The sequence below is a fragment of the Heloderma suspectum genome, chromosome 6 (assembly GCF_057233095.1).
Source record: "Heloderma suspectum isolate Gila_16-S chromosome 6, 16-S_ref, whole genome shotgun sequence".
In the NCBI taxonomy this organism is placed as follows: domain Eukaryota; kingdom Metazoa; phylum Chordata; class Lepidosauria; order Squamata; family Helodermatidae; genus Heloderma; species Heloderma suspectum.
The window spans coordinates 88092373-88164461 of record NC_139463.1 but is presented as its reverse complement, the minus strand read 5'-3'; the positions used below and the strand labels follow the sequence as shown (position 1 = coordinate 88164461).

Below are 72089 nucleotides of genomic sequence, written 5' to 3'. Positions count from 1 at the left end.
GAAGTTCGTTATCTCAAATAAAATCAGCTCCACGTCTTGTTTTTACCAACTGCATAGACGTCCGCCACCTTTGGCTACAAAGGATGTAGTCAATCTGATTTCGGTGTCGACCATCTGGTAAAGTCCATGTATAAAGTCGTCTCTTAGGTTGTTGGAAGAGAGTGTTTGTTATGCACAGGGAGTTGTCTTGGCAAAATTCTATCAGCCTATACATCCTGCTTCATTTTGTTCTCCCAGACCATGTTTGCCTGTAATTCCAGGTGTCGTTTGACTACCCACCTTAGCATTCCAGTCTCCTGTAATGAAAATAACATCTTTGTTTGGCGTACTATCCAGTAGATGCTGCAGATCCTCATAGAACTGATCTACTTCTGCTTCTTCAGCATCTGTGGTTGGGGGATATATTTGGATCACTGTGATGTTAAATGGCTTACCCTGAATTCAAATTGAGATCATTCTGTCATTGTTTGGACTGTATCCAAGCACTGCTTGAGCCACTTTATTATTAATTATGAAGGCTACTCCATTTCTTCTGTGGTCCTCTTGTCCACAGTAGTAGATCTGGTGGTCATTTGATGTGAAGTGGCCCATTCCAGTCCATTTCAGTTCACTGACACCCAAAATGTCTATATTTAATCTTGACACTTCCCCAATAACCACATCCAATTTTTCCTGGCTCATAGATCTTACATTCCAGGTTCCTATGGTGTGTTGATCTTTAGAACATCGGATTCATCATTCACCACCAGCACCATCGGCTGCTAACCGTCCTTTCGGCTTTTAGCTAGCTGCGTCATCACATCTGGGGCTAGTTGAACTTATCCTCTGTTCCTCCCCAGTAGCATTTTGATCATCTTCTGACCTGGGAGTCCCATCTTCTGATGGTATAACGACATATCTCTGGTTGTACTGATCCATTTAGTTTTCATGGCAAGAATACTGGGGGTGGGTTGCCGTTTCCTTCCCCAGCGATCATATTTAGTCTGACCTCTCTGCCATGGCCTTCCCGTCTTGGGTGTCCCTTCACGGTTTTGCTCATGACATCATTGAGGTGCTCTAGCTCCAGCACCATGACAAGGTAATGATCTCTTTTGCTGAAGCTCTTACCAAATATCCAGATATAATTCACCAGATCAGATGGTGGCAAAGAAGCCCCTGGTGAATATAACTCAAGCCATTGCAAATCATACCCAAGAGTTGCCCCACTCAGTGATACTATTGATCTGGAGCTGTGCTCCATGACATATGTTTCATTTGACATCAGTATCAATGCGGGGAGGACCATGTCCTAGAGCCTTGATGGAAGTGTGACATTAGGTCCACTTTTAGGCTTTTACCAGTGCACCCACTGAGTTTCAATTGTTAAGATCCTAGTTTCCTGGGATCTTTCTATTTTTATATGTATTAGCCCATGGGCTCTTCTATTTAATGCTCATATTTTGAGCAATTCAGTGCCTTCTTGGAATGGTATTTGAGGGGAAGACCTATGTAGCTTTCAGTAGTTCACTATTTGGATGATTTTTGTTTGTTTTTGTTTACATAGCAGGCCTGATCTTGCATCTGCATTAGGGATGGGAGAGAATTTCTCCCCGAAACTTCGGGGGGCCTAGTGCCAACGCATTCGCTCCTCCGAAGGTTGTTCAGGGAGAAATTCTCCACCACCACCCCGCCGCCCCCCCCCCCCCCCCCGGGATGGGACTTACCTTTCACAAATGTCGCTCCCGGCAGCGGGTCCCAGCGGCGGTTCGGCAGGTCTTCGTCAGGGGCGGGGGCAGCACCCGGTCTTTTGACCGGCTGCCGCTGCCGCCATTACAAGAAAAATAAAAAAAACACGCCCCTGTGATAGGCTACGTAACGATTAACGTAGCCTATCACAGCTAGATTTGCAAAGTCAGCCATGATAGGCTACGTTAATCGTCATGTAGCCTATCATGGGTGACTTAAAAAAAAAAGCGCGTACGGTAATGGCGGCTCCCATAGGGAACCGCCATTCGCATTCCTTATTTGGTCCCTGTAGTCTACATAAAGATTTACGTAGACTACGGCGAAAATAAGGGCAACGCAAATAGTGTTGCCCTTATTTTCGCCGTAGTCTACATAAATCTTTACGTAGACTACAGGGACCAAATAAGGAAAGTGAATGGCGGCTCCCTATGGGGGCCGCCATTTGCGTACGTGCTTTTTTTTTTTTTAAGTCAGCCGTGATAGGCTACGTGACGATTAACATAGCCTATCATGGCTGACTTTGCAGATCTAGCCATGATAGGCTACATAAATCGTTACGTAGCCTAACACGGGGCTTTTTTTTTTCTTTTGAAGTTCGCGGCCGGGGAGACGGGGCGCTTCTCCCCGGCCTGAATTTCGGCCGGGCAAGGCAGGAAGCCTCCCCCCCCCTGGCCTGAACTTTGGGGGGAGAAGCGAAGCGCCTCCCCCCCACCGCGAAGCAAGCTGCGAGACCAGGTAAGTGACTTTCGTACATCCCTAATCTGCATAGCCTGCCTGGCTACACTTCAGCACTTGGCACGGGAGCTTGGGGGTCCCTCTAGCTTCATCGAAAACAGACGGTCCTAATTCAAGACTGATTTTTCTGGGTGTTGAATTAGATTCTGTGGTGGGACTGTATCTGTATTCTGCCACAGGTTGAGTTCTACTTGTTGAGGGAATTGTTGAGACCGCTTAAGGAATCAGTGGGATGACTTGGGCTTCTGGGATCTACTATGGTTTTCTGTAGGATCCTTTCATCTCCCAGTCAAATCCAATTACATTGTAATAGCGCAAAAAGATGGACATCAATTCATAAAACAAGGTGCCTCTAAGCACATGTCCAATGCAGGAATTTCTTTTTACTTCCAAAACTGGAGCTCACACACAAATCCTTTCACACACCAATCTCTTCCTGTTTTCCCTTAAGTTTTCTTACCTAATTAATGGTGGGAAAAAGTATTCTTCTTGTTCATATTTTTAAACCACTGGGAGTTGTGTTTTTTTTTTTTAAACTCCTTGCTTCTCTACTGCAAATCCCCTTGGATTCTACGAGTAGGCCCCAAGCTACTTTCTGTCCAGCCATGCGTTAAGGAACACAGGAAGGTTAGGTTAATATACTCTCAGGTAATGCCTGGACACCTCAGCCACTACTGAGACTTAGGGTAGTCATGCCTTTAGTGCAAGAATCTAATAGGCCATTACAGATTTGCCTTTTGTAAGTGTTTTCTAGTTTTAGAGTTTCAGAAGCCTTTGCCTGCCAGTTAACTACCTATAGCCGATCAAATACACTTCAAACACCTCAGATACGCAGGGGATACCACCCTAATGGCAGAAAGCGAAGAGGATCTGAAGAGCCTCTTGTTGAGGGTGAAAGAGGAGAGTGCAAAAGCTGGTTTGAAACTCAACATTAAAAAAGGAAGATCATGGCATCTGGCCCCATCACTTCCTGGCATATGGAAGGGGAAGAAATGGAAGCAGTGACAGATTTTACTTTCTTGGGCTCCAAGATCACTGCAGACAGTGACTGTAGCCATGAAATTAAAAGACGCTGCTCCTTGGGAGGAAAGCTATGGCAAACCTAGACAGCATAGTAAGAAGCAGAGATATCACCTTGCTGACAAAGTCCGCATAATCAGAGCTATGGTTTTCCCAGTAGTAACGTATGGCTGTGAGAGCTGGACTATAAGGAAGGCTGAGCACCGAAGAATTGATGCTTTCAAACTGTGGTGCTGGAGAAGGCTCTTACAAGTCCCCTGGACTGCAAGGAAGTCAAATCAGTCCATCCTAATGGAAATCAACCCTGAGTGCTCATTGATACTGAAGCTGAAGCTCAAATATTTTGGCCACCTAATGCAAAGAGAAAACTCTCTGGAAAAGACCCTGATGCTGGGAAAGACTGAAGGCAAAAGGAGAAGGGGACAGAGGATGAGATGGCTAGATAGCACCCCTGACACAATGAATATGGACTTGAGCAAGCTCCGGGAGAGAGTGCAGGACAGGAAGGCCTGGCGTGCTATGGTCCATGGGGTCACGAAGAGTCAGACTTGACTGAACGACTGAACAACAACACACTTCAAACAAAGCATACACTAAATATTGTTTTATTTGGATTCAATGTTGGCTGTGTTCTAACAAGGAATAGTAAGGGAAAACATCTTTTGATCCTTTTTTTTTTTTTTAGAAATAGTGATTTTTTTTTAGAAATAGTTTGAAGTGTATTGGGGTCACCAAGAGTCAGACATGACTTAACGACTGAACAGCAACAATTATTTATGGAGGAAAAAATTGATCTTAATTCTCAGTGCTTCAGTGCTAGAATCTATAAGGCCATTACAGATTTGCTTTTGTAAGTGTTTTCTAGTTTTAGTGTTTCAGAAGCCTTTGCCTGCCAGTTAGCTACCTATATCCGATCAATACACTTCAAACAAAGCATACACTAAATATTGTTTTAGTTGGATTCAATTTAGGTTGTGTTCTAATAAGAAATAGTAAGGGGAAACATCTTTTTTGATCCTTTTTTTTTTTAGAAATATACTTGTAGCTTCACAGAACGTGCAGATAAAAACATTTCTTGTTAAACAGAGCACTGCAAAGGAGCTTAATTCCTTAACAGGAAATAGGAATAGAATTTCCAAAATATTTTTTCTCTAGTCAGCTTGAAAAGGAGAGATCTCATTCTAAGTACCAAGGTCCCATTCAGTTCCAAATAGGATATTCAGCTGACAAGTGCACAGGCCTGGTGAGCTTCTTATCTGGAGCGCCCGCATTTTAAAATCAGCACATATTATATCTTTTAGCTATTACCTCATAGCTAATATTCCCTACTGTCCCATAAATTAAGGTTCACAGTCTTACTTATCTTATTGTTAAAGACTTTTCTTTAAAAAGAATGAGAATAGACATAAAAGGCTTCTACATACACTTTTTAGGCTAGATACAATCCATTTTGAATTATTCCTTGGGGAAAATAACTCCTTACTTAAAATTTGCTGACTAAACTTAAGTCTATTTTTTCCTAGACATTTGCATGTCAAGCTTTTTGACAAGTACACTTTGCACTGTGTGTGTGTGTGTCTATATATATATATATATATATATGCACGATCATTCACAGGTAAGCAAAACCTTTAAGTACACTTTTGATCTGGAATAATATAATGCAGTTTCATGCTGGTTCATTTCTTAAATAACTCTTCAGCCCATTCCAGGGTAGCATTTTCCCTTTGGACACCTTCCAGGTCATCTTGACTATTTTTTTTCCCAGTTACCCAAAATTCATTGTAAACCTGCTTTTGTCTTTGTGTATCATCCCTTTAATACAATTTCTACTTTTTTCTCTGTCTTCCCTTCTTGATCCTGAACGAGCTCAGCAGAGCTTCCATTGTTCACAAGCCAGCCAAAAAAGGACAAATATACCTCCTATTTATTCCTTTGAACTTGTCCAGAAGCCAAATAGACCTTTGTCTCTTGCTCTCTGTTTTCCCTAATATTCTACCACAATGCCCACACCTGTACAATTCAAGGTAGAAAGAAACTCTTCTCTGTAGCTCACTCCCACCCCCTACCACCACCAAACATTTCCCCTCTGCTCTCTTCCTTAGAAATTTATTCATAGCGTTTGGGTACTTTCTCCTTGTTCTCAGGCTATTCCTTAAAATCAGGACATGTTATCTTCCTTCTTTCTGCAACCCCTACTCCCCATCACCTCTCCCAAAAGACAAATCAGTCCTTGGCTTTGGAACTCCCTGTTGCTCTTTTAAGCCTTCCTGTCCACTTTCTTCCCAAACCTCTTCATTTGCTCCACCTCCAAAACTTCCTGACAAATCGAAAGAATATCTTCTTCATTCCTGTCATCCCAATACCAAAATGACCATTCTGAAAACTTGTATTTCCCATTCTTCTTCCTTTCCCCTTCCTCTTTTCCATAATTAGCCATATAGACACTTTGCTAGGAACAGACATAAACTTACAGGCCTATGTTTTTCAATGATGCTATGGGCTGGCATTTGTCTCTCTCTTTAAGGATTAATTTAAGTGTAAATGCTAGATGCTATTTTTTGCTCTGTGCTTAAATTAAGCCTGTGTTAAAATTAATTTCCCTTTAAAGTGCTGCTCCCACCAACACCCCTCTTCTAAGTCAGACACTAGGGCTGGCCCCAGACATTTTGCTCCCTGAGTTGGAAGAGTAAATGTCACCCCTCACCCACCCCAGTCAAGGCAAACAAGTTATTTTGGCACATGAGGAAGAAAATCCCACAAGCACCTCACCCCATTCTTGACAGTCAACGGACAATAATAACAAATTAAAAAATTAACAATATGCTGCTTTTTCATGACATCCCAAGACTGCTACCTGAGGCAGCCACCTCTTACGGCCTAATAGTAGGGCCAGCCTTGCCAAACACACACACACACACACACACACACACACACACACTTATTTTCTCTGTATCTATCTGTTTTGCTGTTTTTTAAAAATCCTTGTTATCTTGTACCTTAGGGCACAATCCTATGGCGGTAGTTGGCTGGCTCCAGACTACCCAATGCAGGGTTCTTGGAGTGCAGAAGAGAACTTCTCCTTTGTCCTCCAGCCGCCCTGCATTTGCAGCTAGATGGCCAATTTTGGCAGTTACCAGGGCACCTCAGAGTGGGAGAGGGGGAGGCCAGACAGCTCATACAAAGCATTATAATGGCCCTTCTGTGGTCCCTCCTCACCCCCAGGAACACCCCCTTTTCAGCTGCTCTACATTGCTCTTATGAGCACAGAGCTGGGGACAAACTGCACTGCCTACAAGGAGGTGGGAGAGGGCGTGGGGAGTTGGGTTTCCGGGTACTGAGCTTGGAGTGCTGGCCCCCAGAAAATGAGAAATCTTATGGGCATCTAGACACTGCCTAGAGCCCAAAGGGTTGCACCCTTACTCATTTTTAATGTCCTTTGAGTGGATAATTCTAATTTCCCGGATGTATGTTTTAAATTTACCTGTTCTTCTTGAATACACCAATATTGGTTTCAAGGGCCTTGTCTATGGTCTCTTATCTTTGGGGGTGTCACATTTTCTCTACACCCAGAGTTCAATGTCATATGATTCTGCATATGTGTGTTCAGTTGACATGTATGTAATATGCATGTATATCTGTTATTAGGTACACATTTTAAGGGGTTGGGCAGAAGGCCACCAAGCTCAGCTAGCTAGTGCCTTCCAATTGCAGATTGGCCAGTGATAAAAAAGGAGCCAATCAGGAATAAAATGGGGGATAAAATGTCACCAGGATAAGACACAGACCAAGCAAAGTAGTCTCAGATCTCCTTCAGGTGAACCAAGGTGCTGGACAGGTGGCAGTGATCTGGGCTGCTCCTGACTGGGTATCACACTGCCCACATGCCTTGAGAGTACAGAGCTGCCCCCAATAGTCAGCTCAGGACTTCGATGAGAGCCTGGAGGCAATTTTTTAGCCAGACATCGAGGCCAGTCTGCCTAGACATAGGGAATCCAGTGTCAGATTTTCCTCCTCACTGGCCGACAGTTGTTGAATGAGTTGCATAATCTCCTACTAGTGATCCGCAACCATGAGCATCCACCCACAAGGGCGAGGGATGCAACTCCCCCCGCCCCCTGCAATTCCAGTCATGGTGTCATTCTGAGAGCAGCAAAACCCGCTGCTACCCTGCACCTGCTCTTCTGTCCCTACTTTCAGTTTCCACCCACATGGACAAGGCTCAGGGCAGGACAGGACAGAAGGCCTTACCTTAAAAACAGGATGGGAGGATGCCCTCAAGTTTAACCAGTGCAGGAGTGCCTCCTCCCAAGACACACAGGCAGTCGGAGCATCAAAGTAGCTCCATTCTTAGAGCGGCAACCGCACCTCGTGCTGCGCATGCTTGTCACATACATCTCTAGCCTCCAGTTCCATGCAAAACAGTTGGGCAAGGCCCAGGGAGGGGAGGTCAGTGATGGGGGGGGGAATTCCATCAAGCTCAGCTGGGAGTGGCTGCAATTGAAATGGTAGAACATGGGCCTGGAAGGGGTGGTGAGGCCTGCTTTCTGGCAGGCCCAGCCAGGCAGCTCCACAGCCTTTGGTTTGGTAGCCTGTGGGAGCTAGGGCTAGGGTACTTTCCTGTACCGTAAAGGGTCCATCAGTGACTGTGACTGTGCAAACCACTGACTTCCCATGGTGATTCACATGGCACGGGCCCCTGGCTGTGTTCACTCTAAAAGTGAACCAATTTGTTGTTTTCCAGCCCACAGGTGATGGGATGGGAGATCAGGGGAAAACACAGGAATGTCACCCATCTGGGAAGTGTGTGTGTGCGTTTGTGCGTGTGTGTGTGGGGGGTGCTTGTAAGGACAATCTCTGCCAGCCCCAGAATGACAAGGGAAGATGTGCTCTTTATGTACACTGGCTTTTTGTGGCTTAATCCCCTGCCCCCTGTAAACATGCATAGGATTGGGCTGTTAATGTTGGCATGAGGAAGTACGTGAAAACCCTATTCTTTCACCCGTAAAGGCTGGGAAAGTGCTGAAAGTGAACATAAGGCAAAGGGAGAGATGGCTAACTGACACGTGCTGAGGATAGTCATTCCAGATTTTATTCATGCTCATGGGCATTAGCTGAAAGGGGCAAGGAGGGTCAAGATGAACCATAATCTCCAGATTCCCAGTTTTCTTTTTCTTTTTTTTAAGCAAGTCTCTAGCCCTTATACAACGACAAGGGATATGAAGCAAAATGTGCAGCCACTATTCTGCCTATTCATTTTGTGAGAAAATAGCCTGCTCCCTCCTTTCAGTCTTTTGAACACATGAAGGAAGTCACAGCAATGGTTAATACCCTTCCAGGTGTGTTAAGGCTTTTCGGGGGTCTTCCCTGTTAGGAAGTAACTGCAGCCTCATTAAAAACAAAAAACACCACCATGTAGAAATCCAGGAGTTTTGTATAGCTGGGCAGAAGGGTGTCTACCAAAAAACAAAAGGGAGCAGCAAAGACAGGAGATCATGATCTTTCTAACTCAGGCCATGTTAATATTTTTTTCTGAGTTTAGTATAAACATTTTTTTAAAAAAAATTACCTTGACAATGTCTGCAGATAAAGTTCATCGTTGTTATACTCATATTGTAGGAGGGAGAGCTGTAGAGCTTTCGGCAGTGCACTGCATAAATTCTTTGTGGGCATTTGGAGTCAAGTACTGAAAGTCCATCTCAGTCCTATGTAACAATTCTGCACTGTTGTAGGGGGATACCCAGATGCTACCTTACAATTACTCTTGCAGGAAATGAGTACACACTGAGAGTCCGTTTCTTTGCATCTCCATAAGTGTGCAGGAGGAGGATGCCAACTTGGCTAGTTTTTCATTGGTCTTGGATTAGGGGTGTACGAAACCCCGCTTACCTGGCTCCGCTGGGTTCTGCTGGTGGGGGAGGCACTCCGGGCCTCTGCCCGGAACCCTGGCCAGCCAGCTCCACATTCGGCCGCTGGCTAGCAGGGACGCAAAGGGCAGCGGCCGTAGCCACTGCCGTTTGAGTCCCTGTATTCAGCCGTGATATACGTGATAGCCATTTGCAGTCTGTTTCCCCCCCCCCCATTCATGATAGGCTATGTAAAGACTTACGTAGCCTATCACGTCTGGGTTAAAAAACAAACAACCGCGTACGCAAATGGTGGCGGCTACAGCCGCCGCCATTTGTGTTCCTTATTTTTGGCCGTCTTTGTCTATGTAAATATTTACGTAGACGAAGACGGTGAAACTAAGGGGGAACGCAAATAGCGTAGCGGATGCTATTTGCATTCCTCTTTATTTTCACCGTCTTAGTCTACATAAATATTTACGTAGACTAGGACAGCCAAAAATAAGGAACGCAAATGGTGGCGGCCGTAGCCGCCATTTGCGTACACGTTTTTTTTTTTTTTAACACAGACTTGATAGGCTACGTAAGTCTTTACATAGCCTATCATGAATGGGGGGGGGGAAACAGACTGCAAATGGCGGCGGTGGCGGCAGCTGTTCAGAAGACCAGCCGCTGAAGCCACCACTGGAGCTGCCGCCTTCTGGAACATCCGCCCCAGGTCAGTCTCGTCCCGGGCTGGATCCGCGGGGGGAGGGGGGTGGCAGGCCGTTCCGCCATGGAGTTTGGGGGGCAAATGCACTGGCATTCGGCCTCACCGAGATCCGTGGCGGAATTCTCTGACATTCCTATCTTGGATATTGCTTTTCCCATAGAGGAGACCTGTGTGGCTTCCACAGGTGCCAAGGTCAACAGCTGGTATGCTTTAATGCTTTTCACTCCAATAGTATTGTTCCAGATGCTTCTGAGTGGTTTCACTCCTGCAAATACTCCCATATTCTTTTGCAACTGGGGGCAGGGGATGGCATTTGAGTACTCTTCGAAAACCATCTGACTATATCGGGAAACCTGAAACATGCTCCACACCTAACCAAGAGCTGGCCATTTCAATGAATGTGTTTGCAGTCTTCTTTTGGATGGTGCTTGATTAATTGGGAGGCTGGTTTCATAACACCTGGTGACCTGACACTCCAGATGTGGCTGGCCTGGACATGGTGCTTTCAGCATCTCCGACGGCATTGTGCACTTCCCCAGTTTTCTCCTGACAGTCGGTAGAGCCAGGGGCATCTGGGAGTACTGGTGGTGGAGCAGGAGGCCTTGCAGTGGTATCCGACTGATGGGAGCTTAGCTCGACTGACATGTTGGCAGGGGGTGCATGAGTCATGTCAGCTGGCAAAGCCACTGCAGGTGGGGGTGGTGCATTGTGGGACAGCACAAGCCAGTGTGGCAGGGAGCTTGGGTTTCCACCAGCAGCCTTGCGTTGATGTTTTTTTTAATCATTCTAGTCCAACTGATTTATATATCACATCATATCATATTATACTGATGTGAGTATGTTTATGTACTTCCAAGGAGCTTTGTCATAAGACATGGGATTCTTGTTACACTGCAGTAGTGTCTGCATGTTTTGGTCCTCTACTAGAGGGAATCCCCTTGTCTCCTAACTCAAGCGTTTCCCTCCACCCCCTTGCAGTAAAGTGCCTGGCTCGTGGCTCCTCAAAGGTTCTCCACCAATTCCTGGTGAATTTAATCCCGAATGTTTTACCATGTAAGACGAAAATTAGATCACTTTGTGTTGAGCCAGACCCGATCTGCCTGCTACTCCAGTTGCTCCCAAGCCCTTTCAATAGATTTGCAGGTTAAGGGTAGCTATGCAGTTTTTGAGCTGCCATTTTGTAAGCAGCCTCTATTCCATGACAGCTTTAGAAAATATTATCCTTAGCATACCATACAAAACCTTTAACATATTTTGCAGGACAACCACTATTTATAGACTAGAACTGAGAACCATTTCATGGTGGGATATCAAGCCCAGTCTGCCCAGGCATAGGGAATCCATGGTCCGGCTCCTTTCCTCACTGGCCTACAGTTGTTTAAACCGTTGTTTCATAAGAGCTGAGATTAATAAAACTATAGACTCTTTCACAGCAACATAGAGTGCATCTCTTGCTAACAATCCACAATTCCCCACATTGTGAGTCTGGGGTCAAAAATACTGGGTCTATGAAATGATATGAGCAATATTCTCTGGGTCTCACTAATCTGAGCAGGAAGCCACCTGATATTCCCCTTGCTCTGGACAAAGAGAAGTCATTTGTCCCCCACTGCTGCTTCCTCTGTTCTGCTCCTCTAGGTGTCACAACAACGCCAGCACAGGGAAAGCAGATTTTCTCCCCTGTAATTATCAACATGTCTCTGATTAACTGTCCTCCTCACTAAGCCCAAGGGATATCTAGGGGCCTCAAGAAAACATAACAACAACACTGGGATATTTTATAAAGTCATCCTTATAAAAGCTGGGCCAAAGGGCCAGAACCAATGTCCCACAGAGGGCTGATAACATTCAGCCATGTCTGCGCTGCAGACCGGGATTCCTATAGAGATGAAATATTTATTGTAGTTTGAAACATCTGCAACTACTAGGACCATCTCTACCAGGACCAGAGAGCTTTGGCTACGGGGTGGTATAGAAATATATAATAATAATAATAATAATAATAATAATAATAATAATAATAATAATAATCTCCTTTCCAAAGGCGTTTTCAATTTCTCAATATTGTTTGGTGATCAGTACAGGAAGGGATCAAAAATTCCACAGAGATATACATCTGCATGAAATAGTAACAAAAAACCCTGAACAGCCTGAAATTTAAAACTGGGGAACTGGTGTTCTCCTCTTATAAAAATATAGCAGTTTTTCAGTAGAATCAGCTCCAGTTCAAGGCAGGTTACAAACAGGTGATTCTGAGATGTCAAATTCTCTAGAGAAAAACAGAGAACTATGTGTCAAGATGGGAACTTCAGCCCTCCAAATGCTCATGTCATTGGTATGGTTGCTAGGGCTGCTCCCTCATTTTATGTGCAAGACAGAGTCTGTTCATCGCAGCATGAAGACTCCCTCACATAAATGCAGAGCAAGTGACCATATCACTAGTTGGCATGAGTTTTATCAACAGGGAGACCTTGTCATTGGAGAGATTGCTTCTACGTTCTCTTTCTTCTACCCCCCTACAACTTTCAGTGAACACCAATCTTCAGCGTTCGTGAAGCAATTAATGTAAGGACTTCTGTATGTAAGGAATTTGATCTAATGTATGAAGAGCTTCCACACAGGAAATAAATGCAAACTATGATGCCATAATATGTGTCTCAAAATTAGGATTCCTTGTTTGCTTCACTTGCTCTCTGCTTATACATAAATGTATAAGGGGACTATGATACTGGCAATTTTATTTTTGATCCGTTTCCTAATTATGCCTAAGACGGAAAGTGCCTTTTGCACTGCAGATGCACACTGGGTCGACATTTTCACCAGGATGTCCACCACAACCCCAAGGTCTCTTTCTTCGTCAGTCACTGCTAGCTCAGATCCCATCAGCTTTTATGTGAAATTGGGATTTTTTTCCCCCTCTATGCATAATTTTACACTTCCTTGCACTGAAACACAGCTGATATTTTGATACCCATTCTGCCAGTTTGGGGAGATCCTTTTGGAACTCCTTGCAGTCCCTTTTTGTTTTCGAAGAGAAAACTCTCTGGAAAAGACCCTGATGCTGGGAAAGACTGAAGGCAAAAGGAGAAGGGGACAGCAGAGGATGAGATGGCTAGATAGCATCACTGATGCAATGAATATGGACTGGAGCATGCTCCGGGAGAGAGCGGAGGACAGGAAGGCCTGGCATGCTATGGTCCATGGGGTCACGAAGAGTTGGACACGACTGAACGACTGAACAACAAACGAATTAGTGTCCACTTCTCTGTATTTAAACCAGAGCAAACAATATCAGACTTTGCTGGAAGCAACGCATTGGTAACCTGGAAAGCTTCCTGGTTTTACTGGAATTGTGAACTCATTCGGATGTCATCTGTGAACAGCTGAACCCCAGGCTGATGGGGTTGTTTGTTGTGATGTTCATGAACAGGTTCTTGTCAAGGAACTAAGTGGTGATCTGTTAATTGTGGATCTTTATTGGGACTGTAAAGGCTCATAGCCGATTACTGGAATTACTGAAGTAATAGATTTTACTGTGAGTTGTGTCTTGGCTCTGGGAAGACAGGTTCCAGCAGCCTTGATGCTATTAGTAATATGCTCCTCAAAATGCTCTTCTGCATCTCTTATTATCTGCTTGCAACTCCTTTGCACAAGGTTGTGCTCCCTTTTACTCTACTCATTTGGCCAAGGCTTTCATTTCCTGAAGGAAGCTTTCTTTTCTTTAAGAACGCCCTAGACGTTGCTGTTGACCTCTTGGTCTTCATGTTACATGATTTTCTAGCCTGTCGTATACATTCTAGCTGAGCTTCTATTATTCTGGTTTCAAGTAACCTCCAAGTGATTTGAAGGTATTTAACCCTCTTGACACCCTTTTCAATTTCCTTTATACCAGTTCTCTCATTTTAGAGAAGTTTTCGCTTTTGAGTTCAAATGTGACTATGTTGGACTTCCTTGGCAATTTCCCACTTAAATATGTATGAAATCTAGCCTCCATCCTCCTTTGTGTGCTGTGTGTGAGTGTGCTAACTGGATGTATTTCAAACACATTTGGTTGGAGTTCCGTTTCCTTCCCTGCCTGACAAGTAGAAAGGATTGTGGCTGGGACCACTTTTGCACCCCCTGCTTCTCTCCTCATGATCTGTTTCAATGGTTGTATAATTCTACCTGAACAGACAATCAACATTTGCAGTGAACAAATGTGACGCTGACCCTCTCATAAAGAAACAGGGGGCAAGAGCACAAAGGCACTGGAAAAGTCGAATGAATTATATATGTGTACTCTGGATAGACCCCTTCACCCTTCTAGCCTCAGCGACTATGCATTGGGAACTGGCCTGATCATACCATCTTGCATTAGGATAAATCCTCCTTTCACCCCTTCTTCTCCCTGCTCTCTACGTTCACCCCCAACCCTTTCATATTCCTTCACAAATGTTTTAGTAACTTCTGCTTACATAATGCCATCCTTCTAACTCCACAAACCCTTCTTACTGCCGGCTGAACACTCTGCACAAATCCACAGCCTAGTTTTAGGTCTGGAGCCAGTCTCCGTCAGAACTCAGCTAACCTCCCATGATCCACGTTTTCATTAAGGGCTCAAATGGTTTATTTTTCTGGTGTCTAAACTGCAATTGTGCTACCACTCCACAGTATTTTCCCAAAACTAATGTGTTTGTTGTAATACTTATTTGTGTTTGCTAAAGAGATACACCATTGTTTTCAGATCTGAGTTACCCCCCTTTGCCAAAGACACTCTAGTGCCAATGTTGAGAAGTTCCTTTTTATGAATGTGTGACTTTTAGAACATGAGCAGCTTTGTACACATAACTAAAAGAAGCACATCCAGGAACACCATCATGAGTACTATCCATTGCTAGCCTTATCTTCCGTAAATTAGTTCAATCCTCTTTATAGCCTTCTAAGTTCGTGGCCAGTTCTAATCTGTCTGATAGGACTGTTGTAACGATTCCTTGGATAATGTACATGAAGCAAATTACTTCTTATATGCTCACTGTCATTTATATGGTATTAAAGCAGCTGGCCAATCAACTCCTTTCTTGGGCGGTTTGTTGCTTAATACCTTAGGATGTCTGGCTGATGTTCCCTCAGTGAGAGCTAATGCTTAGGAGATGATATGGCTTGGTGGGTTGTTTTTTGTTTGTTTTTACTGAGAAATCGATCAGAGCTTGGGGAAAGTGACACCCCTGTAGCTAACATTGACAGACATTAGATGACTGTGAAAAATGTCAGACAGGAGCAGAGAACTGTGAGGTGGCTGAAGGATGCCACTTCTCTCCCGGAGGCCCTGGTATGTGGTGGCAGAATTTCTACTTTCAAGAAATTCATTGTTGCCTCCACTTATGTCCCAGCCAACTATATATTGTAAATAAAATATTTTCTTTTAAAACCATGCTGTAAGTCTCCAACTCTTTCTGATCCATAGGAAACCAAGAACCGGTAGCACTACATAGAAATCCACTGTGTGGGGAAAGTGTCATAATATCTGTTTTCTTAAATGTTCAAAGGACTTAATATCTACCATTTCCACATGACTTTGGCTATGTATTCTTTGATGGGAAGACATGCAGAGTGGTGACAATGTGCATTATAGAACTGCCTGTGGCATAGACCCCTGCAGCAATGTCAGAACTGATGTATTTAAGCCAATTCCACATTAGAGTTTGCATTTGACCAAATCGTCACCACGGATGTCAACTCAAGGTTGTTGTTGTCCTCCTCCTCCTCCTCCTCCTCCTCCTCCTCCTCCTCCTTCTTCCAAATATATCTTCTACTGTGCAAGCAGTTTAATAAATCGGTTTTGACTTTGTTTTCAGGGGTTATGCCAGGGACTGTGTTATTCCAGGAAGACTTCCAGGAGCAGCAGAGAGCTAAAATACTGCCATGAAATCTTGAATAACACTTCTACACATAATAATTCAGGAGAGCAACCAATGCCCCATCAGAGCTAATCATGGCTATAACAAAATCTCTAAAATGCTTCAGCTATTGGTATTATTTTATTACATGGTGCATAACTTTCATTGCAGTGTGATGCCGAAGAACTACCAACATATTTTAGCCTTGGTGTTTGCTCTAAAGGAGATCAATGGAAATCCCACAGTCTTCCCTAATGTCACCTTGGGGTTTCACATCTATGAGAGCTACTACAACCCACAGATTACTTATATGGGCACCCTTGGTCTGCTTTCTACACTGCATCAATTCCACCCGAACTACAAATGTGATGTGCAGAACAATTTGATAGCCATCATTGGGGGAATTTACTCTCTCATTTCTCTTGAGATTGCCACAATCTTGGAGACTTACAAGATTCCACAGGTAGGTTTGTAGACATGAGTTGGCTTCTTCAGCCCATAAAAGCAGGAAGAACAGCCTTTGATATTTGAATTTTTCGTCCCTTACCCCCTACAGTTTGTTCTGATTTAGAAGGGTTTTCTCTAGTGTTTTTTTCAGTTCCATCACTACTGCACAGGAACCTACTGCACAGGAACTGAAGGTGGCAGTGGCGAGAGGCCCTCGCTGCACTCCGAAGGAGCCCAGCCACTCGTAAGACACTTTAGAAATAATGGAACATAAAAACCAGGAGAAGCAGGACAGCTTGGGGAGCACAGCGGAGGCTGTAAGGGGACACAGTGGTGACCACAGGCAAAGTGCAGGTCCATAATTGCAGACCTTGGACTTAACGATCTGATGAGGGTGGGGGGGTGTTGGCGTTGACAGCCATGACGGCTAAGTAGCATAAAACTGACATCTCCCTTCTCCCCTCATCACCATTCCATAATTCAGAACTGGCTCTACATTCCTGGTATGTTATAGCAAACAAAACAAGAAGAACTTCCTCTTTACCAGCCCTGAGAAAAAAGAAATGCTCTGAGCATGTGCAGTTTTGCATCTTCAACTCACTTAAATCGTAGCGCTATCATGTCAAGAGGAATAAAATGCAGTTTGCTTCTGCTGTCCTGATGCTAGACAAATTTGCTTGGGAACAAGCTCCAGTTTGTTGTCGAAAAGAATAATATATTTTTAAAGTACAAATAATAAAATGAGCATCTGCCCTATTGGCTGCCCCACCCCCAACCCTAAGATGCTATATAATAAGAAGAAAGGACACTGTGCAAGTAACATCAAACCTGGTGGGCCCTGGCATGCCCATCCTCTTTAATGAGCTTCCGTCGTGCATTAAAAACATTGTTGATCAGGCAGTCATTTGGGGTGGGTTAGGGTATTTTAGAAAGTATTTTTATTGTAGAATTTTATTGTTTTAAACTGTTTTTATTGTATGTTGTACATTGCCCAGAGTGGCTGGGTGACCAGCCAGATGGGCGATTAATAAATTTAATAATAAATAAATTTTAATAATAAAAAAAATCCCACCCCAGGTGCTGATGCAGGACCTGCTTGCCAGTGTCTCCATCACCTGCTGCTTTCTGAGTGGTCATTTGGGGCCTTGGTACACAGGCACTGAAACCCAACCCTCCTTGCACCACTGTCCCCCAACAAGCCAAGAAACACGGAACCCGGTAGCACAAAACCCAAACCATCGAGAATACACATTTCCTTCGCATATTATAATATAATGACCCTAGTGACATGTTGGGAATCTTAGAGCATTCCTAAATGTTTCTACAGGTCTATCAGTCAAAATTATATTAGATCAATAATTTTAATATGGAATGGTTCAAATAACTGTGCTAGGAAATATATAGAGATGATTTTGTAAAATAATCCCTCCGCTAAGGGTTCAACATTTCCAGAAAGATAACATTTCTGGGCTTCCTATAAAGGTCACCCAATTACATAGTTTTTAGAAAACATTTTGGGAGACTAATGACCAGGTAGCAATATATGAATACCTTTTCTTCAACACTGTAGTCATAATTCTAAAAGGAAATATTTCATAATCCAAAACTGGGTGATTTTTCATTTTTTTTGGATAAAAAACAAAAAAGCCTAGTTTATTTCTGAATATTTCCGTCTTTTTCCCCAGGCCCTCACATCCCTACCCCCACTTCCATGCTACTGGCTGTGAGACAACAAGGCAGAAAAAACTGGCCTGGCCTGTGTTTCTCCTGCTTGTAACTTTGGTCTTTTCTATCCAAGTGACCTACTCTTTCCCCAGGGCATACTGCATGCAGATTGCTCAAAAACAAATGTGAAATAAATGTGAAAATGAAAATGAAGGCATTTGTTTTTCACATTCCTTGTCTTTTCTTTCCTTTTTAATTCTTGTTACACTGAAAACCTTAAACAAATGAAGAAACATTTGTTTCATGCTTCTTTTTCTTTCTTTTTTTCAAATGAATGCACACTTCTGTTCTGTGACATACACATACACTGACTATCTCCTAGACAGAAATAGCCCAGCCACTGATCTCAATGTACCTCCAGGCTGGAATGTTGTAATGCAATGAATGTGGGGCTACCTTCGAAGACTTCTCAGGAAGTTCAGTTAGTAAAGAATATAGCATCTGGGTTTATCACTGGAAAATGTCACACTAAATATATATTTTCAGCTACTTTTATTATGATTATGGTTGTGATTCTTTGTATTTATATTCTATCAAATGAATTCCTGAGGTGTCATACAAAACAGACAATGATGCAATAAAGTGTAACAAAACTCCAGAAGAAGGCAGCAAACATCAGTATAAACACAACAGAAAGACAATGGAAAGCCAGTACGAGAGAAAGTAGTACAAAAGTAAACATAACGAAATACAAAAAAAATGATGATATAAAAACACATAATACCGAAGCTAAAACCTAAAAAATGTAATAGAGATTAGATATCATCGATTTAAAAGGACAAACAAGGCCTTAACCTGTGACGGAAGTGATACAATTTTGACAGCAAGTGATCTTCCCTTGGGTAGAGGTGTACTCACCCCTGAATCCGCCAGAGGGTCTGTGGTGGTGGGGAGGCAATCCCTTCCTCCCCCCAGAATTAGTGATGTACAAAAGTCACTTACTGTTTCAATTCGTGGCATCCGTGGTGGGGAGGCACTCCACACCTCCCCCTGAAATCCTACCCTGGCCAGCTCTGCTCCGTGGCACTCTGCGGAGCCGCCAGCCAGGTGCATTCACAGGTCTGCAAAATTTGCAGGCCTGTGGACGCAAATGGCGGCCGGCGTAGCAGCTGACATTTCCGTCCCTTCGCTGAGCTGTGATTTAAATACGTAAATATTTATGTAGCAGCCTATCATGGCAAAAGACAGGGGTGCAAATGACGGCCGCCATTCGCAAGGCACCGCGAACAACAACAGGTAAGAGCTCTGTTCCACGTGCATTTTGCGGGGTAGGGGTTGGGGGTCTTCGCTCCACCATGGATTTTGGTGGGCCAACTTCACTGGAATTCTGCCTCCTTGGGATCTGTGGTGGAATTCTCTGACATCCCTGCGCGGAATCCTCCCCGGCCCACTGCGAGGCCACGGAGCCACCAGGCGGGTCCATCCGCTACCGGACTGCCAGTCTTCAGGCGCCATTTGCATCCTTCAGGCGCCATTTGCATCCCTGCCTTTTTCTGTGATAAGCTACGTAAATCTTTAGAGAATAAAAGATTAAAGATTTACATATCCTATTTCGGCAAAGGCAGGGACACAAATGGCGTCGGTTACACTCAACGCCATTTGTGTTCGAAGACAGGCATCAGTTCATGGGACAGGCAGCAGTGGCTGGCAGAGGATGGCTGGCAGCTGGTAGGATCTGGCCCGTGTGGATTTCCCCAGTTGGCAGAGGTGAGTCTTTTGTTCCGCCGTGGACTCTGGGGGGCTGGATTCTAAGAATCCAGCCTCATTGGAGTCCGTGGCAGAATTCTCTGCCATCCCTACCCTTGGGATGAAACCTGGTGGCACGGAGGAGGGCCTCTTTGGCCATGAGTAGGCACATAAGGGAACTGGTGTTCCATGAAGTACCGAGACTACAAGCCATGAAGGGCTTTGTAGGTCAAACCAGCACTTTGAATTGGCCTCAGAGGTGACCAGGAAGCCAGAGCAGATGAGTCACAGCTAGTGCAATACACTCCAGTCACAGATTCCTTAACAGCGACATTGACTGTGAATCCATTTCCAGGAAGAATTAAACGTACTGAATCTTAACTATAGAAGCCTACGTGGCTGAAGACCAGGGCAGCTAAAGGAGTGGTGTCTTCTACGTAAGCCTGCAAAGACACTGTGTTTCTCATTCCAGCAGGTCCTGTGCAAGGTAGATCAACACCATCCCGTTCCCCCAGCCTGTGCCCGCCTTACCTTTATGTTTGCTGCTTGCATGTAGGCTCTCCCTGGAGTTCGCACAGGTGTTGTAGGAGCTCACCCGGGTCTCCCAAGAGTTCTGTGGCCACTTGTTCCATTTCCCTGTGGTGAGTGAAGGAGAGGGCAGGCAGATGCTCTAGAGAGCCCTGAAGACTGCTCTCCCAACACAGCAAATGCCAAGGTAGGAGAGCAGCTGAGCGGGTTCTACAGAGCACCCCCTGGAGGCCACTGAGGTGGGCCCTCCTTGTAGGGGCTGGGGCAGTGGGGAAGGGAGCAGAGTGGATTGGTGCAATTTCTTCCTCACCCCACTTCACCACCTCATACAAGTGCCTCACCCTGTTTCATGGTTGGGCCAGCATTCCAGCATGTAAGGTAAATTGGCTGACTGAACAGGCTCAATCCACTGTGCTAAATTGTTTTACCATTCGCATGATTTTTAAATATATTAATTGTCATTTTGTGATGGTGCTCTTAGCTTTTTCTTGTACGTTACTTCCCCCATACATTTAGGGAAGTGCAAACTAAAAATCTTTTCAACACACAAATCATTGAATCAAGATGATTGTATAAATAAAATGTTTGAAAATCCCTGCACATTCAACTAGCACGTCAGCAATGAAGGTTTAGATAAGCCACTTCTGTAACCACCTACATTTATGTAAAATCCCACCTGCAGCTTTTGAGTTCTAGACCACATTTATCCATGTAGGAATCTTACCCGAACAGGTTTTTGCCAAAACTGATTTCATGTGCACACACCACTCCCATACAGATGTTATTCCATTCATAAAATATCTTCATTCTATTTCAGCTCACAACTGGACCTTTTTCCCCAGCCTGGGGTGACAAAGCGCTATCTCGTACTTTATACCAGATGGTCCCAAATGATGTTCATCAGTACATTGGGGTTGTCCAGTTACTTGTACATTTCAACTGGACATGGATTGGGCTCTTTACTCTGGATAATATGCATGCAGAATGGCGTTTGCAAAAATTACTGCCAATGCTTTCACAGGGAGGCATCTGTGTTACCTTTATAGAAAAAATGACAACCTTTGGAAAACGTGGGAGAAAGGCATGGTCATTGCAGAGTGAATTGGAAGGACATTCAGCTTTCATGGAAAGCAAAGCCAGTGTGTTTCTTGCCGATACTGCACATTCAGATATAATTACAATAAGCTTGTTAATTCAGAGAGCAGGCCTGGATTCACCTAGAAGTAAGTTATGGATTATGACAACATATTGGGATTTCACAGCAAGCACCAATGTAACGGGTCATGATATACAATCCTTGCATGGTATGCTATCCTTCTCAGTCCACTCAAAGGACCCATTCGGATTCAGGGAATTTCTTCAGAGTGTAAATCCTTCCTGGGCAAAAGAAGATGACTTCATCAAGGTATTCTGGGAGAAGGCCTTTAACTGTTCATTGAAACAATCCCATGAGAATAGAGCGCTGAAGAAAGACTGCAGTGAGGATGAGAAACTGGAGAGCCTTCCTGGAACTTTCTTTGAGATGAGTATGACTGGTCACAGCTACAATGTTTACAATGCTGCCCTTGCTGTGGCACATGCTTTACATTCCATGTATGTATCAAGATCCAAACACAAATTATGGGAGTCTGGAAGAAAGCTGGTGCCCTGGAATGAGGTGGCATGGCAGGTATTTCCAATCAAAGCCACATCTTTCTTTTCTTTGTTTGGATAGGGAGGTGGCTGTGTAGAGGGTAAGCTGGTACCAGTGCCAGCGGTATTATGTCCTCTTTACATTAAAAGCCTCAGAAGTTACACATGAAGCTCTTCCCAGCCTCTCAATGGAGCATTTCTTAAAGTCATGCATAGGAGTCATTAGGTTTAAGGTTAAGGTTAATAGATATCACTTTGCTCAGTGTCTCCATCTCCTTTTCCTTTTCTATAGAATCCTGGTCAGTAACTTATTTTTTCCAGAAGGGCACATTAAGACAAAATGGAGTGAGGGGCATACCATAATTCCCAGTTACCCAAAATGATCTGCCACAAATTTCTATTTCTACCTGATTAGGAAATGGGGCAGATGACTCTTCCCAAATGAAAAGTTTTGCATCCTTCTAGCCACAGTTAAGTAGTGAGAAAGCAAGACCCAGACTGATGTAAGATAATCTCAACCTTCTTAGGATAGGTACTTGTCAGCGTGATCATGAAAATACTTTGTTGTCCATTTGTGTGTTTTTGTCTTTGAATTTAGCTCCATCCATTTCTGAGGGGCATCTCATTCAACAACAGTGCAGGGGAGGCAGTAGAGTTTGATGAAAATGGAGAAGCAGTCACAGGATTCGATGTTACAAACTGGGTGATTTTCCCAAATCAATCCTTTCTGAGAGTTAAAGTGGGAATGTTCAATCCAGTGGCTCCTCCTGGAAAAAAGTTAACAGTCCATGATAAAAGCATCGTGTGGCCTAGGACGTTCAAGCAGGTGAGACAGCAAGGATCTTGCCAGATGTAGCACAAGTTGATTGTTTCAAAATACTTTACACCACCTTTCGTGTCCAACATAACCAGGCCGTGTACAATAAGAGAAACACAATATCAATTAAAGAGTTGCGGGAGTGCCTTTTTATTGAAGGTGAGTCACGCACACAAAAGTTCCACCACTATTAGCCTCAAAATTCTACTGATTATAAAGTTATACATAGTATCTACTTTCTACCTGATGAGGTCTACAATTGTAGAGACTTGTGATAAAAAATTTCCACAGGTACAACGAGTGAAATCTGCTGAAAAGTGACACATTTACACTTTTCCCCTATTTCATCATGGCATTTCATATATAACTTCTAAATTTTGCTGAAATCAACTGACGTATTTATTTAGGATTGCTGAGGCTAGGGATGTTGCGGGAACCCAACTGGCTCCGAGAGACCATGCCCCCCCACAACCCCCAGACTGCGCCCACCGAGACGCTGTCCTCACTTGCCCCCACATGCACCCTGCCAGACTCACCATGAGCCCATCGGGTGAGTGCCCACCATTTTCCTGCTTTTGGGTTCTGCATAAATAAGGATGTTTAAAAATGTGCATATTTAATATGTGCAGTTTGGGGCCAGAAAATCTTAATATATGCAATATAAGAGGTATAATGCCACTAATATTGCACATATTAAGCTTTTCTGCCCCCAAACTGTGCATATTTAAATATGCACATTTTTTAATCTTCCTTTTTTATTAAAAAACCAAAGGAGAGAAAATGGCAGGCGCTCACTGGACAGGATCTAGGGATGTACGGAAGTCACTTTACCTTTTCAAAGGGTGACATTCACGGTAGGGGGGGAGGCACTCCGCACCTCCCCCCAAAATCCTACCCCGGCCAGATCCACTCCGTGGCAACTCCGCGGAGCTGCTGGCCGGGTGCATTCGCAGGTCTATGAAGTTTGCAGGCCTGTGGATGCAAATGGCGGCTGGCGTAGCGGCTCCATTTGCATCCCTTCACTGAGCCATGATAGGCTACGTAAATATATACATAGCCTATCACAGCAAAAGACAGGGACGCAAATGGCAACGGCTATGGCAGCCGCCATTTGTGTTCCTGCCTATTGCTGTGATAGGCTTCGTAAGTATTTACGTAGCCTATCATGGCTTCCACAGGGACGCAAATGGTGTCCCTGTGTTAGCCGTGATACTTATGTAGCTTATCACGGCAGAAGTGGGGAGGCAAATGGCGGCTGCAGACGCCATTCACAAAGCACCACGAACGGCAGCAGTAAGCTCTGTTCCACGCACATTTCGCGGGGTGGTAGGGCGGGGGGCTTCTCTCTGCCATGGATTTTGGGGGGCCGAATGAACTGGCAATCGGCCTCCCTGGAATCGGTGGCGAAATATTCCGCCATCCCTAACAGGATCAAAGTGAGTCCAGGCAACCTGCGAGCTTGTGGGCGGCCTAAGCATGGGTCTATGGGGAAGCAAGCAGGGGTGGTGTGTCAGCGGATGCCTGGGGAACCCAAGCTTGGTTGGGTTCTCACGTTCCTAGCTGAGGAGTGCCTTTCTTTGGTTTGGTGAAGTTCTGACCACTGGTTAACAACTATTAAGGATTTTTTGTCCCATTACAACCTATGGCAGCAAATGCTTGTGAAGGTTTGTCATGCATGTGGAGCATCATTCTGGAGATAGAATGCTCAGCTGCAAGTACTTCTGTCTTTTCAAAGGAGTTTGCAGGGGAAATCAAGGACGTTCTGCTTCAATGTCTATTCCGTTATTTATGGGATGTGACTTCACAACATCAGGCCATAGACAGATTGGGACACTAGCGTTGGGGTGCTTGGGGACTTTTAACACTTCCCCCTACCCCCCTGCTGTGCTCCCACTTTGAATCAGACAGCCCTGACTCCACTTTACATTGCCAAACAGGAATGTGCTTACAGAGACCTGTTCTGATGTTTGTGCTCAATATGTGAAGGCCTAAATGGACCTGTGGTGACATTGGGGACAGGGCTTACATATGTGCCCATATCCCACTCCCCACATTACCCCTACATACCATCCAGTAAATGCATGCCTAGGGCTTCAGATACAGACAGATTGCTTCTAACTGTGATAACACCTCCAAATAATTTTGTCCCAAACCCACAAATAATTTTGTCTCAAATCCCCCTCCCAATGCCGCTGCCTTTGAAGGCACTCTCCCATCATGTCCTTTTGATATATGTGTGCTGCCACATGTATATATGTGCCATCATCACACATGTCACTCGCAAATCATATTTTGTTTTATGCAGGCGTTGGTTTTGGTTGATTTTTTTAAGAAGAACAAAAAATGGACCCCACCTCCATTTCCCAGCCACCAAATAAGGTGGCACAACATGGAGGTTTGTGTTGGCTCAGCCATGGCACATACATGCACCTAAAACATACATGATGCACTGGCACAACAGCGGTTTTTTACATCTTATAAGGGGTACCACAGCAATTCCCTATAGAGGAGACACCTGATTGATGGTGTGAATTTAGGGGTGTACAAAACCCCACTTACCTGGCTCCACCAGGTTCCACAGCTGGGGGGAGGTGATCCGTTCCTCCCCCCGGAATCTTGCCTGGCCAGCTCTGCTCCACGGCCAGGCCGCGGAGCTGCCGACCGGGCCAAACCACTTGCTGGGCAGCTGCGCTGCTGGGCACCAACCGCTGCTGTCCTGGTGCGGATGCAAATGGCATCCTGCGTAGGGGACGCCATTTGTGTCCCTGCTTTAGCAATGATAGGCTATGTAAATATATATGTAGCCTATCACAGGCTGGCATAGGGACGTAAATGGCAGCCGCTACAATGGCCGCCATTTGCAGCCACAGTAGCCCGGTGCTGCCGCTGCCACCACCGGAGCCGGAGCCAGGTAGGCTCCGTTTCACGGGGCTTTCAGGAGATGGAGGGGCAGGGGGCTCTGTTCCGCCACAGATTACGGGCCCCCCAACTTCACTGGAATTCGGCCCCCCTGGGATCCATGGCAGAATTCTCTAACATCCCTAGGTGTGATACAAAAACACACATGCACACACAGGGTAGAAAAACAAGCAGGCGGGCTGGGGGTGGTGACCTTTATCCATAACTGCTTCATGGTGATCACTGGGAAAACCTCCATCTTATTTGGGCTGTGAGGGCCTGTACCTTGTCCTGGGCAAAGAGACAGATTGGGGATGCTATTGGGAAACTGCCCACACTGCTACCCAATGGTCTCCCTGACCAAGCTGGCTGAGGGGTCTCAGATGTAGGGATGTTGGAGAAATCCACCACAGACTCCAGTGAGACTGGATTCTTTGGAATCCAGCCCCCCAGATTCCATGGAGGAATGGACTGCCCCCCCCACTGCCCCCCCAAATCACCCTGGGACAGACCTACCTGGCAGCGGATGGGGCGGCGGCAGATGTGATGGCGGATGCAGCGGCGGTGGCAGCAGTGGTGGCGGTGGCTCTGGCTCGTCTTCTGGCCCATGCCAGGCTGCTGTGTCCACAAATGGCAGCTGTCGTAGCGGCCGCCATTTGGGTGCCTGCATTAGGCCATGATGGGCTACGTAAATACTTACGTAGCCTATCACGGCAAAAAGCAGGGACGCAAATGGCGTAGCAGCTGCCATTTGCATCCCTGCCTTTTGCCGTGATAGACTACGTAAATACTTACATAGCCTATCATGGCCTAAAGCAAGGTTGCAAATGGCGGCTGCCACGACGGCCACCATTTGCAGCCACAGCAGCCTGGCAGCGGCTGGAAGTCCAGCTGTGGCCAGCCCCGGCCGGCCCTGGCCTGCGGCTCTCAAGCCTTGCCGCGGAGGAGAGCCAGCTGGGGAGGATTCCTGGGGGAGGGACGGAACAAGGTAAGGGATTCGTACATCCCTACTCAAATGTTTTGTTGGAGAACCCTAGAACTATGGTCCTGGAGGAATTGAACATCCACGCTGCTGCTGCCTTAACAGGACCAGCTCAGGACTTCATGTCCTCTACAACAACTATGGGGTCATCTTGGCTCTTCATGGCCAGGATTTGTGCTCTAATCCACCTGCAACTTTGCACGACCCCCCACACTAAAGTTCCTGAGTTTCAGGAACTATCATGCAGCTTGGCTTGCAAATACAAGCCAAGCCGGGTCCATGCCAGGGATCTGTTGAACTCTAAAAGGGCCTAAGCATCTATCCAATTTAGAACACCTCGATACTTTACACCCACAAGTGAAACCGTAATGATCAAAACATCTTTTTCTCAGTGCTGTCCATTCTCCACTGATGTTTCTGATTAGGTGCTGCCCATTTCTGTGTGCAATGACAACTGCCATCCTGGTCACATCAAGAAAAAGAAGGAAGGGGAGCCATTTTGCTGCTATGATTGTGCCCCATGTCCTCAAGGGAAAATTTCTGATCAGACTGGTAGGAATCATGGTTCTTCATAGATGTCAAGCATACTGCATCTCATACTATATCCAGCAAAACCAGTGTAATACAAATGTGCATGGCCTTTGGTCTGGAAGGAGTAAGAAAATGTTACTGATCCTTGAATATCTGTGGCTATAGGAAGAAGTCTTGTTATTCAAGAATGCAGACCTCTCTTTTATATTCAGGCCTAGGTATGCTTGGTCACACATTTTGACACTAATCTAAACTTTGGATTGATGGTTTCTTTCAGTTGGAAATGTGCTTCATACGTAAAGGAAAGAAGGAAGATATGTGTAACCAGCTACTGACAAAGAATGCAGTGCTGTGTCATTAAGTAAAAGTGCAGACTTTGTGGGAGTCCAGTAATTCAATGTTTCTTACATAATACAAAATAAAAAGAAACCACTCCATATGCAAAGCTAGGAGCCAGGGGAAAGGATTATAGTGTCTGTGTAAATTTTGCTATATACACTTATAGAAGGATAGACAACAGGCAGAAAGACAAATCATCACCCTTAGCTTCCAATTTCCTGGCTTGTTTGAGTTTGACCCAAGATGAGATAACCTTAATTCTGGTGTTAACCTGGCAAGATTAATGGGGCCAGAATGACCAGACATATTCCTTAATAGTAAGAGGCAAAGTTTCCAAGCACACCTTCTGTTAAGGAATTTGAACAACAATCCCCCAGGAGAGCTTGGAGATGGTTAGAGAAGATGACTCATCCTTATTCACCTCCTCCAGCAAGGCGGAGGCAAGCTAGGTTTGAGTGGGAAATAGCAGAAGAACTTTGGGGAGACAAAAGATAGAGAATGGGAATGAGAGTGAAGTGACCTATAAACTCTGAAGTACTGGGGGATAGTATCTCCCTCTCTGGAGATCTGATGTGGGAAAGGCAGGGCTGCTATTGTATTGGAGTGTTTTCTTTCACCTCTATTCAGTCTATGTATTTGTAAATTACATGCAACTATTTCAAAACGCCATAAGCCTCCAATGCCATAAGCCTCCTCTTTCTAAAAGAAATGAAACCCAGGTAAGCACAACACCCAAGTCCAGCGGTACCATCAGGCTCAGTAGGCCTCCTGCCTAGGGATGTACGAAAGTCACTGACCTTTTCACGGAATCTTTCGCGGTGGGGGGGAGGCACTCCGTCCCTCCCCCTGGAATCCTTGATGGGGGGGAGGCGATCCACTCCTCCCCCCCAGAATCCTCAACGGCCGGCTCCGCTTCTCGGCCAGGTCACGGAGCAGCCGGCCAGGGCCGTCCGCAGCCGGATTTCCGGCTGCGGATGGCCTGGTGCGGACACAAATGGCGGCCACTGTAGCGGCCGCCATTTGCGTCCAACCAGACAGCCGTGATGGGCTACATAAGAATTTACGTAGCCTATCATGGCTAACCTCCAAAAAAAACCCAAAATGTAGCGTACACAAATGGTGGCGGCTACAGTGGCCGCCATTTGCGTTCCCTATTTTTCACCCATTTATCTTACATAAATATTTACGTAAGTTAAAATGGTGGGAAAAAAGAGGAACGCAAATAGCGTAGTAGAACCTATTTGCATTCCTTTATTTTTTGCCGTTCTAGCCTACGTTAATATTTATGTAAGATAAATCAGCAAAAAATAGGGAACGCAAATGGCGGCCGCCGTAGCCGCCGCCATTTGCGTACGCTGCGTTTTTTTGTGTTTTTTGGAGGTTAGCTGTGATAGGCTATGTAAATTCTTACGTAGCCTATCACGGTCCAAGGACAGCAATGGCGGTGGCGGCAGCCCTGCTGCGGCCGCCAGGAGACCAGACGCTGGAGCTGCTGCCACCGGAGCCACCGCCACCACCACCGGAGCCGCCACATCCGCCCCAGGTAAGTGCTGTCCCAGGGGGATTCCATGGGGGGGCGGGGGGTGGGAGACCATTTCGCCATGGATTCCGGCCTCACAGGAATCCATGGCAGAATTCTCCGCCATCCCTACTCCTGCCTCACTTGGCAGGTTGGAAGGGGTAGTGAAATGAGCAAACACACACCCCACACACTCACACTGCCTTCTCACCTCAGCTTCCAGCCACCACTGCCATCCTGCTTTGGAGTTAAGTTCCTGCTCGTGTTTGTTGGGTAATGCATTTTGGAGGGTTTAAAATGGTGGTAGCCTCCTGCTGTGTCTGGCACTCTAGAGTTTAGTGGAAGTGAAGATTTTACAATAGGATGCTGCTTCTGCTGCCGCTGGAACCAAGTAATCTGTGCAGGACGGGGAGAAGGATGTCATGAGTGATTGGAGGGAAAAACCGGGGCAGGGGCGTGGGTGGCAGTTTGATGGGGGACATAGGGATGGCGGAGAATTTCTCCCTGAAACTACGGGGGGCCGAGCGCCAACGTGTTCGGCCCCCCGAACAAGTTTCGGGGAGAAATTCTCCCCACACCCCTCCCCCCGCACGCCCCCAGGATGGGACTTACCTTTGGCGAATGTCCCTCCCGGTGCAGGTCCGGCCGGCGGTTCGGTGGGTGTTCGTCCAGGGCGGGAGCGGCAGCCGGTCTTTTGTCCGGCTGCCGCCGCCGCCGCCATTGCAATAAAAGAAAAAAAAACAAAAACGCCCCCGTGATAGGCTACGTCACGATTAACGTAGGCTATCACGGCTAGATTTGCAAAGTCAGCCGTGATAGGCTACGTAAATCGTCACGTAGCCTATCACGGGTGACTTAAAAAAAAAAAAAGCGCGTACGGATAATGGCGGCCCCCATAGGGAGCCGCCATTCCCGTTCCTTATTTGGTCGCTGTAGTCTACGTAAAGATTTACGTACACTACAGCGACCAAATAAGGAACGCGAATGGCGGCTCCCTATGGGGGCCGCCATTTGCGTACGCGCTTTTTTTTTTAAAGTCACCCGTGATAGGCTACGTGACGATTAATGTAGCCTATCACGGCTGACTTTGCAGATCTAGCCGTGATAGGCTACGTTAATCGTCACATAGCCTATCACGGGGGCGTTTTTTGTTTTTGTTTTTAACTTTTTAGTTCGCGGCCGGGCGAGGCGAGGCGCCTCCTCCCCGTCCTGAATTTCGGCCGGGCGAGGCAGGAAGCCTCCCCCCCCGGCCTGAATTTCAGCTGGGTGAGGTGGGAAGCCTCCCCCCCTGGCCTGAACTTCACGGGGGGAGCAGCGAAGCGCCTCCCCGCACCGCGAAAAGCTTCGAGGACAGGTAAGTGACTTTCGTCCACCCCTAGGGGGACAGTCTTTGCTTGCCTACATCAGGCAGTGGCACTGCAGTTGGAGAGAGAGAGAGAGGGTTCCTTCACACCGGGCTTTTATCCTTTGATTGAGATTGCTCCTTCACAGACGTTTGCAGGCTCTTTACATGACACCGTGATTATCCAAGGTGTTTCCTGCACTAAATGCCCTTTGTTTTGTTTTTAAAGAGATCACAGATCATGAGCTATCAAATTACCCTGTTGTGTTCTGCTCGAGTTTCCACTACGAAAAGAGTAAACATGGCAACAAAAGGAGCAAGATCAATGAAAGATAATGGAAGACTCAGATATGGGGAGAAGTAGAGGAAAGGGGTGGGGGAAAGGGAAGCACATGTAAAAGGGAGTCGAAGTGATCCTGAATTTAAATGGAAGCAGAAAGCCCCATTTTAAATGCAGGATTTTAGGCTGGTGTAGAGATGCCAGAGAAAGAGAGAGAGCAACACGAGGTGCTGGGGAACATAGGTGAGAGGGTGCTGTTGCACTCATGTCCTGCTTGTGGACTTCTCATTCCGGCATCTGGTTGGCCATTGTGGGAACAGAATGCTCCAATAGATGGACCCTTGGCCTGATGTAGCCTGGCTCTTATTTTCTTAAGTGTGTGTGTGTGTGTGTGTGTGTGTGTGTGTGAGAGAGAGAGAGAGAGAGAGAGAGCAGCTTCTGGGTGAGCTTGTGGTTCACAGGTGAGATTTAAACCCAGATGTCTTAGCTCAAAGTTCATGCATCACCATAATACATCATGAAGCCCCACGCTCTCTCTCATGTCAGAGGCATATTTTATCTATCTATCTATCTATCTATCTATCTATCTATCTATCTATCTATCTATTTTGTTTTCCAGACGTGGATTAAGGCAGATGTATTTGGGCAAAGCTCTCTGATAGTGATAGGATATATGAATAATTCAAGACAAGTTACTTTCAAGGCCTCTACCATCTTCTCAGATTCCATCTGCTCTCTATCTCTTATTAAAAAGCACTACTTTTTCTTTCCAGATATGGATTCCTGTATTGAATGTTCAGAAGATCACTATTCAAACTTAGAACAGGATCAATGCATTCCCAAGGTTATAAGCTATCTCTCCTATGAGGAACCTTTGGGGATTTCATTGTCTTTGTCTGCTGTTGCTCTTGCTGTGATCACAGCTTTGGTACTTGCAAACTTTGTGAAGCACCAGGACACTCCCATAGTCAGAGCCAACAACCGGAGCCTCACCTACATCCTGCTCATCTCCCTCCTTTGCTGCTTCCTCTGCTCCTTGCTGTTCATCGGACAGCCAAAGAGGATGACTTGCCTTCTCCGCCAAACAGCTTTTGGCATCATCTTCTCAGTTGCTCTTTCTGCTCTTTTGGCAAAAACCATCACTGTGGTTCTGGCATTAATGGCTACCAAACCAGGATCCAAGATGAGGAAATGGGTAGGGAAAAGGGTGGCCAATTTGATAGTCATTTCCTGCTCCTCTATTCAAACAGGAATTTGCTTGATTTGGCTAAGTACATTTCCTCCATTCCCAGATATGGACATGCATTCACTGACTGGGGAAATTGTAGCAGAATGCAATGAAGGCTCAGTCACCATGTTCTACTCTGTTCTGGGCTACATGGGTGTTCTGGCCATTGTCAGCTTCACAGTAGCTTTTCCAGCCAGAAAGTTGCCAGACAGTTTCAATGAGGCCAAATTCATCACATTCAGCATGTTGGTCTTTTGCAGCGTTTGGCTCTCCTTTGTTCCCGCCTATCTGAGTACCAAAGGAAAATATCTGGTGGCCGTTGAGATCTTCTCTATCCTAACTTCCAGTGCTGGCTTACTGGCTTGCATCTTTTTCCCTAAATGCTACATCATAGTGTTCAGGCCCCACCAGAACATCAGAGAGCAAATAACAAGGTCAAAAAACTAGCAATGAATGCCAGAAACGGTTTCCTTTTTCCGAAATGTGTGAATAATTGGTCTGAATTGCTTAGGAATAACAAGTTGTGGTCCTACATCACCCCTGAACAGGGCATATTATAATGAAAAGTGTGGGATCTGATCTATGCAAATTAGTTGCATGTTTTTCCTTCTGAGTATATCAGAATTCCAACCTAGCAATGATCAATCACATTTCTGGTGACTACAGACCTATTGTACCTTTGGCCTTTATACTACACAAGGAGTCAGGTATACATACTCTGACTAAGGCTGGATTTACATTTACCACCTTTTTTCGCTTCCAATGAGGTTTCACCGCCTGCCTTTCACGCTACGCAGTACCTGCCTTGAATTGGAACCGGAATTTCCCACTTCCATGCTCCCGCTTTCAATACCCTAATATCCCGGTATTTCCCCTTAATGTGCTCTGACTGTCCGCCTTCGCTACCGTAACCGAACATAGTCCCCTCCCCCGCCTGTCCATATACGGCGGTGTTTGTATTTCCCCCCTGTCCAATCACAGCTCTCGACAGCCCCATGTCTCCTTCCGGCTACTCATCGCATAGCTTCCTCAGCATCCCCCGTTTCCTCAACAGCAAGCAAAGGGCTGGATGTGCGTGCGTCTGATCTCGGAAGCTAAGCAGGGTCATTCCTGGTCAGGGCTTGGATGGGAGACTGCCTGGGTATCAGGCTTCTTGCATTTAGGAGGGGGTTGTTCTATCCCTTCAAATCAGACTAAGTTTGACCTGCTCCTCCAATCCCCTGCTCCTGATGTTTTTTTTGTTTTTTGTTTTAATTGAGGCGTTATCCCCGCAGAATCGGGGCTTCTCCATGATTTTTTTTTTCTAATTGAGGCATGATCTTTGAAGTTGTGAAGCTTTGAGACACAGACTTACTAACTTATTAACAGTCACATACACAGCCAGTCCTGGTCCAGGATATTTTGCTGCCTGAGGAGGACAAGCAAATGCCTCCCACTTCTCTAGGGATGGCAGGGAATTCCACCACGGATTCCAGTGAGGCTGGATTCTTTAGAATTCTTTAGAATCCGAACCCCCAGAATCCGTGGCAGAACAGCCTCCGGCCCCCTCCCCCCCCATGGAATCCTCCGGGATGGAACTTACCTGGGGTGGATGCGGCAGATTCGGTGGCAGTGGTGGCGGTTCCAGCAGCGGCAGCGGCTCCGGTGGCAGCAAGGGCGGCTGGTCTCCTGGCCGGCTGCAGCCGGGCTGCTGCAGTCACCATTGCCGTCCTTGCAGCTGTGATAGGCTATGTAAGAATTTACGTAGCCTATCATGGCTACCGCCCCCCCAAAAAACATGGCCGCCATTTGCATTCCCTATTTTTCGCCGTTCTAGCCTACGTAAATATTTATGTAGGCAATTACGGCGATTAAAAAGGGAACAGCAAATAGTGTAGTGGGCGCTATTTGTGTTCTTTTTTTTCCCGCCATTTTATCCTACGTAAATATTTACCTAGGCTTTTATGGCAAAAAAGAAAAGAAACACAAATAGCGCCCACTACGCTATTTGTGGTTCCCTTTTCTTTCCGCCGTAATTGCCTACGTAAATATTTACATAGGCTAGAACGGCGAAAAATAGGGAACGCAAATGGTGGCCGCTGTAGTCGCCGCCATTTTTGGGATAGGTTACATAAATACTTACGTAGACTTTAATAGCAGCATGGAAGGATGCAAATGGTGGCCGCTACGGTGGCCGCCATTTGCATTGGCCGATGCCCATCCGTGGCTGGAAGACTGGCTGCGGACGGCCCTGGCTGGCTGCTCCGCGGAGTCACTGCAGAGCAGAGCTGGCCGGACAGGATTCCAGGGGGGAAGTATTGGATCACCTCCCCCCGTCAAGGATTCTGGGGGGAGGGACGGCGCGCCTCCCCCCCCCAGCAGATGCCCCAACCGGAACCAGGTAAGGGGTTCGTACATCCCTACACTTCTCACCAGATGATCTGGCCCAGTCACTTCCTCTCAGCCTATCCTGCCTCACAGGATTACTGTGATTACTGTGGATTACTGTGAGGATTACTTTGAGGAGAAACATGGGGAAAACTGTGGTTCTTGGAGGAAAAGGAAAACACAATTAGAATAAAATAGAGTAAATAATTTTGAGTAGAAACTTTGAGCTTTTCTACTTGAGGTTGTTAATTGGCTGTTAGTTGGCTGTTAATCTAGTGTATCTCAGAGAGAGAATTAGTTGAGTTAGCAGTGGGAGCTCCCAGGGATAGGAGTCAGTGAGAACACAAAAGTTAGGTTGGACAATAAGACCCATTAGTCATAATTCTTTATCACATGGCTACTTGTATAGGGATGTACGAAAGTCACTTACATTTTCGACTGGGTGATTTGCGGTGGGGGGGAGGCGCTCCACCCCACTTCCTGAAATCCTAACCCGGCCGGCTCCACTCCGTGGCTACGGTGGCCTCCATTTGCATTCCTGTTTTTTGGCCGCAATAGGCCATGTAAATATTTACATAGTGTATCACGGCAAAAACAAAAACAAAAAATGAGGGGCGCAAATGGTGTAGCAGCTGCCATTTGCACCCCTGTCTTTCTTGTAGTATTTACGTATTAAGTATTTACGTAGCCTACTTTCCTTTATACTTTCTCGTAAGTATTTATGTAGCCTATCACGGCAAAAAAAAGGGAGCGCAAATGGCGGCCGCCATAGCCACCGCCATTTCCGTTCGCTTTTTTTTTTGGCCATGATAGGCTATGTAAATACTTACGTAGACTATCACGGCCTCTCCAGGGATGCAAATGGCATCCCTGCATTAGCCGTGATAGGCTACGTAATTATTTACGTAGCCTATCATCTCTAAAATTAGGAAGTGAATGGCGGCTGCAGATGTGGCCGCCATTCGCAAGTCAGCGTGGACGGCAGCAGGTAAGTGTTCCATTTCGCTCACCTTTCGTGGGGTGGGGGGGCAGGGGGCTTCTTTCCACCACAGATTTCAGGGGGCAGAATTCACTGGCATTCAGCCTCACCGAGATCCGTGGCGGAATTCTCTGACCTCCCTAGGTTTAATACATGGCCCAAAAGGGACTTTGGGGACTGTTATTGTTCAATTTTCATGAGTCTCTGCAAAAAATTATCTTATGCACCTGGCAAGAGAATGAGGTGAGCTTTGGTGAGGGCCAGCAAATGAAAAGATTATGCTCTTTTCTGATTATACTAGGGATGGCGGAGAATTCCGCCACGGATTTCAGTAAGGCCGAATGCACTGGCACTTGGCCCCCCGAAACCTGTGGCAGAATGGCCTCCCACCCCCCACCTTGTGGAATAGCCCCGGAACAAAATTTACCTGGGGCTCTGGTGGCGGCAGCTAGTCTTTCGACCGGCTGCCATGGCCTCCGTTTGCGTCCTGCTCTTTGCCGTGATAGGCTATGTAAGTATTTATGTAACCTATCACGGCAAGCTAAAAAAAAAACCAGCATACGCAAATGGCGTCAGCTATGGTGGCCGCCATTTGCATTCCCTTTTTTTCGTGGTTTTAGCCTACATAAATATTTATGTAAGGTATTACGGTGAAAAAAAGGGGGAACGCAAATCGCGTAGTGGGCGCTATTTGCGTTCCCCCTTTTTTTGCCATAATAGTTTACGTAAATATTTACGTATGCTAAAACAGCGAAAAAAAGGGAATGCAAATGGCAGCCACCGTAGCCGCCGCCATTTGCGGACACTGTTTTTTGTTTGTTTGTTTTTACGTGCAGGCTTCCCAGCGGCCGGATGTCCGGCTGTGGGTGGCCCCAGCTGGCGGCTCCGTGGAATCTCTGCGGAGTGGAGCCGGCTGGATTAGAATTTTGGGGGGAGGTGCGGAGCGCCTCCCCCCCACTGCGAATCACCCCATCGAAAAGCTAAGTGACTTTTGTACATCCCTAGATTATACTAAAGAAATCATTGAGAGAAGAAGGCAATTTACCAAGGCGAGAAGTTTGGCAAAGCAAATTAACTTGCAGTATTATATTAAATATCCAGCTACATTTTGCATTCTTTTTGAAGGCCAGATGAAAAGGTTTTTAAACCCTGATGCTGCAGAGTCATCCCTCACTGGTATTAAAATTAAAACAAGGGAACCAACTCTCTCAGCCTCCTGAGTTGGAATTCAATTTAGCCATCTTTACTGTTTTTCTGAAGTGCTGTTTGGGTTACAGCTGATAAGATGTTTAGATATAATCCTTTTTTCTTCTGCTTTTGCTTTCCGCCGTTTTTCTTCGTCAGAATTTTGTAATGTTGGAAACTGAAGATTTTGATTATGTTGTTGGTATTGTTTATTTCATTTATAAAAATAAGAATATATATATATATATATATATATTCTCCTTATAAGCACATCGGGGTCTGGCTTATCATTCTCTTGGCACCTCCCAACCTTAGCAGCCCACGGCCGGGGCATACAGGCTCCCAGAAACCTAGAAATCTTATGGCCATCTAGACACTGCCTAGAGCCCGTCGGGTTGCACCCTTACACAATTTTAATGTCCTTTGAGTGGATGATTCTAATTTCCCTGACGTATGTTTTAAATGTACCTGTTCTTCTTGAATACACCAACATTGGTTTCAAGGGCCTTGTCTATGGTCTCTGACTTCCTTAGCTTTTGGGGTGTCATGTATTTTCTCCACCAGAGTTCAATGTCATATGATTCTGCATATGTGTATTCAGGTGACATATATGTAATATGCAAGTATATCTGTTATTAGGTACACATTGTAAGGGGTTGGGCAGAAGGCTACCAAGCTCAGTTAGTGCCTTCCAATTGCAGATTGGCCAGTGATGGAAAGGGAGCCAATCAGGAATAAAACGGGGAATAAAATGTCACCAGGATAAGAAACAGACCAAGCAAGGTAGTCTCAGATCTCCTTCAGGTGAACCAAGGTGCTGGACAGGTGGCAGTGATCTGGGCTGCTCCTGACTGCGTATCACACTGCCCACATGCCTTGAGAGGACAGAGCTGCCCCCAATAGTCAGCTCAGGACTTAGAGGAGATCCTGGTGGCAATTTTGTAGCTGGACATCCAGGCCAGTCTGCCTAGATGTAGGGAATCCTGTGTCAGATTCTCCTCCTCCTCACTGGCTGATAGTTGTTCAAAGAGTTGTAGAATTTCCTTCTAGTGATCTGCAACCATGAGCATCCACTCACAGGGGTGAGGGATGCAACTCCCCCCCCCATTCTAGTCATGGTGTCATTCTGAGAATGGCAACACCAGCTGCTGTGCTGCACTTGCCCATCTGTCTCTACTTTCAGTTTCCACCCATATGGACAAGGCTCAGGACAGGACAGAAGGCAGTGCATTAAAAACAGGATGGGGGGATGCCCTCAAGTTTAACCAGTACAGGAGTGCCACCTCCTAAGACACAGAGGTAATAGGAGCATGGCCAGCTTCCTCCACATCAAAGTAGCTCCATTCTGAGAGCGGCAACAGCACCTAGTCTCCAGTTCCTAGTCTCCAGTTCCTAGTCTTCCTAGTCTCCAGCACCTAGTCTCCAGTTCCTAGTCACCTAGTCTCCAGATTCCCAGTTTTCTTTTTTTTAAGCAAGTCTCTAGCCCTTGTAGAACTTGAGATATGATAAGAAGCAAAACCCCTTCATGGATCACTGCCTTGTTGTGGCGAAGGGACTTGCATAACTCAGTGAAGCCATAAGCGATGCCGTGCAGGGCCACCCAAGACGGACAGGTCATGGCAGAGAGTTCTGACAAAATGTGGTCCACTGGAGAAGGAAATGGCAACCCACTCCAGTATTCTTGCCAAGAAAACCCCATGGAACGTATCACAAGGCTAAAAGATATGACGCCGGAAGATGAGCCCCTCAGGTCGGAAGGTGTCCAATATGCTACTGGGGAAGAGCAGAGGGTATTTCCAAGTAGCGCCAGAAAGAGTGAAGCGGCTGGGCCAAAGCCGAAAGGACACTCAGCTGTGGATGTGTCTGGTGGTGAAACGAAAATCCGATGCTGTAAAGAACAATATTGTTTAGGAACCTGGAATGTCAGATCAATGAATCAAGGTAAGCTGGAGGTGGTCAAACATGAGATGGCAAGATTGAACATCGACATCTTGGGAATCAGCGAACTAAAATGGACAGGCATGGGCGAATTTAATTCAGGTGACCATCGTATCTACTATTGTGGGCAAGAATCCCTTAGAAGAAATGGAGTAGCACTCATAGTCAACAAAAGGGTGGGAAAAAAAGTACTGGGGTACAATCTTAAAAATGATAGAATGATCTCAGTACGAATCCAAGGCAAACCATTCAACATCACAGTAATTCAAGTCTATGCCCCAACCACTGAGGCCGAAGAAGCTGAGGTTGATCGGTTCTATGAAGACCTACAACACCTTCTAGAACTAACACCAAAAAAAGATGTCCTCTTCATCATAGGGGATTGGAATGCTAAAGTAGGAAGTCAAGAAATCACCGAGATAACAGGCAGGCATGGCCTTGGTGTACAAAATGAAGCAGGACAAAAGCTAATAGAGTTTTGCCAAGAGAACATGCTGATCATAGCAAACACTCTTTTCCAACAGCACAAGAGGCGACTCTACACATGGACGTCACCAGATGGTCAATATCGAAATCAGATTGATTATGTCCTTTGCAGCCAAAGATGGAGAAGCTCCATACAGTCAGTAAAAACAAGACCTGGAGCTGACTGTGGCTCAGATCATCAGCTGCTTCTTGCAAAATTTCGGCTTAAATTGAATAACGTCGGGAAAACCACTAAACTGTTCAGGTATGACCTAAATCATATCCCTGATGAATATACAGTGGAGGTGAGGAATAGATTTCAGGGATTAGACCTGATAGACAGAGTGCCTGAGGAACTATGGACGGAGGTCCGTCACATTGTTCAGGAGGCAGCAACGAAATCCATCCCAAAGAAAAAGAAATGCAAGAAAGGAAAGTGGCTGTCTGATGAGGCTTTACAAGTAGCTCACGAAAGAAGGGAAGTGAAAAGCAAGGGAGAAAGGGGAAGATATACCCAACTGAATGCAGAGTTCCAGAGAATAGCAAGGAGAGACAAGAAGGCCTTCTTAAATGAACAATGCAAAGAAATCGAGGAAAACAACAGAATGGGAAAGACTAGAGATCTCTTCAAGAAAATTGGAGAGATCAAGGGAACGTTTTGTGCAAAGACAGGCATGATAAAGGACAAAGAAGGCAGGGACCTAACAGAAGCAGATGAGATTAAGAAGAGGTGGCAAGAATACACAGAAGAACTATACAGGAAAGATCTGAATGTCCCTGATAGCCATGATAGTGCGGTCACTGAACTTGAGCCGAACATCCTCGAGAGTGAAGTCAAGTGGGCCTTAGGAAGCATTAGTAACAACAAAGCTAGGGGAGATGACAGTATTCCAGCTGAGCTATTTAAAATCCTAAAAGATGATGCTGTTAAAGTGCTGCATTCAATATGCCAACAAATCTGGAACACTCAACAGTGGCCGCAAGACTGGAAAAGGTCAGTTTACATTCCAATTCCAAAGAAGGGCAACGCCAAAGAGTGTTCAAACTACCGCACAATTGCGCTCATTTCACATGCCAGCAAGGTGATGCTCAAAATCCTACAAGCTAGGCTTCAGCAGTATGCGAACCGAGAACTACCGGAAGTACAAGCTGGGTTTAGAAGAGGCAGAGGAACTAGAGATCAAATCGCCAACATTCGCTGCATCATGGAGAAAGCAAGAGAATTCCAGAAAAATGTCTATTTCTGCTTCATTGACTACGCTAAAGCCTTTGATTGTGTGGATCACAACAAACTGTGGCAAATTCTTAAAGTGATGGGAGTACCAGACCACCTTACCTGTCTCCTGAGAAACCTGTACGAGGGTCAAGAAGCAACAGTAAGAACCAGACATGGAACAACCGATTGGTTCAAAATTGGGAAAGCAGTACGACAAGGCTGCATATTGTCACCCTGCTTATTTAACTTATATGCAGAGTACATCATGAGAAATGCCGGGTTGGATGAATCAGAGGTCGGAATTAAGATTGCTGGGAGAATTATCAACAACCTCCGATATGCAGACGATACCCCCCTAATGGCAGAAAGCAAAGAGGATCTAAAGAGCCTCTTGTGCAAAAGCTGGTTTGAAACTCAACATTAAAAAAACGAAGATCATGGCATCTGGCCCCATCACTTCCTGGCACATAGAAGAAGAAGAAATGGAAGCAGTGACAGATTTTACTTTCTTGGGCTCCAAGATCACCGCAGACGGTGACTGTAGCCATCAAATTAAAAGACGCTTGCTCCTTGGGAGGAAAGCTATGGCCAACCTAGACAGCATAGTAAGAAGCAGAGACATCACCTTGCCGACAAAGGTCCATCTAATCAAAGCTATGGTTTTCCCAGTAGTAATGTATGGCTGTGAGAGCTGGACTATAAGGAAGGCTGAGCGCTGAAGAATTGATGCTTTCGAACTGTGGTGCTGGAGAAGACTCTTACGAGTGCCCTGGACTGCAAGGAGGTCAAATCAGTCCATCCTACAGGAAATCAACCCTGAGTGCTCATTGGAAGGACAGATACTGAAGCTGAAGCTGAAATATTTTGGCCACCTAATGCAAAGAGAAAACTCTCTGGAAAAGACCCTGATGCTGGGAAAGACTGAAGGCAAAAGGAGAAGGGGACAGCAGAGGATGAGATGGCTAGATAGCATCACGGATGCAATGAATATGAACTTGAGCACGCTCCGGGAGAGAGCACAGGACAGGAAGGCCTGGCGTGCTATGGTCCATGGGGTCACGAAGAGTCGGACATGACTGAATGACTGAACAACAACAACAACAAGAAGCAAAATGTGCAGCCACTATTCTGCCTATTCATTTTGTGAGAAAAATAGCCTGCTCCCTCCTTTCAGTCTTTTTAACAAACAAATGAAGTTACAGCAATGGTTAATACCCTTCTGGGTGTGTTAAGACTTTTCGGGGTCTTGCCTGTTTGGAAGTAACTCCAGCCTCATTAAAAAACAAAACAAAACAAAACACCTCCATGTAGAAATCCAGGAGTTTCCTACAGCTGGGCAGAAGGGTGTCTACCAAAAAACAAAAGGTAGCAGCAAAGACAGGAGTTCATGATCTTTCTAACTCAGGCCATGTTAATATTTTTTCTGAGTTTATAAACATTTTTTTAAAAAAATTACCCTGACAACACCTGCAGATAAAGTTCATCGTTATTATACTCATATTGTAGGAGGTAGAGCGGTAGCTGAGAAAGTGGGGGTTGAGCACTTTCCACTCACAGTTAAACCCCTCAGCTGCCAAGTAGCCTGTATAGTTATTCCCATTTCGTGGGGGGAGGGGTAGAGTAGTGTATGACAACTCCGCAGTATATTCCAGTGTTTTTGGTATTTTAGGGAAATGCAGATTGGGCTGTGAAATTCATTGTAGCAGCAGTTCAATGTATTAAGGGTTAGAACAGGTTGCTGTGTTATAGAAATACATATAGATATATAAAGATGATGATGATGATGATGATGATGATGATAGATAGATAGATAGATAGATAGATAGAGGACCTGCCATTTTTAGCTCTTGCAGGAGGCCCAAGCGGAACCTCTCCCCATCTCTGTCTTAGTGTTGACCTTGGAGGGGGGCCAGTGTGCCATGCAGCTCCACATTGTTTTCTCCTATATTGTAAGAATGAAGAAACCTCTTCTGAAGGTACCTGAATCTATTGTGCTTCATATGTAGAGCAGAGCCTAGCAGTGGCTGCAAGCTGAACAGGTCACCCATGCACCCCTCCAATATTAACCATGCCTTTCAACCCTGTAATGGCCTTTGGTCCAAAGGGCCATTACAGGGGTGAAGGGAGGTATGGCAAGAACTGAGGGTTTCAGCTATGGGTGGAAAGACATTGTCTGGACATCAGGTCTACACACTGAGAAAAAGACAGGGGCAGACCTGGTATACAATTTTTTCAGAGGGTAGATCTACCTATCTTTGTAGACCTGGTGCCCAGGCCTTATCGATGCTCTGTCATCACATCCACAGGAAATGCTAGACCTGTTCTATGATACCATTAGGGCTTTTAAAAATGTGCATCCATAAACAAAATGCACAGGTCACGCAATTCCAAAAGTACATGGTTGTTGTTCAAAATCCAATTACTGTTTTCTGACACAAAAAGTGGCTGATAACAATGTGAAAAGTAAAGTGAGTAGTCCAGGCTCCTCTACAACCCCGAACCCTGATCAAGCATACTCATTTTTCCTTCTGCTGCTAAAGACACTCCCCACGGACCCCACTGCTACTCTCTAGAGCTGCCTTTCCCAACCTGGTGCCCTTCAGTTATGTTCGACTTCAACTCCAATCAGCCCCAGACAGCATGGCCAATGGTCACAAATGCTGGGGTTGCAGTCCAAAATATCTGAAGGGCACCAGGTTGGAGAAGACTAGGGTTTAATCTAATGTGCACTTGGAAAAAAATGTGCAGTTGGAAATATGTTTTTGTGCAGTTGGGAATATGGACTTTAATAAGGAACACAGTTGTTTCTTAAAAGAAATAGAGAAAAAAGACGAAAAAGAAACAGAACATTAAGACGATTACTGTTTCCTCTCAATCTTCATAACCTTATACTAATGAAATATTATTGGGACCAACTGATTGACTAATCAAAAGCATTTATTGGCTATGTACATATCAACAGTATATGTAGATATATAACAGTGGCACATAGCAGTACAAATGCAAAGAAGACTACATAGTTGTGCCATGTGCCATACGTCCTCTCACACTATACCTCACATCAATGATACCAATGGAAAATATTTAGTGGCTGTGGAGATCTTCTCTATCCTAACTTCCAGTGCCAGCTTACTTTCTTGCATCTTTTTTCCCAAATGCAACATCCTTTTGTTCAGGCCTGACCTGAACATCAGAGGGCAAATAACAAGGGCAAAATGAATGTGAAAGACAGTGAAAGACTGACAAAATCAGTAGTTTCCCCTCAAAATGTGTGTATTAAATGGAGTAGCATTAGGGAAGTATGAAAGTCACTTACCTGGTCCCGCAGCTTGCTTCGCGGTGGGGGAGGCGCTTCGGTTCTCCCCCCGAAGTACAGGCCGGGGGGGAGGCACCCCGCCTCGCCCGGCCAAAATTCAGGACGGGGGGGGAGGCGCCCCGCCTCGCCCGGCCGAAATTCAGGCCGGGGAGAAGCGCCCCGTCTCCCTGGCCGCGAAATAAAAAAGTGAATGTAAAAAAAAAACCCCACACACACATGATAGGCTACATAACGATTTACGTAGCCTATCACGGCTAGATTTCCAAAGTCAGCCGTGATAGGCTACGTAAATCGTTACGTAGCCTATCACGGGTATCTCTTGGGGGAAAAAAAGTGCGTACGCAAATGGCGGTGCCCATGGGCGCCTCCCTTTGCGTACGTGCTTTTTTTTTTAAAAAAAAAAGTCACCCGTGATAGGCCACGTAAGAATTTACGTAGCCTATCATGGCTGACTTTGGAAATCTAGCCGTGATAGGCTACGTAAATCGTTACGTAGCCTATCACTTTTTTTAAAAAAATTTACTTTGTAATGGCAGTGGCGGCAGCCGGTCGGAAGACCGGCTGCTGCCCCCGTCCCCGCCGAAACGCCGCCGAAACGCCACCGGGACCGCTGCTGAGAGGGACATTCGAAGGAGGTAAGTCCCATCCCGGGGGATGGTGGGGCGGTGGCAGAGAATTTCACTGCCAATTTCGGGGGGCCGAATGCATTCGGCCTCCCGGAGATTCGTGGAGAAATTCTCCGCCATCCCTTGCTGGTTGCAATAATCTTGTGTTTTTTTTAGGTTTAACTGCAACCAAGCTTTTGCAGGTTCTTCTTTCACCTTCGTCATAAGGTTCCTCAGCTCCTCCTCACTTTCAGCCATCAAAGTGATATCATCTGCATATCGGAGATTGTTAATGTTTCTTCCAGTGATTTTAACTCCAGCCTTGGCTTCTTCAAGCCCAGCACATCGCATGATGTGTTCTGCATACAGGTTGAATTGGTAGGGTGAGAGTATACAACCCTGCCGTACTCCTTTCCCAATCTTAAACCAGTCCGTTGTTCCATGGTCTGTTCTTCCCATTGCTACTTGGTTGATATACTGATTCCTCAGGAGGCAGACAAGATTATTGGTATCCCCATACCACCAAGAACTTGCCACTATTTGTGATTATCCACACAGTCAAAGGCTTTAGAATAGGCAATAAAACAGAAATAGATGTTTTTCTGAAACTCCCTGGCTTTCTCCATTATCCAGCGGATATTGGCAATTTGGTCTCAAGTTCCTCTGCCTTTTCTACACGCAGCTTGTACATCTGGCAATTCTCATTCCATGAATTGCTGGAGTCTACCTTGCAAGATCTTGAGCGTTACCTTACTGGCATGTGAAATAAGTGCCACTGTTCGATAGTTTGAACATTCTTTGGTGCTTCCCTTTTTTGGTATGAGGATTTAAGTTGATTTGTTCCAATCTGTTGGCCATTCTTGTGTTTTCCAAATTTGTTGGCATATGGCATGCATCACCTTGACAGCATCATCTTGCACAATTTTAAACAGTTCAGCTGGGATACCGTCATCTCCTGCTGCCTTGTTATTAGCAGTGCTTCTTAAGGCCCATAGGGATGTCAGAGAATTTCGGCACGAATCTCTGGGAGGCCGAATGCCAGCGCCTTCGGCCCCCCGAAATCGGTGGGGAAACGGTCTGCCACCCCCACCCCACCCCCGGGACAGGACTTACCTTGGGCGAATCTCCCTGGCGGCGGCGTCTCCGGCGGCGGTTCGGCGGTGGCGCGGCGGCGGCGGCCAGTCTTCCGACCAGCTGCCGCCGCCGCCATTTCCAATTACAAAAAAAAAAAAGTGATAGGCTACGTAAAGATTTACGTAGCCTATCACGGCTAGATTTTTTAAAAATATCGTGATAGGCTACGTAAATGTTTACGTAGCCTATCACGGCTGAGTAAAAAAAAACACACTAAAACACTAGTGTTTCAGGGGTTTTTTTAGACGCTACGCTATTTGCGTTCCCCTTATATTCACCATAGTCTACGTAAATGTTTACGTAGACTAGACGTGCCAAAATAAGGAACGCAAATGGCGGCACCCATGGGTGCCGCCATTTGCATACGCGTGGTTTGTTTGGGTTTTTTTACTCAGTCGTGATAGGCTACGTAAACATTTACAGAGCCTTTCACGGCTGATTGCAGGGACGCAAACGGCGGCGGCTACGGCCGCCGCCATTTGTGTTCCCGGCCGGCCAGGATTCACGGTGGGAGGGACGGGGCACCTACCCCCCAGCCAGAATTTCATGGGGGAGGCCTTCCCCCCCACCGCAAACCAATTTCGTCATAAGGTAAGTGACTTTTGTACATCCCTAAAGGCCCATCAACCTCACTCTTCAGGATGTCTTGCTCTAGCTCACTGACCACACCGTCAAATCTATCCCCGATATTATTATCCTTCCTATACAGATCTTCCATATTTTCTTGCCACCTTTTGTTGATCTCTTCTGCCTCTGTTAGGTCCTTGCCATCTTGGTTTTTGATCATACCCATTTTTGCCTGGAATTTACCTCCGATGTTTCTAATTTTCTGGAAGAGGTCTCTTGTCCTTCCTATTTTATTATCTTCTTCCGCTTCTGTGCATTGCTTGTTGAAAAATAATTGGGCTGCTTTCTTGGGCTGCTTCCAGTGTCTCAGCAGACAGCCATCTTGCCTTCTTGGTTTTCTTTTTCTATGGGACGTTTTTTGTTACCACCTCCTGAACCATGTTGCGAACTTCTGTCCATAGTTCTTCCAGGACCCTATCTACTAAATCTAGTCCCTTAAATCTATTCTTCACCTCCACTGCATATTCATGAGGAATATTACTGAGCTCATATCTAACTGTCTGTGGGTCTTCCCTATTCTCTTTAGTCTGATTCTAAATTGTGCAATAAGAAGTTCGTGATCTGAAATAAAATCAGCTCCACGTCTTGTTTTTACCAACTGCAAAGGATGTAGTCAATCTGATTTTGGTGTCGACCATCTGGTGAAGTCCATGTATAAAGTCGTCTCTTAGGTTATTGGAAGAGAGTGTTTGTTATGCACAGGGAGTTGTCTTGGCAAAATTCTATCAGCCTATGTCCTGCTTCATTTTGTTCTCCCAGACCATGCTTGCCTGTAATTCCAGGTGTTGTTTGACTACCCACCTTAGCATTCCAGTCTCCTGTAATGAAAATAACATCTTTGTTTGGCATACTATCCAGTAGGTGCTGCAGATCCTCATAGAACTTATCTTCTGCTTCTTCAGAATCTGTGGTTGGGGCGTATATTTGGATCACTGTGATGTTAAATGGCTTACCCCGAATACAAATTGAGATCATTCTGTCATTTTTTTGGATTGTATCCAAGCACTGCTTTAGCCACTTTATTATTAATTATGAAGGCTACTCCATTTCTTCTGTGGTCCTCTTGTCCACAGTAGTAGATCTGGTGGTCATTTGATGTGAAGTGGCCCATTCCAGTCCATTTCAGTTCACTGACACCAAAAATGTCTATATTTAATCTTGACATTTCCCCAATAACCACATCCAATTTGCCCTGGCCCATAGATCTTACATTCCAGGTTCCTATGGTGTGTTGATCTTTAGAACACCGGATTTGTCGTTCACCACCAGCACCATCGGCTGCTAGCCGTCCTTTCGGCTTTGAGCTAGCTGCATCATCACATCTGGGGCTAGTTGAACGTATCCTCTGTTCCTCCCCAGTAGCATTTTGACCATCTTCTGACCTGGGAGTCCCATCTTCCGATGGTATACCGACATATCTCTGGTTGTACTGATCCATTTAGTTTTCATGGCAAGTATACTGGGGTGGGTTGCCGTTTCCTTCCCCAGGGATCGTATTTAGTCTGACCTCTCTGCCATGACCTTCCCATCTTGGGTGTCCCTTCACGGTTTAGCTCATGACATCATTGAGGTGCTCTAGCTCCAGCACCACGACAAGGTAACCAACTCCTTTGCTGAAGCTCTTACCAAATATCCAGATATAATTCACCAGTTCCAAAACTGGAGCTCACACACAAATCCTTTCACACACCAATCTCTTCCTGTTTTCCCTTAAGTTTTCTTACCTAATTAAGGGTGGGAAAAAGTCTTCTTCTTGTTCCTATTTTTAAACCACTGGGAGTAATTTTTTTAAACATTAAATCCTTGTTTCTCTACTGCAAATCCCCTTGGATTCTACAAGAAGGCCCCAAGCTACTTTCTGTCCAGCCGTGCATTAAGGAACACAGGAAGGGCAGGTTAATATACTCTCAGGTAATGCCTGGACACCTCAGCCATTACTGAGACTTAGGTCATGCCTTCAGTGCTAGAATCTAATAGGCCATTACAGATTTGCCTTTTGTAAGTGTTTTCTAGTTTTAGGGTTTCAGAAGCCTTTGCCTGCCAGTTAACTACCTATAGCCGATCAATACACTTCAAACAAAGCATACACTAAATATTGTTTTAGTTGGATTCAATTTTGGTTGTGTTCTAATAAGAAATAGTAAGGGAAAACGTCTTTTGATCCTTTTTTTAGAAATATACTTGTGGCATCACAGAATGTGCAGATAAAAACATTTCTTTTTAAACAGAGCACTGCTAAAGATCTTAATTCCTTAACAGGAAATAGGAATAGAATTTCCAAAATATTTTTTCTCTAGTCAACTTGAAAAGGAGAGATCTCATTCTAAGTACCAAGGTCCCATTCAGTTCCAAATAAGATATTCAGCTGACAAGTGCACAGGCCTGGTGAGCTTCTTATCTGAAGCACCCGCATTCTAAAATCAGCACATATTGTATCTTTTAGCTATTACCTCATAGCTAATATTCCCTACTGTCCCATAAATTAAGGTTCACAGTCTTAATTATTTAATGTTAAAGACTTTTCTTTAAAAAAAATGAGAATACACAAAAAAGGCTTCTACATACACTTTTTAGGCTAGATACAATCCATTTTGAATTATTCCTTTGGGAAAATAACTCCTTACTTAAAATTTCCTGACTAAACTTAAGTCTATTTTTTCCTAGACATTTGCATGTCAAGCTTTTTGACATGTACACTTTGCACTATGTGTGTGTGTGTGTATGTGCGCTCATTCACTGGTAGGCAAAACCTTTAAGTACACTTTTGATCTGGAATAATATAATGCAGTTTCATGCTGGTTCATTTCTTAAATAACTCTTCAGCCCGTTCCAGGGTAGCATTTTCCCTTTGGACACCTTCCAGGTCATCTTGTCTATTTTTTTTCCAGTTACCCAAAATTCATTGTAAACCTGCTTTTGTCTTTGTGTATCATCCCTTTAATACAATTTCTACTTTTTTCTTTCTCTGTCTTCCCTTCTTGATCCTGAACGAGCTCAGCAGAGCTTCCATTGTTCACAAGCCAGCCAAAAAAGGACAAATATACCTCCTATTTATTCCTTTGAATTTGCCCAGAAGCCAAATAGACCTTTGTCTCTCGCTCTCTGTTTTCCCTAATATTCTACCACAATGCCCACACCTGTACAATTCAAGGAAGAAAGAAACTCTTCTCTGTAGCTCACTCCCACCCCCTACCACCACCAAACATTTTCCCTCTGCTCTCTTCCTTAGCAATTTATTCATAGAGTTTGGGTACTTCCTCCTTGTTCTCAGGTTATTCCTTAAAATCAGGACCTGTTATCTTCCTTCTTTCTGCAATCCCTACTCCCCATCACCTCTCCCAAAGGACAAATCAGTCCTTGGCTTTGGAACTCCCTGTTGCTCTTTTAAGCCTTCCTGTCCACTTTCTTCCCAAACCTCTTAATTTGCTCCACCTCCAAATCTTCCTGACAAATCGAAAAAATATCTTCTTCATTCCAGTCATCCCAATACCAAAATGACCATTCTGAAAACTTGTATTTCCCCTTCTTCTTCCTTTCCCCTTCCTCTTTTCCATAATTAGCCATATAGACACTTTGCTAGGAACAGACATAAACTTACAGGCCTATATTTTTCAATGATGCTATGGGCTGGCATTTGTCTCTCTCTTTAAGGATTAATTTAAGTGTAAATGCTAGATGCTATTTTTTGCTCTGTGCTTAAATTAAACCTGTGTTAAAATTAATTTCCCTTTAAAGTGCTGCTCCCACCAACACCCCTCTTCTAAGTCAGACACTAGGGCTGGCCCCAGACATTTTGCTCCCTGAGTTGGAAGAGTAAATGTCACCCCTCACCCACCCCAGTCAAGGCAAACAAGTTATTTTGGCACATGAGGAAGAAAATCCCACAAGCACCCTGCCCCATTCTTGACAGTCAATGGACAATAATAACAAATTAAAAAATTAACAATATTCTCCTTTTTCATGACACCCCAAGACTGCTACCTGAAGCAGCCACCTCTTAAGGCCTAATGGTAGGGCCAGCCTCGCCAAACACACACACACACACACACACACACACACACACTTATTTTCACTGTATCTAGCTGTTCCGCTGAATTTTAAAAATCCTTGTTATCTTGTACCTTAGGGCACAATCCCATGGCGATAGTTGGCTGGCTGCAGACTACCCAATGCAGGCTTGGTGGAGTGCAGAAGAGAACTTCTCCTTTGTCCTCCAGCCGCCCTGCATTTGCAGCTAGATGGCCAATTTTGGCAGTTACCAGGGCACCTCAGAGTGGGGGGGGGGCAGACAGCTCATACAAAGCATTATAATGGCCCTTCTGTGGTCCTTCCTCACCCCCAGGAACACCCCCTTTTCAGCTGCTTTACACTGCTCTTATGATCACAGAGCTGGGGACAAACTGCAGTGCCTACAAGGAGGTGGGACAGGGCGTGGGGAGTTGGGTTTCCGGGTACTGAGCTTGGAGCGCTGGCCCCCAGAAAATGAGAAATCTTATGGGCATCTAGACACTGCCTAGAGCCCATAGGGTTGCACCCTTACTCATTTTTAATGCCCTTTGGTTGATGATTCTAATTTCCCGGATGTATGTTTTAAATTTACCTGTTCTTCTTGAATACACCAACATTAGTTTCAAGGGCCTTGTTTATGGTCTCTTAGCTTTGGGGGTGTCACATTTTCTCTACACCCAGAGTTCAGTGTCATATGATTCTGCATATGTGTATTCAGTTGACATGTATGTAATATGCATGTATATCTGTTATTAGGTACACATTTTAAGGGGTTGGGCAGAAGGCCACCAAGCTCAGCTAGCTGGTGCCTTCCAATTGCAGATTGGCCAGTGATGAAAAGAGAGCCAATCAGGAATAAAATGGGGGATAAAATGTCACCAGGATAAGACACAGACCAAGCAAGGTAGTCTCAGATCTCCTTCAGGTGAACCAAGGTGCTGGACAGGTGGCAGTGATCTGGGCTGCTCCTGACTGGCTATCACACTGCCCACATGCCTTGAGAGGACAGAGCTGCCCCCAATAGTCAGCTCAGGATTTAGATGAGAGCCTGGAGGCAATTTTGTAGCCAGACATCGAGGCCAGTCTGCCTAGACATAGGGAATCCAGTGTCAGGTTTTCCTCCTCACTGGCCAATAGTTGTTGATAGGGATGGCAATGAATTCCGCCACAGATTCCAGTGAGGCCACATTCTTTAGAATCCGCCACCCCAGAATCCATGGCGGAATGGCTTCCTGCCCCCCACCGCCCCATGGAATCCCCCCGGGATGGCACTTACCTGGGGCAGATGCAGCGGATTCGGTGGTGGCGACGGCTCTGGAGGCAGTGGCGGCAGCTCCGGCAGCTGGTCTCCTGGCTGGCCGCGGCTGGGCTGCTGCTGCCGCCATTGCCGTCCTTGCAGCCATGATAGGCTACGTAAGGATTTACATAGCCTATCATGGCTGGGCAAATAACAACAACCAGCATACACAAATGGCAGCGGCTACGGTGGCAACCATTTGCGTTCCCTATTTTTTGCTGATTTATCTTACGTAAATATTTACATAAGATAAAAAAGGGGGGAAAAGGGGAACGCAAATAGCATAGTGGATGCTATTTGCGTTCCTTTATTTTTCACCGTTCTAGCTAACATAAATATTTACATAAGATAAATTGGCGAAAAATAGGGAACGCAAATGGCGGCCGCCGTAGCCGCCGCCATTTGCGTACGCTGGGTTGTGGGTTTTTTTGCCCAGCTGTGATAGGCTACGTAAAGACTTACATAGCCTATCACAGCTTCCTGGCTGGATATAAATGGTGGCCACTATGGCGGCCGCCATTTGCGTCCGCACCAGCCAGTCCACAGCCCGAAATTGTTGTTTTCCAGCCCACAGGAGATGGGATGGGAGATCAGGGGAAAACACAGGAATGTCACCCATCTGGGAACTGTTTGTGTGTGCGTGCATGTGTGTGTGTGGGGGGGAGGGTGCTTGTAAGGACAATCTCTGCCAGCCCCCAAATGACTAGGGAAGATATGCTCTTTATGTACACTGGCTTTTTGTAGCTTAATCCCCTGCCCCCTGTAAACATGCATAGGATTGGTCTGTTAATGTTGGCATGAGGAAGTATGTGAAAACCCTACTCTTTCACCCACAAAGGCTGGGAAAGTGCTGAAAGTGAACATAGGCAAAGGGAGAGATGGCTAACTGACACATGCTGAGGATAGCCATTCCAGATTTTATTCATGCTCATGGGCATTAGCTGAAAGGGGCAAGGAGGGACAAGATGAACCATAATCTCCGGATTCCCAGTTTTCTTTTTCTTTTTTTTAAGCAAGTCTCTAGCCCTTGTAGAATGTAGGGATGTACGAAAGTCACTTACCTTTTCGCAGGGGTGATTCGCGGTGGGGGGGAGGCGCTTTCCTTCTCCCCCCGAAGTTCAGGCGAGGGGGGGGAGGCATCCCGCCTCGCCCAGCCGAAATTCAGGCCGGGGAGAAGTGCCCCGTCTCCCCGGCCATGAAATACAAAAGAAAAAAACAGAAAAACAAAAAACCCCGTGATAGGCTACGTAATGATTAACATAGCCTATCATGGCTAGATTTCCAAAGTCAGCCATGATAGGCTACGTTAATCGTCACGTAGCCTATCACGGGTGACTTTGGGAGAAAAATAAAAAGCGCATACGCAAATGGCGGCGGCCCATGGGCGCCACCATTTGCATTCCTTATTTTGGCACGTCTAGTCTACGTAAAGATTTACGTAGACTACGGCGAAAATAAGGGAACGCTGTTTGCGTTGCCCTTATTTTTGCCGTAGTCTACGTAAATAAGGGCTATTTGCATTGCCCTTATTTTCGCCGTAGTCTATGTAAATCTTTACGTGGACTAGACGTGCCAAAATAAGGAATGCAAATGGCGGCGCCCATGGGCCGCCACCATTTGCGTACGCGCTTTTTTTTCCCCATTGTCACCCGTGATAGGCTACATGACGATATACGTAGCCTATCATGGTTGTCTTTGGAAATCTAGCCATAATAGGCTACGTTAATCATTATGTAGCCTATTACGGGTTTGTGTTGTTTTTTTTTACTTACTTTTTTATTTTGTAATGGCGGCGGCAGCAGCCGGTCGGGAGACCGGCCGCCGCCCCCTCCCCCGACGAAACGTCGCCGAACCACCACTGGGACCTGCCGCCGAGAGGGACATTCGCTGAAGGTAAGTCCCATCCCGGGGGGGGGGGGCGGCAGAGAATTTCCCCAACACTTTCAGGGGGCCGAATGCCTCGGCACTTGGCCTCCCGAAGATTCGGGGAGAAATTCTCCACCATCCCTAGTAGAATGACAAGGGATATGAAGCAAAATGTGCAGCCACTATTCTGCCTATTCATTTTGTGAGAAAATAGCTTGCTCCCTCCTTTCAGTCTTTTTAACAAATGAAGGAAGTCACAGCAATGGTTAATACCCTTCCGGGTGTGTGAAGCCTTTTGGGGGGTCTTCCCTGTTAGGAAGTAACTGCAGCCTCATTAAAAATAAAACAAGACAAAACAAAACACCACCATGTAGAAATCCAGGAGTTTCGTATAGCTGGGCAGAAGGGTGTCTACCAAAAATCAAAAGGGAGCAGCAAAGACAGAAGTTCATGATCTTTCTAACTCAGGCCATGTTAATATTTTTTCTGAGTTTAGTATAAACTTTTTTTTTTAAAATTACCTTGACAATGTCTGCAGATAAAGTTCATTGTTATTATACTCATATTGTAGGAGGCAGAGCTGTACAGCTTTCGGCAGCGCACTGCATAAATTCTTTGTGGGCATTTGGAGTCAAGTACTGAAAGTCCATCTCAGTCCTCTGTACCAATTCTGCACTGTTGTAGGGGGATACCCAGATGCTACCTTACAACTACTCTTGCAGGAAATGAGTACACACTGAGAGTCCATTTCTTTGCATCTCCATAAGTGTGCAGAAGGAGGATGCCAACTCGGCTAGTTTTTCATTGGTCTTGGATTAGGGGTGTACGAAACCCCGCTTACCTGGCTCCGCCAGGTTCCACTGGGGGGGATTCCGTGGAGATGCCAGCCGGCTCCGCCAGCAGCCGGACATCCAGCTGCTGGCTAGCAGGGATGCAAATGGCGGCGGACATAGCCACCGCCTTTTGCATCCCTGTATTCAGCTGTGATAGGCTATGTAAAGACTTTCATAGCCTATCACGTCTGGGTTAAAAAAAAAAAACACATACGCAAATGGCGGCGGCTATGCCCGCCACCTTTTGCGTTCCTTATTTTTGGCCGTCTTAGCCTATGTAAATATTTAAATAGACTACGTAAATATTTAAATAGAAGATGGCAAAACTAGGGGGGAACGCAAATAGCGTAGCAGGCACTATTTGCATTCCCCTTTATTTTCACTGTCTTAGTCTATGTAAATATTTACGTAGACTAAGATGGCCAAAAATAAGGAATGCAAATGGTGGCGGCTGTAGCCGCTGCCATTTGAGTATGCAATTTTTGGGTTTTTTTTTAACCCAGACGTGATAGGCTACATAAGTCTTTATGTAGCCTATCACAAATGGGGGGGGGGAAAACAGACTGCAAATGGCAGCGGCAACGGCAGCTGGTCGGAAGACCAGCTGCTGCTGCCGCCTCCGCCGAAGACGCCTCTGGAGCCGCCGCCGTCCGGAACATCCGCCCAAGGTAAGTCTCATCCCGGGGGGGATCCGCGGGTGGCGGGGGTGTGGCAGGACATTCCGCCACGGAGTTCGGGGGCCCAAAGGAACTGGCATTCGGCCTCACCGAGATCCGTGGCAGAATTCTCTGACATCTCTATCTTTTCCCATAGAGGAGACCTGTGTGGCTTCCACAGGTGCCAAGGTCGACAGCTGGTATGCTTTATTGCTTTTCACTCCAATAGTATTGTTCCAGATGCTTTTGAATGGTCTCACTCCTGCAAATACTCCCATATTCTTTTGCAACTGGGGGCAGGGGATGATATCTGAGTATTTTCGAAAACAATCTTATTATGTTGGGAAACCTGAAACATGCTCCACACCTAACCAAGTGCTGGCCATTTCGATGAAAGTGTCTGAAGTCGTTGTCTTTTGGACGGTGCTTGATTAATTGGGAGGCTTGTTTCATAACACCCTGGTGACCTGACACTCCAGATATGGTTGGGTTGGACATGGTGCTTTCAGCATCTCCAACAGCATTGTGCGCTTCCCCAGTTTTCTCCTGACAGTTGCCAGAGTCAGAGACAACTGGGAGTACAGGTGGAGGAGCAGGAGGCCTTGCAGTGGTATCCACAAGCGCTAGAGGTTGATCAGCAGGCGCGGATGGGAGCTTAGCTCGACTGGCATGTTGGCAGGGGGTGCATGAGTCATGTCAGCTGGCAACGCTGCCGCAGGTGGGGGTGGGGGTGGTGCATTGTGGGACGGTACAAGCCAGTGTGGCAGGGAGCTTGGTTTTGCACCAGCAGCCTTGCACGGCTGATTTTTTTTTATCATTCTAGTACAACTGATTTATATATTATATCATATCATATATTATATTATATTATACTGATGTGAGTATGTTTATGCACTTCCAAGGAGCTTTGTCATAAGACAGGAGATTCTTGTTACACAGCAGTAGTGTCTGCACATTTTGGTCCTCTAATAGAGGGAATCCCCTTGTCTCCTAACTCAAGCGTTTCCCCCCATCCCCTTGCAGTAAAGTTCCTGGCTTTTCAAAGGTTCTCCACCAATTCCTGGTGAATTTAATCCCGAACATTTTACCATGTAAGAAGAAAATTAGATCACTTTGTGTTGAGCCAGACCCAATCCACCTACTACTCCAGTTGCTCCAAAGCCCTTTCAATAGATTTGCAAGTTAAGTGTAGCTATGCAGTTTTTGAACTGCCATTTTGTGAGCAGCCTCTATTCCATGCCAGCTTTAGAAGCTATTATCCCTAGCATACCATACAGAACCTTTAACATATTTTGTAGGACAACCACTATTTCCCAGGGCTAGAACTGAGAACCATTTCATGGAGGGATATCAAGGCCAGTCTGCCCAGGCATAGGGAATCCATGGTCTGGCTCTTTTCTTCACTGGCCTACAGTTGTTTAAACTGTTGTTTCATAAGAGCTGAGATTAATAAAACTATAGACTCTTTCACATAGCGTGCATCTCTTACTAACAATCCACAATTCCCCACATTGTGAGTCTGGAGTCAAAAATACTGGATCTATGAAATGATATGAGCAATATTCTCTGTGTCTAGGTAATCTGAGCAGGACGCCGGCTGATATTCCCCTTGGTCTGGACAAAGAGAGGTTGGACGCACCAGGTCGTATGTCCCCTGCTGCCACTTCCCCTGTTCTGCTCCTCTAGGTGTCACAACAATGCCAGCACAGGGAAAGCACATTTTCTCCCCTGTAATTATCAACATGTCTCTGATTAACTGTCCTCCTCACTAAGCCCAAGGGATATCTAGGGGCCTCAAGAAAACATAACAACAGCACTGGGATATTGTATAAAGCCATTCTTATAAAAGCTGGGCCAAAGGGCCAGAACCAAATCTTGGAAGCGCCTCCCCCCACCGCGAAAAGCTTAGAGGAGAGGTAAGTGACTTTCGTCCACTCCTAGGGGGACAGTATTTGCTTGCCTACATCAGGCAGTGGCACTGCAGTTGGAGAGAGAGAGAGAGGGCTCCTTCACACCAGACTTTTATCCTATGATTGAGATTGCTCCTTCACAGACATTTGCAGGCTCTTTACATGACACTGTGATTATCCAAGGAGTTTCCTGCACTAAATGCCCTTTGTTCCATTTTTAAAGAGATCACAGATAATGAGCTATCAAATTACCCTGTTGTGTTCTGCTCAAGTTTCCTCAAGTTTCCTCTACAAGTTTCCTCTACGAAGTTTCCTCTACGAAAAGAGTAAACATGGCAACAAAAGGAGCGAGATCAATGAAAGATAATGGAAGACTCAGATATGGGGAGAAGTACAGGAAAGGGGTGGGGGAAAGGGAAGCACGTGTAAAAGGGAGTCAAAGTGATCCTGAATTTAAATGGAAGCAGAAAGCCCCATTTTAAATGCAGGATTTTAGGCTGGTGTAGAGATGCCAGAGAAAGAGAGAGAGCAACACGAGTTGCTGGGGAACATGGGTGAAAGGGTGCTGTTGCACTCATGTCCTGCTTGTGGACTTCTCATTCCGGCATCTGGTTGGCCATTGTGGGAACAGAATGCTCCAATAGATGGACCCTTGGCCTGATGTAGCCTGGCTCTTATTTTCTTAAGTGTGTGTGTGTGTGTGTGTGTGAGAGAGAGAGAGAGAGAGAGAGAGAGAGAACAGCTTCCAGGTGAGCTTGTGGTTCACAGGTGAGATTTAAACCCAGATGTCTTAGCTCAAAGTTCATGCATCACCATAATACATCATGAAGTACCATGTTCTCTCTCATGTCAGAGGCATATTTTATTTATTTATTTATTTATTTATTTATTTATTTATTTATTTTGTTTTCCAGACGTGGATTAAGGCAGATGTATTTGGGCAAAGCTCTCTGATAGCGATAGGATATATGAATAATTCAAGACAAGTTACTTTCAAGGCCTCTACCATCTTCTCAGATTGCATCTGCTCTCTATCTCTTATTAAAAAGCACTACTTTTTCTTTCCAGATATGGATTCCTGTATTGAATGTTCAGAAGATCACTATTCAAACTTAGAACAGGATCAATGCATTCCCAAGGTTATAAGCTATCTCTCCTATGAGGAACCTTTGGGGATTTCATTGTCTTTGTCTGCTGTTGCTCTTGCTGTGATCACAGCTTTGGTACTTGCAAACTTTGTGAAGCACCAGGACACTCCCATAGTCAAAGCCAACAACCGGAGCCTCACCTACATCCTGCTCATCTCCCTCCTTTGCTGCTTCCTCTGCTCCTTGCTGTTCATCGGACAGCCAAAGAAGATAACTTGCCTTCTCCGGCAAACAGCTTTTGGCATCATCTTCTCAGTTGCTCTTTCTGCTCTTTTGGCAAAAACCATCACTGTGGTTCTGGCATTCATGGCTACCAAACCAGGATCCAAGATGAGGAAATGGGTAGGGAAAAGGGTGGCCAATTTGATCATCATTTCCTGCTCCTCTATTCAAACAGGAATTTGCTTGATTTGGCTAAGTACATTTCCTCCATTCCCAGATATGGACATGCATTCACTGACTGGGGAAATTGTAGCAGAATGCAATGAAGGCTCAGTCACCATGTTCTACTCTGTTCTGGGCTACATGGGTGTTCTGGCCATTGTCAGCTTCACAGTAGCTTTTCCAGCCAGAAAGTTGCCAGACAGTTTCAATGAGGCCAAATTCATCACATTCAGCATGTTGGTCTTTTGCAGCGTTTGGCTCTCCTTTGTTCCCGCCTATCTGAGTACCAAAGGAAAATATCTGGTGGCCGTCGAGATCTTCACTATCCTAACTTCCAGTGCTGGCTTACTGGCTTGCATCTTTTTCTCTAAATGCTACATCATAGTGTTCAGGCCCCACCAGAACATCAGAGAGCAAATAACAAGGTCAAAAAACTAGCAATGAATGCCAGAAACGGTTTCCTTTTTCCGAAATGTGTGAATAATTGGTCTGAATTGCTTAGGAATAACAAGTTGTGGTCCTACGTCACCCCTGAACAGGGCATATTATAATGAAAAGTGTGGGATCTGATCTATGCAAATTAGTGGCATGTTTTTCCTTCTGACTATATCTAGGGGTGGACGAAAGTCACTTACCTGTCCTCGAAGGCCGTTCGCGGTGGAGGGGAGGCGCTTCGCTGCTCCCCCCGCGAAGTTCAGGCTGGGGGGGGAGGTTTCCCGCCTCGCCCGGCCAAAATTCAGTCCGGGGAGGAGGCGCCTCGCCTCGCCCGGCCGCGAACGCGAAAGTTAAAAAAAAAAAAAAGCCCCCTGATAGGCTACGTGACGATTCACGTAGCCTATTACGACTAGATCTGCAAAGTCAGCCATGATAGGCTACGTCAATCATCACGTAGCATATCACGGGTGACTTAAAAAAAAAAAAAAAAAGCGCTTACGCGAATGGCGGCCCCCATAGGGAGCCGCCATTCGCGTTCCTTATTTAGTCGCTGTAGTCTACATAAATGTTTACGTCCAGCTCTCACAGCCATACATTACTACTGGGAAAACCATAGCTTTGATTAGACAGACCTTTGTCGGCAAGGTGATGTCTCTGCTTCTTACTATGCTGTCTAGGTTTGCCATAGCTTTCCTCGCAAGGAGCAAGCGTCTTTTAATTTCATGGCTACAGTCACCGTCTGCGGTGATCTTGGAGCCCAAGAAAGTAAAATCTGTCACTGCTTCCATTTCTTCCTCACCCCTTCGTCTCCCTGCTCTCTACGTTCACCCCCAACCCTTTCATATTCCTTCACAAATGTTTTAATAACTTCTGCTTACCTAATCCCATCCTTCTAACTCCACACACCCTTCTTACTGCCGGCTGAACACTCTGCACAAATCCACAGCATAGTTTTAGGTCTGGAGCCAGTCTCCGTCAGAACTCAGCTAATCTCCCATGATCCACATTTTCATTAAGGGCTCAAATGGTTTATTTTTCTGGTGTCTAAACTGCAATTGTGCTACCACTCCACAGTATTTTCCCAAAACTAATGTGTTTGTTGTAATACTTATTTGTGTTTGCTAAAGAGATACACCATTGTTTTCAGATCTGAGTTACCCCCCTTCGCCAAAGACACTCTAGTGCCAATGTTGAGAAGTTCCTTTTTATGAATGTGTGACTTTTAGAAGATGAGCAGCTTTGTACACATAACTAAAAGAAGCACATCCAGTAACACCATCATGAGTACTATCCATTGCTAGCCTTATCTTCCGTAAATTAGTTCAATCCTCTTTATAGCCTTCTAAGTTCGTGGCCAGTTCTAATCTGTCTGATAGGACTGTTGTAACGATTCCTTGGATAATGTACATGAAGCAAATTACTTCTTATATGCTCACTGTCATTTATATGGTATTAAAGCAGCTGGCCAATCAACTCCTTTCTTGGGCAGATTGTTGGTTAATACCTTAGGATGTCTGGCTGATGTTCCCTCAGTAGGAGCTAATGCTTAGGAGATGATACATCTTTGTGGGTTGTTTTTTGTTTCTTTTACTGAGAAATCGATCAGAGCTTGGGGAAAGTGACACCCCTGTAGCTAACATAAGGGAGACAGACATTAGATGACTGTGAAAAATGTCAGACCAGAGCAGAGAACTGTGAGGTGGCTGAAGGATGCCACTTCTCTCCTGGAGGCCCTGGTATGTGGTGGCAGAATTTCTACTTTCAAGAAATTCATTGTTGCCTCCACTTATGTCCCAGCCAACCATGCCGTAAGTCTCCAACTCTTTCTGATCCATAGGAAACCAAGAACAGGTAGCACTACATAGAAATCCACCGTGTGGGGAAAGTGTAATCATATCTGTTTTCTTAAATGTTCAATGGACTTAATGTCTCCCATTTCCACATGACTTTGGCTAAGTATTCTTTGATAGGAAGACATGCAGAGTGGTGACAATGAGCATTATAGAATTGCCTGTGCATTCTAGCAATGTCAGAACTGATGTTTTTAAGCCAATTCCACATTAGAGATTGCATTTGACCAAATCGTCTCCATGGATGTCAACTCAAGGTTGTTGTGGTCCTCCTCCTCCTCCTTCTCCTCCTCCTCCTCCTCCTCCTCCTCCTTCCATGTATATCTCCTACTGTGCAAGCAGTTTAATAAATCGGTTTTGACTTTGTTTTCAGGGGTTATGCAAGGGACTTTGTTATTACAGGAAGACTTCCAGGAGCAGCAGAGAGCTAAAATACTGCCATGAAATCTTGAATAACGCTTCTACACATAATAATTCAGGAGAGCAACCAATGCCCCATCAGAGCTAATCATAGGTATAACAAAATCTCTAAAATGCTTCAGCTATTGGTATTATTTTATTACATGGTGCATAACTTTCATTGCAGTGTGATGCCGAAGAACTACCAGCATATTTTAGCCTTGGTGTTTGCTCTAAAGGAGATCAACGAAAATCCCACAGTCTTCCCTAATGTCACCTTGGGGTTTCACATCTATGAGAGCTACTACAACCCACAGATTACTTATATGGGCACGCTTGGTCTGCTTTCTACACTGCATCAATTCCACCCGAACTACAAATGTGACATGCAGAACAATTTGATAGCCATCATTGGGGGAATTTACTCTCTCATTTCCCTTGAGATTGCCACAATCTTGGAGACTTATAAGATTCCACAGGTAGGTTTGTAGACATGAGTCGGCTTCTTCACCCCATAATGGCAGGAAGAACAGCCTTTGATATTTGAATTGTGGTCCCTTACCCCCTACATTTTGTTCTGATTTAGAAGGGTTTTCTCTAGTGTTTTTTTCAGTTCCATCACTACTGCAAAGGAACCTAGTTACTGAGTTCCTTTTAGCTATAGAGGATTTATTCTGGTGGCAAAAAATATTTTTTTCATAGAAGATACAATATTCCCTAATGGTGATTTCCATTGAGAACATTATTAAAAACTCTGGGAATAGGTTTCATTTAAAAAAAAAAATGTAGTTTTTTTCTTCTTTTAAGAAACATAGGTTGGATAACCCACACATTGTCCCATTCCATGTGTTGAAAATAATGGAATAATGTACATTAGCCTTCCAAAACCTTGAGCCTTCCAGATGTTTTGGACTTCAACAGCCATCAGCAACCAATCATCAGGCATGCTGGGAGTTGTATTCCAAAACCTCTGGATAGCAGCAGGTTGGGGAAGTTTGATATACAGTGTTACTGTCATGTATGGGCTTTAGAACTACTTTCATTGACTGCTAGAGCATCTAACCCAGGGGTCTGTCACATCTGGGGATATATTTGATCTCTGTGCAACTGTCCTGGGTTCCACCTTAAAATGGCTGCTGCAGACCTGGCTAGTCAAAAAAGACAAGTAATCTTCCAAGAATACTGAGTACAAGGTGAGATCTGAGCCCCTACACACAACACTTCCTTTGAATCCAAAGTTTTCTGTGCAAACAGAAGCTTATTTCTTCTCCCTCTTTTTTCCTGTCCCATAACTCTGCCAGCCATTCCCCCCTCTCTTTTTCTCTCACACCCCAGATCCCTACCTAAACTTTCCCATCACACACACACAGACACACACGAGATCACCACATGTAGAAACTCTCTTTCCCTGGACAAGCACCCAAAGACATTTTCTCTCTCGCTCTCTCTTACACACACGCACACAGCTAAGGACCCTATGTACCCATAATGAATACATATATTCACAAAACATATACATATACATTCATATACATATATTCACAAAAACAGGCCCTGTCCTTCCCAACTCCCCAGGCTGCTGAAGCTGGATCTCCCAGGACCCTGGCCTGCTTCCTGCTGCCATCCCTAGACCCCAGGATGGCTTTCTGCTGGCTTCCCTAACCCACTTACAGGCTTCCTCATCCCCTTGTGGGTTTACCACTGACCTCCCTAGCCCTCTGCTGATCTCCTTATGTCCTCACTGCTTTCTAACGCCCCCCCATGTCATATCTTTCCAAACAGCAGCAAAAGGGGTCCAACTTCCATCCCCTCCCCTTTTCCGCTGGGTGTGCTGCAGAGGAAACTGTCAGCCTGCAACCATCCAGCAGTGTGATTTCCTGAAGATTCCTCTGAGCCACATGTGCAGCCAAGTGGCAATCCCGGGAACTGAAGGTGGCAGTGGCGAGAGGCCCTCGCCACACTCTGAAGGAGCCCAGCCGCTCGTAAGACACTTTAGAAATAATGGAACTTAAAAACCAGGAGAAGCAGGACAACTTGGTGAGCACAGCGGTGGGTGTAAGGGGACACAGTGGTGACCACAGGCAAAGTGTTGCCTATCACCAGCCAGCACTGCAGGTCCATACTTGCAGACCTTGGACTTAATGTTCTGATGCGGGGGCGGGGTTGTGAGTATGACTGGCCATGATGGTTAATTAGCATAAAACTGACATCTCCCTTCTCCCCTCCTCACCATTCCGTAATGCACAACTGGCTCTACATTCCTGATCTGTAATAGCAAATAAAACAAGAAGAACTTCCTCTTTACCAGCCCTGAGAAAAAGGAAATGCTCTGAGCATGTGCAGTTTTGCATTTTAAACTCTCTTAAATCGTAGCGCTATCATGTCAAGCAGAAGAAAATGCAGTTTGCTTCTGCTGCCCTGATGCTAGACAAATTTGCTTGGGAATAAGCTCCAGTTTGGTGTCAAAAAGAGTAATATATTTTTAAAGTACAAATAATAAAATGAGCATCTGCCCTGTTGGCTGCCCCCAACCCTAAGATGCTGTATAATAAGAAGAAAGGACACTGCGCAAGTAACATCAAACCCAGTGGGCCCTGCATGCCCATCCCACCCCAGGTGCTGATGCAGGACCTGCTTGCCAGTGTCCCCATTACCCGCTGCTTTCTGAGTGGTCATTTGGGGCCTTGGTACACAGGCACTGAAGCCCAACCCTCCTTGCACCACTGTCCCCCAACAAGCCAAGAAACACGGAACCCGGTAGCACAAAACCCAAACCATCAAGAATACACATTTCCTTCGCATATTATAATATAATGACCCTACTGACATGCTGGGAATCTTAGAGCATTCCTAAATGTTTCTACAGGTCTATCAGTCAAAATTATATTAGATGGATAATTTTAATATGGAATGGTTCAAATAACTGTGCTAGGAAATATATAGAGATGATTTTGTAAAATAATCCCTCCACTAAGGGTTCAACATTTTCAGAAAGATAACATTTCTGGGCTTCCTATAAAGGTCACCCAATTACATAGTTTTTAGAAAACATTTTGGGAGACTAATGACCAGGTAGCAATATATGAATACCTTTTCTTCAATATTGTAGTCATAATTCTAAAAGGAAATATTTCATAATCCAAACCTGGGTGATTTTTCATTTTTTTTTGATAAAAAACAAAAAAGCCTAGTTTATTTCTGAATATTTCCATCTTTTTTCCCAGGCCCTCACATCCCTACCTCCACTTCCATGCTACTGGCTGTGAGACAACAAGGCAGAAAAAACTGGCCTGTCCTGTTTCTCCTGCTTGTAATTTTGGTCTTTTCTATCCAAGTTACCTACTGTTCCCCCAGGGAATATTGCATGCAGATTGCTGAAAAACAAATGTGAAATAAATGTGAAAATGAAAATGAAGGCATTTGTTTTTCACATTCCTTGTTGTCTTTTCTTTTCTTTTCTTTTCTTTCCTTGTTAATTCTTGTTACAGTGAAAACCTTAAACAAATGAGGAAACATTTGTTTCATGCTTCTTTTTCTTTCTTGTTTTCAAATGAATGCACACTTCTGTTCTGTGACACACACTGTCTAACTCCTAGACAGAAATAGCCCAGCCACTGATCTCAATGCACCTCCAGGCTGGAATGTTGTAATGCAATGAATGTGAGGCTACCTTTGAAGACTTCTCAGGAAGTTCAGTTAGTAAAGAATATAGCATCTGGGTTTATCACTGGAAAATGTCACACTAAATATATATTTCCAGCTACTTTTATTATGATTATGGTTGTGATTCTTTGTATTTATATTCAATCAAAAGAATTCCTGAGGTGTCATACAAAACAGACAATGACGCAATAAAGTGTAACAAAACTCCAGAGGAAAGCAGCAAACATCAGTATAAACACAACAGAAAGACAATGCAAAGCCAGTATGAGAGAAAGTAGTACAAAAGTAAACATAACGAAATACAACAGAAATGACAATCTAAAAACACATAATACCAACGCTAAAACCTAAAAAATGTAATAGAGATTAGATATCATCGATTTAAAAGGACAAACAAGGCCCTAACCTGTGATGGAAGTGATACAATTTTGACAGCAAGTGATCTTCCCTTGGGTAGAGGTGTACGGAACTCACCTCTGAATCCGCCGGGGGGTCTGTGTGGGGGGGGAGGCAATCCATTCTTCCCCCCGGAATTAGGGATGTATGGAAGTCACTTACTGTTTCGATTCGTGGCATCCGTGGTGGTGGGAAGGCGCTCCACACCTCCCCCCGAAATCCTACCCTGGCCAGCTCTGCTCCGTGGCACTCTGCGTAGCCGCCAGCCAGGTGCATTCGTAGGTCTGCGAAATTTGCAGGCCTGCGGATGCAAATGGTGGCCAGCGTAGTGGCCAACATTTCCGTCCCTTTGCTGAGCTGTGATAGGCTACATAAATATTTATGTAGCAGCCTATCCCGGCAAAAGACAGGGGTGCAAATGACGGCCGCTACGCCATTTGCGCCCCTTTTTTATGTCATGATAGGCTACATAAATATATATGTAGCCTATCACGGCAAAATACAGGGACGCAAATGGCAGCGGCTACGGCGGCCGCCATTTGCGTTCCTGCCTTTTGCCATGATAGGCTACGTAAGTATTTACATAGCCTATCACTGCCTCCACAGGGACACAAATGGTGTCCCTGCATTAGCCATGATAGGCTATGTGAATACTTATGTAGCCTATCACGGCAAAAGTGGGGAGGCGAATGGCGGCTGCAGATGCAGCCACCATTCGCAAGGCACCGTGAACGGCAATAGGTAAGAGCTCCATTCTGCATGCATTTCGCGGGGTGAAGGGGGGGGTCTTCGCTCCACCATGGATTTTGGGGGGCCAACTTCACTGGAATTCGGCCTCCTTGGAATCTGTAGTGGAATTCTCTGACATCCCTGCGCGGAATCCTCCCCGGCCCACTGCGAGGCCACAGAGCCACCAGGCAGGTCCATCTGCTACCAGACTGCCGGTCTTCAGGCACCATTTGCATCCTTGCCTTTTGCTGTGATAAGCTACATAAATCTTTAGATAATAAAAGATAAAAGATTTACATAGCCTATTTCAGCAAAGGTAGGGACGCAAATGGCATCCACTACACTCGACGCTATTTGTGTCTGAAGACAGACATCAGTGCATGGGACAGTCAGCAGTGGCCAGCAGAGGATGGCTGGCAGCAGGTAGGATCTGGCCCGCGTGGATTCCCCCAGTTGGCAGAGGTGAGTCTTTTGTTCCGCTGCGGACTCGGGGGGCCAGATTCTTAGAATCCAGCCTCACTGGAGTCCGTGGCAGAATTCTCTGCCATCCCTACCCTTGGGAGGGGCAGCATGAAACCTGGTGGCATCACCCAAAAGGCCACCACCACCCCAAAGCTCAGAAAAAGGGGACACACGGAGGAGGGCCTCTTTGGCCATGAGTAGGCACATAAGGGAACTGGTGTACCATGAAGTACCATGACCCCAAGCTATGAAGTGCTTTGTAGGTCAAACCAGCACGTTGAATTTGCCTCAGAGGTGAACAGGAAGCCAGAACAGATGAGTCACAGCTAGTGCAATACACTCCAGCCACAGACTCCTTAACAGCAACATTAACCGTGAATCCATTTCCAGGAAGAATTAAACATACTGAATCTTAACTATTGACGCCTACGTGGCTGAACACCCGGGCAGCTAAAGGAGTGGTGTCTGCTACGTAAGCCTGCAAAGACACTGTGTTTCTCATTCCAGCAGGTCCTGTGCAAGGTAGATCAACACCATCCCATTCCCCCAGCCTGTGCCTGCCTTACCTTTATGTTTGCTGCTTGCATGTAGGCTCTCCCTGGAGTTCACACAGGTGTTGCACGATCTCACCCGGGTCTCCCAAGAGTTCTGTGGCCACTTGTTCCATTTCCTTGGGGTGAGTGAAGGAGAGGGCAGGCAGATGCTCTAGAGAGCCCTGCAGAGTGTTCTCCCATCACAGCAATTGCCAAGGCAGGAGAGCGGCTGAGCGGGTTCTACAGAGCACCCACTGGAGGCCACTGAGGTGGGCCCTCCTTGTAGGGGCGGTGGGGAAGGGAGCAGAACGGCGTGGTGCAATTTCTTCCTCACCCCACTTCACCAGCTCACAAGCGCCTCACCCTGTTGCATGGTTGGGCCAGCATTCCAGCATGTAATGTGAACTGGCTGACTGAACAGGCTCAATCCACTGTGCTAAATTCTTTTACCATTCGCATGATTTTTAAACATATTAATTGTCATTTTGTGATGGTGTTCTTAGCTTTTTCTTGTACGTTACTTCCCCCATACATTTAGGGAAGTGCATCCTACAAATCTTTTCAACACGCAAATAATCGAATCAAGATGATTGTAAAAATAAAATGTTTAAAAATCCCTGCACATTCAACTAGCACGTCAGCATCAGCAATGAAGGTTTAGATAAGCCTCTTCTGTAATCACCTACATTTATGTAAAATCTCACCTGCAGCTTTTGAGTTCTAGACCATATTTATCCATGTAGGAATCTCACCCGATCAGGTTTTTGCTAGAACTGATTTCATGTGCACACACCACTCACATACAGATGTTATTCCATTCATAAAATGTCTCTGCATTCTATTTCAGCTCACTACTGGACCTTTTTCCCCAGCCTGGGGTGACAAAGCACTATCTCATACTTTATACCAGATGGTCCCAAACGATGCTCATCAGTACTTTGGGGTTGTCCAGTTACTTGTGCATTTCAACTGGACATGGATTGGGCTCTTTACTCTGGATAATATGCATGCAGAATGGCGTTTGCAAAAATTACTGCCAATGCTTTCACAGGGAGGCATCTGTGTTACCTTTATAGAAAAAATGACAACCTTTGGAAAACGTGGGGGAAAGGCATGGTCATTGCAGAGTGAATTGGAAGGACATTCAGCTTTCATGGAAAGCAAAGCCAGTGTGTTTCTTGCCGAATGCACATTCAGATATAATTACAATAAGCTTATTAATTCAGAGATCAGGCCTGGATTCACCAATAAGTAAGTTATGGATTATGACAACATACTGGGATTTCACAGCAAGCACCATTTTAATGGGTCACGATATACAATCCTTGCATGGTATGCTATCCTTCTCAGTCCACTCAAAGGACCCATTTGGATTCAGGCAATTTCTTCAGAGTGTAAATCCTTCCTGGGCAAAAGAAGATGACTTCATCAAGGTATTCTGGGAGAAGGCCTTTAACTGTTCATTGAAACAATCCCGTGAGAGTAGAGTGCTGAAGAAAGACTGCAGTGAGGACGAGAAACTGGAGAGCCTTCCTGGAACTTTCTTTGAGATGAGTATGACTGGTCACAGCTACAATGTTTACAATGCTGCCCTTGCTGTAGCACATGCTTTACATTCCATGTATGTATCAAGATCCAAACACAAATTATGGGAGTCTGGAAGAAAGCTAGTGCCCTGGAATGAGGTGGCATGGCAGGTATTTCCAATCAAAGCCACATCTTTTCTTTGTTTGGATAGGGAGGTGGCTGTGTAGAGGATAAGCTGGTACCAGTGCCTGTGGTATTATGTCCTCTTTACACTAAAAGCCTCAGAAGTTACACATGAAGCTCTTCCCAATCCCAGCTTTTCTCAATGGAGCATTTCTTAAAGTCATGCATAGGAGTTATTAGGTTTAAGGTTAAGGTTAATAGATATCACTTTGCTCAGTGTCTCCATCTCCTTTTCCTTTTCTATAGAATCCTGGCCAGTAACTTATTTTTTCCAGAAGGGCACATTAAGACAAAATGGAGTGAGGGGCATACCATAATTCCCAGTTACCCAAAATGATCTGCCACAAATTTCTATTTCTACCTGATTAGGAAATGGGGCAGATGACTCTTCCCAAGGGAAAGGTTTTTCATCCTTCTAGCCACAGTAAAATAGTGAGAAAGCAAGACCCAGACTGATGTAAGATAATCTCAACCTTCCTAGGATAGGTACTTGTCAGCGTGATCATGAAAATACTTTGTTGTCCATTTGTGTGTTTTTGTCTTTGAATTTAGCTCCATCCGTTTCTGAGGGGCATCTCATTCAACAACAGTGCAGGGGAGGCAGTAGAGTTTGATGAAAATGGAGAAGCAGTCACAGGATTCGATGTTACAAACTGGGTAATTTTCCCAAATCAATCCTTTCTGAGAGTTAAAGTGGGAATGTTCAATCCAGTAGCTCCTCCTGGAAAAAAGTTAACAGTCCATGATAAAAGCATCGTGTGGCCTAGGACGTTCAAGCAGGTGAGACAGCAAGGATCTTGCCAGATGTAGCACAACTTGATTGTTTCAAAATACTTTACACCACCTTTCACGTTCAACATAAACAGGTAGTGTGCAACAAAAGAAATACAATATAAATTACAGAGTTGGGGGAGTGCCTTTTTCGTTAAGGTGAGTCACCCACACACAAGTTCCACCAGTATAAGCCTCAAAGTTCTACTGATTATAAAAAAGTGATACATGATATCCACTTTCTACCTGATGAGGTCTACAATTGTAGAGACTTGTGATAAAAAATTTCCACAGGTACAAGGAGTTAAAATCTGCTGAAAAGTGACACATTTACACTTTTCCCCTATTTCATCATGGCATTTCATATATAACTTCTAAATTTTGCTGAAATCAACTGATGTATTTATTCAGGATTGCTGAGGCTAGGGATGTTGCGGGAACCCAACTGGGTCCAAAAGTCCACCCCCCCACGATGCCCAGACTGTGCCCACCGAGATGCTGTCCTCACTTGCCCCCCGCATGCACCCTGCCGGACTCACCGTGAGCCCATCGGGTGAGCGCCCACCATTTTCCTGCCTTTGGTTTCTGCATAAAAAAGGAAGTTTAAAAAATGTGCATATTTAAATATGTGCAGTTTGGGGCCAGAAAATCTTACTACGTGCAATATTAGAGGTATAATGCCACTAATATTGCACATATTAAGCTTTCCTGGCCCTAAACTGTGCATAAATGCACATTTTTTAAACTTTCCTTTTTATGCAGAAACCAAAGGCGGGAAAATGGCAGGCACTCACCGGACAGGATCATGGTGAGTCCTGGCAGCCTGCCGAGCTTGTGGGTGGCCCAAGCACAGGTCCGAAGGGAAGCCAGCAGGGGCGATGCTTCAGCGGGCGCCCGGAGGACCCAAGCTGGTGTGGGTTCTCACATTCCTAGCTGAGGCTTGCCTTTCTTTGGTTTGGCGAGGTTCTGACCAGTGGCATACACACACACCCCATTGTTGGTGGTTCATAAGTAATGGAACAAACCAACATTGTTTCAAACATAAGGATCGCCTTTAATACCTGGTTGAATATCCTTTGCAGTTAGTGACCGCCTGAAGTCTGGAACCTATGGACATGACCAAATGCTGAGTTTCCTCCCTCAAGATGCTTTGCCAGGCCTTTACTGCAGCTGCCTTCAGCTGCTGCTTCTTTGTGGGTCTTTCTGCCTTCAGACTTGCCTTTAGTAAGTGAAAATTATGCTCTATTGGGTTAAGATCAGGTGACTGACTTGGCCATTGAAGAACTTCCCACCTCTTTGCCTTGAGAAACTCTTGGGTAGCTTTTGCTTTATGTTTTGGGTCATTATCCATCTGCAAGATGAAGCGGCGTCCTATCCGTTTGGCAGCATTCAGCTGAATCTGATCAGAAAGTATAGCCTTATACACTTCAGAATTCATCCTGCTGCTTTGATCAGCAGTGAGGTCATCAATAAACACCAGTGACCCAGTTCCATTGGCAGCCATACATGCCCAGGCCATAACACTGTCTCCACCATGTTTGACAGATGATGTGGTATGCTTTGGATCATGAGCTGTTCCTTTCCTTCTCCAAACTTTTCTCTTCCCATTATTCTGGCACAAGTTCATCTTGGTTTCATAAGTCCAAAGAATCTTATTCCAGAACTGGGCAGGCTTTTTTAGGTGTTTGCTGGCAAAGGCTAATCTGGCCTGTCTGTTCTTGAGCATTACCAGTGGTTTGCACCTTGTTGTGAAGCCTCTGTATTTACTTTCATAAAGCTGTCTCTTGACTGTAGATGTTGACAACGACATGCCTACCTCCTCAAGAGTGTTCTTGACCCGGCTAGATGTTGTGAAAGGGTTCCTCTTCACCAAGAGCAGAATTTTGCGGTCATCCACTGTAGTTGTCTTCCATGGTCTTCTAGGTCTTTTGCTGTTGCTGAGCTTGCCAGTTAATTCCTTCTTTTTCAGGAAGTTCCAAACTGTTGTATTGGCCAATCCCAATGTTTTTGCTGTCTCTCTGATGGGTTTATTTTGTTTCTTCAGCCTAATGATGGCCTTGTTCACTCGCATGGACATAGGGATGTACAAAAGTGACTTACCTTTCTGTGGATTAAGTTGATGGTGGGGGGGAGGCATTCCATCCCTCCCATCGGAATCCTGACCGGGGGGGGAGGTGCTCTGTTCCTCCCCCCCCCCCGGAATCCTGGCCAGCCGGCTTTGCTCTGCAGCGATTCTGCGGAGACACCGGTCGGCTCCGCCAGCAGCCGGACATCCGGCCGCTGGTTAGCAGGGACGCAAATGGCGGCGGCCGTAGCCGCTGCCATTTGCATCCCTGCAGTCAGCCGTGATAGGCTACGTAAATGTTTACGTAGCCTATCACGGCTGATTTTTAAAAATCTACTCTATTTGCATTCCTCTTTTTTTCGCCATCTTAGTCTACGTAAATGTTTACGTAGACTAAGATGTGCCAAAATAAGGAATGCAAATGGTGGCGGCCATGGCCACCGCCATTTTCTTAGGCACATTTTTTGTGTTTTTTTAAGTCAGCCGTGATAGGCTACGTAAAGATTTACATAGCTTATCATGGTGTTTTTTTAATATCTAGCCATGATAGGCTACGTAAATCTTTATGTAGCCTATCACGTTTTTGTTTTTTTTTTTAACCTGGAAATGGTGGTGGCAGCAGCCGGTCGAACCACCGCTGCCGCCGAACTGCTGCCAGAGCCGCCACCGGAGCTGCCGCCACCAGGAAGATCTGCCCAAGGTAAGTCTCGTCCCGGGGAGGGGCGGTGGGGGCGGGCTGTTCTGCTACCGATTTCAGGGGGCCGAATGCGCTGGCATTCGGCCTCCCTGAGATCCGTGGCGGAACTTTCGTACATCCCTACATGGACACCTCTTTGGACCTCATGTTAGGAGTTCCAGTGAACAGCTACCAAATGCAAATGTAACACTCAGAACCACCTTCATGCCTTTTATCTGCTTGATTGGTCATGGGGTACCCAGGAAACAGGCCACACTGGCCATGCAGCTGCTTGTCAGCCATTCATTCCATTACTTATGAGCCACCAACGATGGGGGTGTGCTTATGCCACTGGCTGTCCTTCCTGAATGGTTAGTGCCCCACTTTTGCCAAACGCCTTGAATTACAGCTGGAAGTCCTGACTTCGCTCCCATCTGGGTGTGTTTCCCTTCAACTTCAATGTGGTGGTGTACAGAGGCCAACTGCCAAAACAGTTATCCTTGTTCCAATAGTTGTGGCCCTGACTGTATGGCAACAAATGCTTGTGAAGGTTTGTCATGCATGTGGAGTGTCATTATGGAGCTACAATACTGCAAGT

At 45.5% G+C, this 72089-nt stretch overlaps 2 protein-coding genes across 2 annotated transcripts in view; both read left to right on the top strand.

The window, feature by feature from the left end:
• Positions 1–15268: 15268 nt before the first annotated feature.
• LOC146341744 (vomeronasal type-2 receptor 26-like) lies at positions 15269–50217 on the top strand. The gene is made up of 7 exons (XM_084807646.1): positions 15269–15346; positions 16138–16377; positions 16513–16605; positions 22531–22758; positions 27055–27181; positions 31414–32302; positions 50088–50217. Exons 1-7 carry the CDS (start codon positions 15269–15271, stop codon positions 50215–50217), a joined length of 1785 nt encoding a protein of 594 aa, XP_084663772.1.
• A 9678-nt stretch (positions 50218–59895) lies between these two features.
• The window catches only part of LOC146341743 (vomeronasal type-2 receptor 26-like), a 19046-nt gene continuing 6852 nt past the window's right edge, over positions 59896–72089 (top strand). The window contains exons 1-6 of the mRNA XM_084807645.1: positions 59896–59973; positions 60075–60088; positions 62324–62468; positions 63103–63173; positions 66328–66412; positions 68532–68759. Coding sequence (XP_084663771.1) covers positions 59896–59973; positions 60075–60088; positions 62324–62468; positions 63103–63173; positions 66328–66412; positions 68532–68759 — 621 coding nt within the window. The remainder of the gene's footprint in view (positions 59974–60074; positions 60089–62323; positions 62469–63102; positions 63174–66327; positions 66413–68531; positions 68760–72089) is intronic.

Excerpts from the sequence above, each read along its gene's own strand:
- LOC146341744 (XM_084807646.1), top strand. The coding sequence starts at position 15,269 with ATGACTGTGAAAAATGTCAGACAGGAGCAGAGAACTGTGAGGTGGCTG. Across the intron at positions 16,378-16,512 it reads AGACTTACAAGATTCCACAG|TTCCATCACTACTGCACAGG; the intron begins GTAGGTTTGTAG and ends TGTTTTTTTCAG. Across the intron at positions 22,759-27,054 it reads GGCCTAGGACGTTCAAGCAG|GTGCTGCCCATTTCTGTGTG; the intron begins GTGAGACAGCAA and ends GTTTCTGATTAG.